Source organism: Monodelphis domestica, chromosome 1 (genome assembly GCF_027887165.1).
Source record: "Monodelphis domestica isolate mMonDom1 chromosome 1, mMonDom1.pri, whole genome shotgun sequence".
In the NCBI taxonomy this organism is placed as follows: Eukaryota; Metazoa; Chordata; class Mammalia; order Didelphimorphia; family Didelphidae; genus Monodelphis; species Monodelphis domestica.
Genome location: NC_077227.1, coordinates 386524269 through 386596357, shown reverse-complemented (window position 1 = coordinate 386596357; position 72089 = coordinate 386524269).

The following is a 72089-nucleotide window of genomic DNA, read 5'->3' as shown; positions in this document are numbered from 1 at the left end:
CCACTTTATTATTCCTTTGAGCACAATAGTATTCCATCACCAACATATACCACAATTTGTTCAGCCATTCCCCAATTGATGGGCATCCCCTCATTTTCCAATTTTTGGCCACCACAAAGAGCGCAGCTATGAATATTTTTGTACAAGTCTTTTTGTCCATTATCTCTTTGGGGTACAAACCCAGCAGTGCTATGGCTGGATCAAAGGGTAGACATTCTTTTATCGCCCTTTGTGCATAGTTCCAAATTGCCCTCCAGAATGGCTGGATCAGTTCACAACTCCACCAGCAATGAATTAATGTCCCTACTTTGCCACATCCCCTCCAGCATTCATTACTTTCCATAACTGTCATGTTAGCCAATCTGCTAGGTGTGAGGTGATACCTCAGAGTTGTTTTGATTTGCATCTCTCTGATTATAAGAGATGTGGAGCACTTCTTCATGTGCTTATTAATAGTTTTGATTTCTTTATCTGAAAACTGTCTATCCATGTCCCTTGCCTATTTATCAATTGGGGAATGGCTTGATTTTTTGTACAATTGATTTAGCTCTTTATAAATTTGAGTAATTAAACCTTTGTCAGAGGTTTTTATGAAGATTTTTTCTCAACTTGTTGTTTTCCTTCTGATTTTAGTTACATTGCTTTTGTTTGTACAAAAGCCTTTTAATTTGATGTAGTCGAAATTATTTATTTTACATTTTGTGATTCTCTCTATGTCTTGCTTGGTTTTAAAGTCTTTCCCTTCCCAAAGGTCTGACATGTATACTATTCTGTGTTTACCCAATTTACTTATGGTTTCCTTCTTTATGTTTAAGTCTTTCACCCATTTTGAATTTATCTTGGTGTAGGGTGTGAAGTGTTGATCTATTCCTAATCTCTCCCACACTGTCTTCCAATTTTCCCAGCAGTTCTTATCAAATAGTGAATTTTTGTCCCAAGACCTGGGATCTTTGGGTTTATCGTATACTATCTGGCTGAGGTCGCTTTCCCCCAGTCTATTCCACTGATCCTCCTTTCTGTCTCTTAGCCAGTACCAAATTGTTTTGATGACTGCTGCTTTGTAATATAGTTTGAGGTCTGGGACTGCTAGGCCCCCCTCATTAGTGTTTTTTTTTCATTATTTCCCTGGATATCCTTGATCTTTTGTTATTCCAAATGAACTTTGTTATGCTTTTTTCCAAATCAGTAAAGAAATTTTTTGGGAGTTCCATGGGTATGGCACTAAATAGATAAATAAGTTTGGGCAGGATAGTCATTTTTATTATGTTGGCTCGTCCTACCCATGAGCAGTTAATGTTTTTCCAATTGCTCAAGTCTAGTTTTAGTTGTGTGGCGAGTGTTTTGTAGTTGTGTTCATATAGTTCCTGTGTTTGTCTTGGGAGGTAGATTCCTAGGTATTTTATTTTGTCTAAGGTGATTTTGAATGGGATTTCTCTTTCTAGTTTTTGCTGCTGAGCTGTGTTGGAGATATATAGAAAAGCTGATGACTTATGTGGGTTTATTTTGTATCCTGCAACTTTGCTAAAGTTGTTGATTATTTCAATTAGCTTTTTGGTTGAATCTCTAGGATTCTTTAAGTAGACCATCATGTCATCTGCAAAAAGTGATAACTTGGTCTCCTCCTTGCCTATTTTGATGCCTTCAATTTCTTTTTCTTCTCTAATTGCTACTGCTAGTGTTTCTAGTACGATGTCAAATAATAGAGGTGATAATGAGCATCCTTGTTTCACTCCTGATCTTATTGGGAATGCATCTAGTTTATCCCCATTGCAAATGATATTAGCTGATGGTTTTAGATATATACTGTTTATTATTTTTAGGAATGACCCTTCTATTCCTATGCTTTCTAGTGTTTTTAATAGGAATGGGTGTTGTATTTTATCAAAGGCTTTTTCTGCATCTATTGAGATAATCATGTGGTTCTTGTTGGTTTGCTTGTTAATGTGGTCAATTATGTGGATGGTTTTCCTAATATTGAACCAGCCCTGCATCCCTGGTATAAATCCTACTTGATCATGGTGGATGACCCTTCTGATCACTTGCTGAAGTCTTTTTGCTAGTATCCTATTTAAGATTTTTGCATCTATATTCATTAGGGAGATTGGTCTATAGTTTTCTTTCTCTGTTTTTGACCTGCCTGGTTTTGGAATCAGTACCATGTTTGTGTCATAAAAGGAGTTTGGTAGAACTCCCTCTTTGCTTATTATGTCAAATAGTTTGTATAGTATTGGGATTAACTGTTCTCTGAATGTTTGATAGAATTCACTGGTGAATCCATCAGGCCCTGGGGATTTTTTCTTAGGAAGTTCTTTGATGGCTTGGTGGATTTCATTTTCTGATATGGGATTATTTAAGAATTCTATTTCCTCTTCTGTTAGTCTAGGCAGTTTGTATTTTTGTATATATTCATCCATATCACTTAAATTGGTATATTTATTGCCATATAATTGGGCAAAGTAATTTCTAATGATTGCCTTAATTTCCTCTTCATTGGAGGTGATGTCCCCCTTTTCATCTTTGATGCTGTTAATTTGCTTTTCTTCCTTCCTTTTTTTAGATTGACCAGTACTTTGTCTATTTAGTTTGTTTTTTCAAAGTACCAGCTTCTTGTCTTATTTATTAAATCAATGGTTCTATCACTTTCAATTTTATTAATTTCTCCCTTAATTTTTAGGATTTCTAGTTTGGTTTTCTGCTGGGGGTTTTTAATTTGGTCACTTTCGAGTTTTTTTATTTGCATTTCCAATTGATTGATCTCTGCTCTCCCTAGTTTGTTAATATATGCACTCAGGGATATGAATTTACCTCTGATTACTGCTTTGGCTGCATCCCAAAAGGTTTGAAAGAATGTCTCGCCATTGTCATTTTCCTCGATGAAATTATTAACTGTTTCTATGATTTCTTCTCTAACTAAACGATTTTGGAGTATCATATTGTTTAGTTTCCAATTAGTTTTTGATTTGGTTTTCCATGTACCATTACTGATCGTTATTTTTATTGCCTTGTGGTCTGAAAAGGCTGAATTTATTATTTCTGCTTTTCTGCATTTGTGTGCCATGTTTCTGTGACCTAATGTATGGTCAATCTTTGTGAATGTGCCATGTGGTGCTGAGAAGAAGGTGTATTCATTTTTATCCCTATTTATTTTTCTCCATATGTCTATTAATTCTAATTTTTCTAAGGTTTCGTTCACTTCTTTTACCTCTTTCTTATTTATTTTTTGATTTGATTTATCTAAATTTGATAATGGTTGGTTCAAGTCTCCCACTAATATGGTTTTACTGTCTATTTCTTCCTTCAATTCTCCTAGTTTCTCCATTAGAAATTTGGGTGCTATATTATTTGGTGCATATATGTTGATTAGTGATATTTCCTCATTATCTAAAGTCCCTTTTAACAAAATATAATAACCTTCCCTATCCCTTTTGATCAGGTCTATTTTTGCTTTGGCTTTATCAGATATCATGATTGCCACTCCTGTCTTCTTTCTGTCACTTGAGGCCCAGAAGGTCTTACTCCATCCTTTAATTCTGACCTTGTGGGTGTCTACCCGCCTCATGTGTGTTTCTTGGAGACAACATATGGTAGGGTTTTGGATTCTAATCCATTCTTCTATTTGTTTACGTTTTATGGGTGAGTTCATCCCATTCACGTTCAATGTTATGACTGTCACTTGTGGACTCCCTGGCATTTTGATATCCTTCCCTAATTCTAACCTTTCTTCTTCAGCTCTACCTTTTAGTCCAGTGATTTACTTTAAATCAGTCCCCCTTGTATTTCCCTTTCTACCCCCCTCCCTTCTAATTCCCTCCCTTATTTTCCCCTGTAGTCTTTTTAAAAATTCCCCCCCCACCCTCTCCCTCCCTTGTACTGCTTCCCTCCCCACCAGTCTGTTTTTTACCCTTCTACTCCTCTATAGGGCGCAAATCTATTCTCTTCCCCAATGGATTGGATTGTTCTTCCCTCTTTGGGTCAGTTTCAAAGTACGTAAGAGTTGAATATTTCCTATCTCCGACCTCTTTACCCTTCCAGTGTATCGATGTTCTCCCCCCTCCCGCCATGAGCTTCTTTGTGACATATAAATTTACCCCCATTTGTTTCTTTTCCCATTTCTTTTAGTCATAACCTCTTTTCTTTTTTAGCTTTAGTCATGTATATATATATACATACACATGTATATGTATTTATGCATGCATATCTCTATATACCTATTTATGTCTTGTCCTTTCATCCTATACAGTTTGTCACTGTTCCCTCTGAGTGTAGTTCTTCTAGCTGCTTAGGTGATAGCAACAGTTTTTAAGAGTTGCCAATGACCTCTTTTCTTATAGGGATACATATCATTTTAACTTATTGAGTCTCTTAAAAAAAACCTTTGTTGTTGTTGTTGTTTTTCCCCTCTTTTTTAATTACCTTTTGATGATTCTCTTGAATTCTGTGGTTGGACTTCGAATTTTCTGTTCAGGTCTGGTCTTTTATTTATGAATGCTTGGAATTCCTCTGTTGTGTTAAATGACCATACTTTCCCCTGTAAGAATATAGTCAGTTTTGATGGGTATTTTATTCTTGGCTGTAGGCCTAGTTCCCTTGCTTTCCGGAATATCATATTCCATGCCTTTCGGTCCTTCAGTGTGGATGCAGACAGATCCTGTGTTATCCTCACCATGTTTCCATGGTATCTGAATGGTTTCTTTTTGGCAGCTTGTAATACCTGTTCTTTTATCTGATTGTTTTTGAATTTGGCTATAACATTTCTTGGTGTTGTCAGTTGGGGATTAAAAACAGGGGGTGATCTGTGGATTCTTTCAATCTCCACTTTCCCCTCTTGTTCTAGGATTTCGGGACAGTTTTCCTGGATAATTTCCTCTAGTATTATGTCCAGGCTTTTTCTTTTGTCGTGGTCTTCTGGTAGTCCAATTATTCTTAAATTGTCTCTTCTTGAACGATTTTCTAAATCGTCTGTTTTGTGAATGAGATGCTTCACATTTTCCTCAATTTTTTCATTCTTTTTGTTTTGTCTTATAGTGTCCTGCTGCCTTGTGAGGTCACTTGATTCTAGTTGTTTTACTCGGGTTCTTAAAGATTGGATTTCATCTTTGGCTTTTTGGTCGTCTTTTTCCTTCTGGTCTGAGTTTCTTTGAAGACTGTCTTTCATCCTCTTTATCTCGTCTTTCATCTCCTTTGCTTCATCTTTCATCTCCTTTGCCTCATTTTCCAGCTGGATGATTTTGGCTTTCAGGACACTATTTTCTTGTTTTAGTTCAAGTGCCTCTGTTTCCAGATGACTTATCTTAATTTTTAAGTTCTTTTCCCAATTGTCTTCAGCCTCTCTTAGCTGTGTTTTGAGTTCTTCCACAGCCTGTATCCAATTCGCTGGGATTTCTGGTTTATCGTTTGCTGATCTCTCCCCCTCTGTTCCATTTGGTGAGTAGTAGCTGTCTATTGTAGTTTCTTTCTTCTGTTTCTGTTGTTTGTTCAAATTCACCCCTTCTTTCCTCCCTGTATTTGTCTGTGCTCTTGTTCCTCTCATTTTTTTGTTTTTTAGGGACTTCTATCAGTCTCCCCTCTTGGAGCTTTAACAGAGGATCTCTTGGTGTAATCTCTGAGGGAGGGTTGTTGGGGGTTTGAGCTTTCCTGTCCTCTGGAGGCTTTTGATTGGCTTAAAGTTCAGCAGTCAGTGAGGATGGATGGGGAGCCTGGGCTTCCCTATGTTCTGGAGACTTTTGATGGGATTGAGTTCAGCTTATTTGGGATGGGTTTATTCTGAGTTTTAAACTTCCTGGACGGCTGGAGCAGATATGGAGGATCTCTAAAGCTCTGGCCAGGCTGCCAGGTCTATGCTCCTTCTAGGCTGCCATCTTGACTTCGCCTCTAAGTTTCTGTTTTTTTCAGAAGACCCAGCTCTCTAAGGGGGGAGGGGTTGTGGCTTGCCTGGACTCTGAGGGCTCCTGATGAGATTAGGTTCAGGTGGTGTGGGCCGAAAGATCCCAGAGCCAAAAAAGGGAAGGGAAAAAAAAAACAAAGCAGCCACCTCCTCTTCCACAGTCTGTGTTGAGTGCCCAGAGACTGGCCTGAGTTACTTTCAAGGAAAGCTCTTTGGAGCAACCCCTTTGCCAGCCCTGAGTTTTCTGTCCTTTCAGTAGCTCTGAGGGCTCCTGATGGGATTAGGTTCAGCTGGTTCTTTCAGAAGACCCTGCTCTCTAAGGGGGGAGGGGTAGTGGCTTGCCTGGACTCTGATGGCTCCTGATGGGATTAGGTTCAGGTAGTGTGGGCCAAATGATCCAGGAGCCAAAAAAAAAGAAGAAAGAGAAAAGCAGCAACCTCCTCTTCCTCAGTCTGTGTTGAGTGCCCAGAAACTGGCCTGAGTTACTTTCAAGGTAGGCTCTTCGGAGCCACCCCTTTGCCAGCCCTGAGCCCTCTGTCCTTTCAGTAGCTCTGAGGGCTCCCGATGGGATTGGGCTCAGCTGGTGCCCCGAAGCTGGGTCCTCCCCTGAGACCCAGAGGGAAGAACCCAGCCAGGAGGCCACAGGCTTCCCCCTTCTCTTTATGCTTCCCTGCCATCTGTGTTGGGTGCTCCGGAGACTGGCTCGGGTTGCTTTCAAGGTGAGTCCTCAGAGCCCTGAGGTTCCTGCTGCTGCCTTGGGCTCAGCACTCTGGGTTGGGGGGGATGGGTCCTGGGACCTTCTTTCTGTGTACCCCTTAGATCTGAGTGATCTAGGGTTCTGGCTTTTGGGGTGCGGTACCTTTTGATCCAGGTCCAGGAGGAGGTTTCCCCAGGTTTATCCTGTTGTTCAGCTTGAATTTCGGTGGCCTAGGAGCACTTTGTTTGCGATCGGTAGGGAAGGGTTTCGGAGGTCTGAACTTTCGCTGCTTCTACACCGCCATCTTCTGTCTCTGGTTTTCTTAACAAATTGCTCTTTCCCCCTTTTTGTAAAAAGTTCAGAGAGCAATAAATTCATGTCTTCAAAGTTTGGATCATAAAACTTTATTGATCTCATGAACTCTTTCATGCATCTCATTGATTCATCATAATATTTTGGCATGTTTGCACAGGTGGTCCAAGTCTATAGTGCTAAAAGACTTATGGGTTTTTATATGCATGATTCCTGCTTCTGGCTGGAAGCAAGTCTTGCTGCTCAATGGAAGCAAGGAAGCAGCAGCATTACTTGGCTTCTTAATGCCCTGATTGTCATTTGCTTTTGGTTGGGTATCCCCACTTTTTAGTACTGTTTTGCTATTAACTTCCTCAGTTTCCCCAGTAAATCTATCTAGTTGCTGTTGCATTGGCTCCATTGCTTTCATCATCAGCACCATAACTCTCAGCTCATTGTCATCCTTTCCCAGAGCCTTTTTTCCTGATTATTTTGACAAAAACCCTTTTGCCAGTAATATAAACCTTAATTAGTGTATAGAATAACACTAGCATCATTGGGAGATATGATATTTCCCTGTCCATTTCCATCTTAAGCCACTTTATACTTCCATCTATATTCATTAGGAAGTATAAGAAATCAAGGATATCAAGAAATATCAGGTTATAGTATATTAGAATGCATTGGTTAACACATGCCAACACACCCATAAAAACTGCAAGCTTCTTGACTTTCATTGCTGTCTCAAGCCTCAGACAATAAAATTGTCTTTTAAAACTGGACCTTTAAATTTTCTTCCACTTCTACTCAGAAATGTGACCTTCTTTATGACAATAACAATAACAACAACAACAACAACAAAACAGCAAATGATTCATTGGTGGCCCAGTGTTTTAATGCCAATTATTCCAGTCCACTCCCCATCCCAAAATAAAGAGCCTCATGTGACCCTAAAAGTTTGGAACACTTATTATGCTTACCTCTGGACACTGGACCTTCCAGTCAGTTTTGGTGAGTAAACCTGGTTCTGAATGTAATCCTCTTCATTCTTTAAATGTAGTAGGGTTGTTGGGAACACCCCAAAAGGTCCCAAAACTCTTTCCTTGAGTTATATAAGTAGGACCCCTATCAATAGAACATCCTTTCCTTTTAATGCCTGATTCCCCTACAAATTTGTTAGGGAGGGATCTTTTATGCAAACTTAGAGCCATGATAACATGTTCCTGAGATGACTCTATGGTGCTAGAATTGCCTGAGGAATCCTTAACTTTGTTTCCAGTGCTTCTTTCAGACAGTCAGTCAGGAGGTGAAGGAATCCCCACCTTTGAAAATCCAGCTGATATATCTGAGTCTCTCTGGGCCACATCTTCTTCCAATGTACTCCTACTCAAATCATCTGTTTCTGTTAAAATAGAGACAAAAGGTGACCCACCTCCTTCCATCCCTCAGTATCTCCTATACAGAGAGGCAATTGAGGGAATTTCTCCAGTAATCAATTCATTATTTGAGCAAGGAACAATAATTCCATGGAAATCTGAATAATATAAAAGGGAATTCTTTGTTCTCTTTGATTTTACACTTATGAAAGGGAATCCTTTTTTCACTTTGCCTCTGTGAAGAGGGGCACGGACAAGAAGCTACTATAAAAGTCCCTGAATTTCTGGGGCTGGGAAGTATACTCCAAAAAGGAAGTTGGCTTCAAGAAGGAGTTGGACTTCAAGAGGGAAGTCAGCTTCAAGAAGAAGGTCAGCTCAAGGAAGAAAGTCCGCCTCAGGGATCACCTTCAGCTTGAGTCATTGTCTTCACCTGCCTCTTAGAGGAAGCTTGGGTTAATGGATAGCTAGATTCCCCTTCCTGTCTTCTGGAAAGGGTTTAATTCCAGTTGAAGGTCAACAGGTCCTGGCTGAGTTGAACACTAGAGCAATATTTAGTTAGATAGGCTAAATAGGCTAATGTCTTCTTTAACCTTTGTATTTCCCTAACTTTCACTCTTTTCAGCTCTTTTTAAATAAAAGCTATTTAAGAATCATTTTGACTTTAAGCAATAATACTTTGAATTGATAACTACGATATTATTTTTAATTTTCATATATTTTAGTCAACCATTAAAATTTAATTCTTACACTAGAACACACTTATTAATCCTACTAAAAAGCCAGAGACAGGATTAAATGGAAAACCTATTTATCGGTTTGTGCCAGATCTCAGGGCTGTAAGTAATTATGCGATAAAAAGATGCCCTGTGGTTCCCAAACCAGTCACAATTATCTCATCTATTCCCATAAAAGTCACATATTTCACTGTGGTGGAGCATTTTTCTCAATCCATATACAGAAAAATTCTAAGAATATATTTGTCTTTACCTGGAAAGGCTCCCAAAGGTCATGGTTGAAACTTCCATAAAGTTTTGTTGATAGTCAAATTTGATTCTCACAAATTTTAAAACAGGATTTAGTTAACATAATTTTTCAGAAATGCTGTTTGATACATTTTGTGGATAATCTGCTCTTGGCCACACCAAATGTGACAGAGTGTCAACAAGATAGCAAGCATCTTCTCTTAGAGCTACACAGGAGATGCCACATGGTCACTAAGGTAAAGGTTCAGTGGTGTCTCACCAAAGTGGAATATTTAGGTTTTGTTCTAATTGCTGGAGTCCACTCCATTTTCCCAAAACACATTCAGGCTATGCAGAAATTGATTTCCCCCTCCCCTAAGAAGCAGTTGAGGGCAGTTTTAGGAGCAACAGAGTTTTGTAGGCAGTGGATCCTTCACTATGGGATAATTACTAACCCCCTTACAGCTCTGACAAAAAACTCAGTCCCTGAACCACTCAAATTCAATGCAGAACACTCATCAGCTCTTTCAGAATTAAAACAGACTCTCAGTCAAGATGGCAGCCTAGAAGCAACAAAAGTTCAGACCCCTGAAAACCCTTCCTTATGGATCACAAACTGAATGCTCCTAGGGGACTGAAATTCAAACTTAATAACAGGACAGAGCCAGGGAACCCTCCTTCTGGACTCAAATCAAAAGGTAAGCTCCCCAAAAGCCAGAATCCTAGAACACTCTGGTCTAAGGGGAAGGCAGACGGAAGGTCCCAAGACCCCTCCCCCACAACCAAGAGCGCTGAGCCCCCAGCAGCAACAGGAACCTCAGGGCTGGAAAAGGTGCTGTTCTGAAGGGTGCACCTCAAAAGCAACCTGGGCCAGTCATGGGGTGTTCAACACAGATGGCAGGGAATCAGCCTGAGAGAGACGGGGGTGGGGAGCCTGTAGCCCTGGGCTGGGGTGGCTGGGTCCTTCCATCGGAGTCTCACCAGAGGTTCTTGCCTCAGGGCACATCCAGACCAACCCAGTTGAACCTAATCCCATCAGGAGTCCTCAGAGCTCAGGGAGGACAGGATCCATCCCCCTAGAGTGCAGGGCCTTCTGAAAGGACAGAAACCTCAGGGAAGGCAAAGGTGCTTTTCTGAAGGGCGCACCTTGAAAGCAATCTGGGCCAGGCTCGGGGCATCCAACACAGATGGCAGGGAAGCAGCCTGAGAAAGATGGGGGGAGCCTGTAGCCCTGTGACTGGGTCCTTCCATCAGAGACTCACTGGAGGTTTTTGCCTCAGGGTACATCCAGACCAACCAAGTTGAACCTAACCCCATTAGGAGCCCTCAGAGCTCAGGGGGCCCAGGACCCCTCCCCCCTAGAGTGCAGGGCCTCCCAAAAGGACAGGAACCTCAGGGCAGGCAAAGGCACTAGAGTACCTTGCAAACAGTGCTGTGCCAGGCTCAGAGCATGGAAGTAAGGCAGCAGAGAAGCAGCTGGAGAGAACAGAGAGCAGTAACACTCAAAACACTGGCAGGCAGAGGAGGAAAGACCCTGGGCTTCCCTGGGAGAACAGTGCAGCTTCAGAGAATGGACAATTTGCCTGGGACTAAAGCCTCAGATCATCAGAAGCATACACTGAGAGCCAGCCCTCCTCACTCAGATTTCTGACTGGAAAGGGGAGGAAAAACCATAGAGATGGCAAACAGTGCAGAGGTGCAACAGCTTCCAAACACCAAGAAAATCAAGAAGAAGGGGGTGACTTTGGACACATTTTATGTAGCAAAAATGCAAAATACAGAGTAGATAGACAAACAAATGCTCCAAAACCCTCCATAAGAAATGGAAATTCTCCACAAGCTCTTGAAGAATTTAAAGTGGAAATTATCAAAAAGATGGAAGCCTTCTGGCAGGAAAAATGGGAAACAATGCAAAAGGAACTCAGCAATCTTAGGGAACAAAATATGCAAATGCAGAAACAGGTCAAAGCCTCAAAAATTAGGTCAGATAAAACTGAAAAGGAAAACTAGTCTTTAAAGGTCAGAATCAGGCAACTGGAAGACAATGATCTTGCAAAAGAGCAAGAATTAATAAAGCAAAGACAAAAGACTAAAGAATTAGAAGATAATATAAAATGACTCACTGACAAGGTGACAAACATAGAAAATAGAGAAGGAGAGAAAATCTGAGAATCATTGGTCTACCAGAAAAGCCAGAAATAAACAGTAATCTTGGTATCATAATACATGATATAATCAAAGAAAACTCCCCATAGATTCTAGAACAAGGGGACAAAATATGCATTGAAAGAGTTCACAGAACACCCTCTACACTAAATCACTAAAAGACAACTCCCAGGAATGTAATTGCCAAATTCCAAACCTTTCAAGCAAAAGAAAAAATCTTACAAGATGCCAGAAAATGAGAATTTAGATATAAAGGAACACCAATCAGGGTTGCACAGGAATTAGCAATTTCCTCTCTAAACAAACATAAGGCATGATATTCAGAAAAGCAATAGAGCTGGGTCTTCAGCCAAAAATCAGCTATCCTTCAAAACTGACTATATCCTTCCAGGAGAAAGTATGGGCATTCAAGAAAATACAAGATTTCCAAGTGTTTGTAATGAAAACACCAGAGCCCTATGGAAACTTTGACCTCCAAACACAAAGAGAAAAAGAAAAATGAAAAGGTAAATGTGAAGGAAAGGGAAAAGGAGAAAAATGTTATACTTTTCTTTTATTCAAGCTCTGTTCTATAAGGACTACATTTATATCAAATTATATATTAATATGTGGGGAAAATATAATGTTTAACTTGCAAAAATTGTATATTTCATTAGAGTAGTGAGAAGAATCATGCATAGGGAAAGTTTGGGGCATCAAGATGATATGGAGAAAGGGGGGGATAGAAAGAAAAAGGGAGGGGGGAATTGTTGATGGAACTAAAATATACTCCAAGAAATAGGAAAAACTAAATAGAATAATCTTTCTCACACAAAGATACACAAGGGAAGGGGAGGGGAAGAAAACTCCTATAAGAAGGAGAGGAAGAGAGTTTTTACTTAAAACTTATTCTCAGTGAAATCAACTCTGAGAGGGAAGAACATCTAGATCCATTGGGATCTTGAACTTTATTTTATCCAACAGGATAAGGGAGAAGGGAAAACCAAAGAGGGTAGGGGGGAGGGAACACAAAAAGAAAGGGAAAAAGAGGGGGGAGGGGAAGGGAACAAAAAGGGAGGGGCTAGAAAGGGAACCATATCAAAGGAGGGGAATATGGGCACTGATTTAAAGTAAATCACTGGACTAAAAAGTTATAGCTAAAGAAGAAAGGCAAGAATAAGGGGAGGATATCAAAATGCCAGGGAATCCACAAGTGACAATCATAACTTTGAAAGTGAATGGGATGAACTCACCAATAACACGTAGACGAATAGCAGAATGAATTAGAATCCAAAACCCTACCATATTTTGTCTTCAAGAAACACACATGAGGCAGGTAGATATTCACAAAGTCAGAATTAAAGGATGAAGCAAGACCTTTTGGGCCTCAACTGATAGAAAGAAGGCAGGAGTTACAATCATGATATCTGACAACGTCAAAGCAAAAATAGACCTGATTATAAGGGATAAGGAAGGTAAATATTTTTTTTAAGAAGGACTATAGGCAATAAGGAAATATCACTAATATATGTGTATGCACCAAATGGCATACCACCCAAATTTCTAATGGAGAAAATAGAAGAATTGAAGGAGGAAATAGACAGTAAAACGATATTAGTGGGAGACTTGAAACAACCACGATCAAATTTAGATAAACCAAATTAAAAAATAAATAAGAAAGAGGTAAAAGAGGTGAATGAAATCTTAGAAAAATTAGAGTTAATAGATATATGGAGAAAAATAAATAGGGACAAAAAGGAATACACCTTCTTCTCAGCACCACATGGTACATTCACAAAAATAGATCATACACTAGGTCACAGAAACATGGCATACAAATGCAGAAAAGAAGAAATAATAAATTCAGCCTTTTCTGATCATAAGGCAATAAAAATAATGATCAGTAAGGGTACATGGAGAACCAAATAAAAATTAATTGGAATTTAAATAATATGATACTTCAAAATCGGTTAGTTAGAGAACAAATCATAGAAACAATAATTTCATTGGGGAAAATGACAATGGTGAGATATCCTTTCAAACCTCATGGGATGCAGCCAAAGCAGTAATCAGAGGAAAATTCATATCCCTGAGTGAAAATATTAACAAACTAGGCAGGGCAGAGATCAATGAATTGGGAATGCAAATTAAAAAAAAAACTTGAAAGTGAACAAATTACACCCCTCAGAAGAAAACCAAACTAGAGATCCTAAAAATTAAGGGAGAAATTAATAAAATCGAAAGTGATAGAACTATTGAAGTAATAAATGAGACTAGAAGCTGGTACTTTGAGAAAACAAACCAAATAGACAAAGTACTGGTCAATTTAATTTAAAAAAGGAAAGAAGAAAAGCAAATTAACAGCATCAATGATGAAAAGGGAGAACTCACCTCCAATGAAGAGGAAATTAAGGAAATCATTAAAAACTACTTTGCCCAATTATACGGCAATGAATATACAAATCTATGTGATATGGATGAATATTTATAAAAATAAAAATTACCTAGATTAACAGAAGAAGAAATAGAAATCTTAAATAATCCTATATCAGAAAAAGAAATCCAACAGGCCATCAAAGAACTCTCTAAGAAAAAATCCCCAGTGCCTGATGGATTCACCAGTGAACTCTATCAAACGTTCAAAGAACAGCTAATCCCAATACTACACAAACCATTTGACATAATAAGCAAAGAAGGAGTTCTACCAAATTCCTTTCATGACACAAACATGGTACTGATTCCAAAGCCAGGCCGGTCAAAAACAGAGAAGGAAAAATATAGACAAATCTTCCTAATGAATATCGATGCAAAAATTCTAAATAGGATACTAGCAAAAACACTCCAGCAAGTGATCAGGAGGGTCATTCACTATGATCAAATAGGATTCATAACAGGGATGCAGGGCTGATTCAATATTATGAAAACCATCTACATAATTGACCATATCAACAAGCAAATCAACAAAAATCACATAATTATTTTAATAGACGTAGAAAAAAACCTTTGATAAAATACAACACCCATTCCTATTAAAAACACTAGAAAGCATAGGAATAAAAGGGTCATTCCTAAAAATAATAAACAGTATATATCTAAAACCATCAGCTAATATCATCTGCAATGGGGATAAACAAGATGCATTCCCAATAAGATCAGGAGTGAAACAAGGATGCCCATTATCATCCATATTATTTGACATTGTACTAGAAACTCTATCAGTAGCAATTAGAGAAAAAAAAGAAATTGAAGTCAATAAAATAGGCAAGAAGGAGACCAAATTATCACTCTTTGCGGATGATATGATGGTCTACTTAAAGAATCCTAGAGATTCAACCAACAAGCTAATTGAAATAATCAACAACTTTAGCAATGTTGCAGGATACAAAATAAACCCACATAAGTCATCAGCATTTTTATGTATTCCCAACACAGCTCAGCAGCAAGAACTAGAAAGAGAAATCCCATTCAAAATCACCTCAGACAAAATAAAATACTTGGGAATCTATCTCCCAAGACAAACATAGGAACTATATGAACACAACTACAAAACACTCTCCACACAACTAAAACTAGAATTGAGCAATTGGAAACACATTAGGTGCTCATGGGTAGGATGAGCCAAAATTATTAAAATCAACATCCTACCCAAACGTATTTATCTATTTAGTGCCATATCCATTGATCTTCCAAATTTTTTTTTTACTTATTTAGAAAAAACATAACAAAGTTCATTTGGAAGAACAAAGGATCAAGGATATCTAGGGAAATAATGAAAAAAAAAATACAAAGGAAGGGGGCCTTGCAGTCCGACATCTCAAACTATAATATAAAGCAGCAGTCATCAAAAGAATTTGGTACTGGTTAAGAAACGGAAAGGAGGATCAGTGGAATAGTCTTGGATCAGATGACCTCAGCAAGACATCATATTATAAATCCAAAGATCCCAGGCTTTGGGACAAAAATCCACTATTTCATAAAAACTACTGGGAAAATTGGAAGACAACGTGGGAAAGATTAGGTTTAGATCAACACCTCACACCCTAAACCAAGATAAATTCAAAACAGGTGAATGACTTGAACATAAAGAAGGAAACTATAAGTAAATTAGGCAAACAGAATAGTATACATGTCAGACCTTTGGGAAGGGAAAGACATTAAAACCAAGCAAGACACAAAAAGTCACAAAATGTAAAATATATAATTTTGACTATATCAAATTAAAATGTTTTTGTATAAACAAAACCAATGTAACTAAAATCAGAAGGGAAGCAACAAATTGGGAAACAATCTTCATAAAAACCTCTGACAAAGGTTTAATTACTCAAATTTACAAAGAGCTAAATCAATTGAACAAAAATCAAGCCATTCTCCAATTGATAAATGGGCAAGGGACATGAACAGGCAGGTCTCAGATACAGAAATCAAAACTATTAATAAGCACATGAAAAAGAGTTCTAAATCTCTTATAATCGAAGAGATGCAAATCAAAACAACTCTGAGGTATCACCTCACATCTAGCAGAGTGGCTAACATAACAGCTATGGTAAGTAATGAATGCTGCAGGGATTGTTGCAAAGTAGGGACATTATTCATTGTTGGTGGATTTGTGAATTGATCCAACCATTCTGGAGGGCAATCTGGAACTATGCCCAAAAGGCAATAAAAGACTGCCTGCCTTTTAATCCAACCATAGCACTGCTGGGTTTGTACCCCAATGAGATAATAAGGAAAAAGACTTGTACAAGAATATTTATAGCTGCGCTCTTTCTGGTGGCCAAAAATTGGAAAATGAGGGGATGCCCTTCAACTGGGGTATGGCTGAACAAATTGTGGTATATGTTTGTGATGGAATACTATTGTGCTAAAAGGAATAATAAAGTAGAGGAATTCCATGGAGACTGGAACAACCTCCAGGAAATGATGCAGAGCGAAAGGAGCAGAACCAGGAAAACATTGTACACAGAGACTGATACACTGTAGTTCAATTGAATGTAATGGAATTCTCCATTAGTGTCAATGCAATGTCCCTGAACAATTTGCATGGATCTAGGAGAAAAAAAACACTATTCATAAGCAGAGGACAAACTGTGGGAGTAAAAACACTTAGGAAAAGCAACTGCCTGACTACAGCGGTTGAGGGGATATGACAGAGGAGAGACTCTAAATGAACACTCTAATGCAAATATTATCAACATAGCAATGGGTTCAAATCAAGAAAACATGTAATGCCCAGTGGATTTACACGTTGGCTATGGGGGGTGGGGGGGAGGAAAAGAAAATGATCTATGTCTTTAATGAATAATGCTTGGAAATGATCAAATAAAATATAAAAAAAAAGATAAAAAGATAAAAAAAGAAAAATATATTAAAAGATATATATAAATGAAATCACAAATCTCTGATATGTTTAGCTTACTTTTCTTCATATCAATGTAATAAATCCCATATAAAACTTTCAAAAAAAATAAAATAAAGCTAAAAAACCTTATGCTAAATCTATTTTTAGATTTAATACACAAAGGTGCTAAGTATCTATGAAGGTCAAATTAATCACTAAAAGGTCAGGCAACTTGCAAACTTGCAAGGGGCAAAGAGGTGTGAAATTACTCAGAAGTTTTAGTCTACCCAGAGAAGTTGAGAACTAAAGAAGTTGTGAATTAAGAATGGTCAGTCCTGTGAAAATGTCTATTGTGATTGGTAGATGTGAGAACCTAGGGGAAGTGACATAGGAGAAAATTCTCATTAAAAGGAGAATCAGAAGGCCTCTGAAGGAGGGAGGAAGCCTTGGAAGCTGAAATGGAGCTTCCTGAGCTAAACTGGAGGGTCTCTCTGAACACTAGACTCTTGTTTGGGACAAATCTTGTCATGAGTGGACTAAAAACTGACTGATCTCTCTCTTAAGGCTTTGGCCTAGGCTGGCCTAGTCCTTTTCTCATTATTTCCTCTCTCTCTCTCTCTCTCTCTCTCTCTCTCTCTCTCTCTCTGTCTCTGTCTCTGTCTCTGTCTCTCCCTTTCATTAATTCCTTAATTTGTATTAATTAAAATCTCCATAAAACCCAGCTGACTTAGGTATTTCATATTTGGGAATTTTTCCCATGGCGACCACCTTATATTTTATTTAACTCAAGACACTGTCTTGAAACCATATTTTCGCAGTCACAGTTTATGCCAAATACTATTTTAATTGTCACAGAGTGTGGACATGTCCTCTCACCCTTGTATGGTGGTGTTCAGAGGCTGCTTGCTAGCTGTCCAGGAGAGTTCAAGAGAGATCAGATCTTTACCTTACAGACTTCACTTCCAGCTCCAAACTGACTGTTGGAAAATCTGCTCTGTTCAACAGCTTAGAATCCTGACCCAGTGGCTTTCGAAATCCAGGCCTATCAATCATACTCTTGCTACAATAATAAGTGATTATGTCCTTTTTCCCTTCCTTCCTTCCTTCCTTCCTTCCTTCCTTCCTTCCTTCCTTCCTTCCTTCCTTCCTTCCTTCCTTCCTTCCTTCCTTCCTTCCTTTTTGCCTGCCTGCATGCTTGTCTTTCTTAATGGAAAACTACATAGGCTTCTGGGTAAAGGCTACCTATCTTTTCTAGGCTCTTAAATTGGAGGGTGGAGAGTAGAAAGGAGTTAGCTGCTTAGATCTTCTCTCCAAGGTGTAAGATGCAAGAGGGAGGAGGGTGTTTGGTTTCTCCAGTCTGCTAATTTTTCCCTACCTTTGGGCACAGTGAAAAATTACCAAAATAACAACCAGCTTCCATATCATCTTCACTACCCTCCATTTTATCTCCACTTTCAGGTGGCTTGAAGTTAGGGGAGTAACTCAGCTTGGGGTTTGATCCTGAAGTACTTTGTCATGTCTTTCTGAATCTCATTTTACAGATGAGACATTAAGGCAGATGGGGTTAAGTGACTTGCCCAGGATCATACAACTAGTAAGTAAGTTAAGATTTGAACTTGTGGATGTTGTAGGAGGACCTCCTTATCTGTTTTGACTGGAGTCAGTGACCCTGGAATTCCTCACATGCTCTTTCTGGCCTGGGATTCCTCTAGGGACTTGGGGTCACCAGGGAACCCCAAAACCCAATACATAAAGGTGAGACTTCCTGATTCTAGGCCTGACATTCTATCCACTGTACCTCCTACTTACCACAATGTATCCTTAGACTGCATTAATAGAGATATGGGTTTCAGAATGAGGGTGATGATGGCTCTGATATTTCCTGAAAGATTCTGAGAAGCTGAAGTGTGTCCAGAAGAAGTCAATGAGGATATTGGGAAGATTGAAGGCCATGCCCAATCAGATGCAGATGAAAGAAAGAAGTGAGGATATTTAGCCAATATAATAGAAACTCCAGGTGGAATAAGATCACTGTCTTTAAATATTTGAAGGGCTGTTATGAGAGAGATGAGTGAGAGATCTGATTTATTGTGTTTGGCCCCAAGCAGAAGTAGGAAAGTAGGAAAACTTGGCAGCCATCTCAGAGGGGCCATTTTCAGCTCCATTTAAAGGAGAAACTTTCTTAGCAATGAAAGTCATGCAAAAAGTGTCATGAGCTGCAGCAACAGGTACTAACTTTCCCAGTGACTCAGTTCTTGAAGCAGAGATTCCTCTGGCCACCTTTCTGGGATGCTGTGAATCTTAAAACTGCTTAGACTCTACTTCAGAAGATTTGATTAAGCTATTCCCCATTTTTAACAATGGAGGTACTTGATCAGAAATGTATTAAGAACTTTTAAATTTTCTCCACCCTACTCGGACAGTCCCTTAGGGGAAGATAAAGTTGTAAATTCCTGATTGAACAATGTAAAGTCCCCAATTCATACTTATAGTGAAGCAAAAACCCCAAGCTAGGTCTATCTTTAGATCTAATACAAAAAGGTGCTAACCACCTATAAAGGTTAAATTAATCACTAAAAAGTCAAGCAACTTACAAAAGGCAAGTTTAACAAAAGAGGTGTGAAGTACTCAGAAGATATAATCTACCCAGAGAAGGTGAGGAGTAAAGAGTGGTGAGAACTAAGAATGGGCAGTCCTGGGAAAAAGCATCTACTGTGATTGGTAGATGTGAAAATGTAGGGGAGGTGACATAAGAGAAAATGTCTTAAAAGGAGAATTCAGTTCAGTTTCAGAGGAGGGTCTCTGAACTCCATTCAGGAGTTGAGGATTTCAATGAAGGACTAGAGCTTGCTGGGGAGATCTTGTGGTGAGTGATAAAGACTGATTAGTCTCCCTTAAGGCTCAGGCCTAGGCCATTTGGCCTAGGCCCTTTCTACTCTTTTCTCTCTCTCTCTCTCTCTCTCTCTCTCTCACTATCTCTCTCTCTCTCTCTCTCTCTCTCTCTCTCCCTGCTTCCCTCTCTCTCCCTTTAATTCCTTCATTTATTTATATTAATTAAAATCTCCATAAAACCCAGTTGATTTGGGTATATTCATATTTGGGAATTTTCCCATGGTGACCACTTCACTTATTTTTTATTTAAATCAAGACACTAAAAATTATCTTTACAGTTTGGCCGAAACCTTTACAGTTTTGTCAATTCACAGTCTTGGAAAACCATATTTTCGTGGTGACAATGCTCAGCAAGGGTCTTCTGCTTGGGGAAATGTTGGACTGGAGGCCTTGGTGGCTCCCTCCAAATCTGAGATTTAATGTTATGAGGGTTGAATGACTTCTCTTTCTGCTTTGCTGGTATAGTCTGTAAAATAAATAGAAAACAAGACTAGATGATGTGTGATATCCTTTATACTGCTGAAGCTCTATAAAACAAGCTGATTTAGAGAAGACTCACAATGTTCTTTCCTCTCGCCCTGGGGTCTGCGAGCAGGTGTGTGCTGGAAAAGAAAGCTTTAACAATAGGTTTGAGGGAGGCAGAGGAAATATAGGAAGAGAATTCAGGGATATACACAATATAAATCTAGAAAAAAATAATAGCTAATAATGAGTTAACATTTATATAGAGCTTACTATGCGCCAAGAGCTTTTCAATTATTATCTCATTTGATGATCACAATAACCCTGGGAGGTAAGTTGCTATTCTTATTATCGTTTTATGGATAAGGAAACTTAGGTAACCAAAGATTAAGAAACTTATCCAGGGTCACACAGCTATTAAGTGTCTGAGGTTGGCTTTGAACCCAGGTCTTTCTGACCCCAAGACAAAAACAATGAACAAAACAATAAATCAAACCCAGATGTGTAATGATGATACATTTCTGAGATGTAAATACTCACACTGAAAACTAACAATTAGTTAGAACTGGGTCTAGCACAGGTAACCCTTACAGTTAACTAAAGCAGTCTGAAGAAAATTTCCTTTCTCAGGTTGAAACTTTCTGAGCAAACCATTCAATAGACATTTTCTCTTTTCCCTCCTTCTCTTTTTATAAAAAGTACTGCCATTGATATCTTTTGTTTTTGTTGTTGTTCTACCATTTCAGCCATGTTTAACATTTTGTGACTCCATTTGAGATTTTTTTGCCAAACGTATTTGAGTGGTTAATTTTCCATGTGAGGAAACTGAAGTAGATTGGGTTAAGTGACTTGCTTAGGGTCACACAACTAGTGTCTGAAGTTAGATGTGAACTCAGAGTTTCTTGATTCTAGCATCAATGTTTTAACCACTGTACCATCTAGCTACCCTTTTGTTTTCACATCACTTTTATTCCCAAAACATATCTCTCTCAGCTCCTTAAAGTAGAAGGTTGTCCTTTGTCCATAACCATAGTCTTCTACCACCGTAAAGAAGTAAATAAACTTTCTTAGTGCACAGAAATTAGGTTTGAGTCAAGGGGAAAAAAATAAATTTAATAGCCCATATCCCTAAAACCCTTTTTTTTTACCTCAAGCCAATTGGGAGAGAAGAATAGGAGTAAGAATGTGAACTGAGGCAGACCAAAATTTAGAAGCAAATCAGGCTTATTTAAGAGCGACTTACACTTGTGGGGCCAGCCCAATGCTGGAGCATTAAAACTGCCAGTGTTTCTTGTCACATAGGGGTCTTTTATAGTAGAAAACTAGAAAGGTGATAAAGGGATAGAAGGAGGAATAAAAAATGATGGGATGGAAATTAGATGATGGGAATAGATACAACCCTCCCCTCCTTATCACATGGGAATTCAGGTATAAGATAATGCCCAAGAATTTGGACAGAAAAGAAGTCCAAAGGAGAGGGCTGGTGGTGAGATTCTTCTACCCAGGAAAGGAGAATAAATTCCAACCCAAGGAAGAGGTCTCCTCTAGTTAATGCTGATCTGGGGAAACTCCAGGATTGTAGCTGCATGACTTCCAGCTTTGGTCAAAAGGCAATGGCATCTGGGAGAGAGCAGCACTTATTTTAGGATTATATTCTCTGGAGACTGAATATTAATTTATAATTATTTATTGGGTAGTAACAATGGATTAGAGAGAGTAAAGGCACATAATCACATTGCCAAGTTAATCTGAGTTTGCCTGCTTACCTCCTGTCTCCATTCACACCATTCCTCCCTAGCCATGAGATTGCAAACTTCTTTGATTCATCACTTAAAATCCTGGTGGTGTCACTTTTTTCAGTCTCTCTGGTTGGACTGTGTCAGAGGCCAGGCTTCTCCAAAGCAGGAGTCACACACAACAAGAGACAAGCATCTTCCAGACAAGAGAAAATAATGTTCTCTATATTGAGAATTGGTTGGTGGTCACCCTCTCTCCAAGTGGGCCTAAAACCAGGATTTCATTTGAGTTTCAAATGTTTTCATTGTGAGACTTTCCCTCACCCATTTGACCAGGAATGTATATGAAAGGTCATACAGAGAGAGATTGTTGCTTCTTATCTATTTCTTTCTTCTCTCCCCATCCCTAAGCATGATGACTTAGTGGACAAAGAGTGAAGAGACAAAGATTTTTAGTTCTGACTCAGCTGCTAGCCACTCTTTAACCCTGAAGGTTTCATTTCAGCTCACTGGGCCTTATTTTCTCATCTGTAAAATGGGAAGAATACCTCCAGTCTTATTTACCTCATGGCTGCTATATAGATAACATGAGAGAAGGAAGGGTTCCATACTTTCAAAAGAGAAAACAAAATTCTTTCCCTACCAGGTATATAGGAGGGCATATTGAATCATATGTCCAGAACTGGAAGAGATTTCAAAGCTTTTCTAGTCTTCTATCCCATATACCAATTTATTGATTAGGAAACTAAGGTTTGGGTACGCTAAATAACTCATTCAAGCTCACACAGAAAATAGGAACAGCAGGGGTATGATCAAAACCCAAGTTCTCTGAGGTCAAACAGCAGGTTTACCATCATCTCACATGTTTTTAATGCCCTACAATTCAGATCTATATGGAAACTGCATAGATTATCTAGTCCAACTCAGCCTATTGATAGAATAGATAATTACTCTGATTCCCGCTATGACAGGCTGGGGGGCAAAAAGAAATAAACATGCATTCATTAAATTTTTACTATGTTCCAGACCAAGTTCAGAGTGCTTTACAAATGTCTTATTTAATCCTCAGAATAACCCTGGGAGGTAGGTACCATTGTTATTCTTGTTTGATAGTTAAGGAAACTGAGGCAGACAGAAGTAGAGTGGTTTGCCCAGGGTCACAGAGCTAGTAATGTCTGGAGCTAGATTTGAGTTCAGATCTTCTTGGCTCCAAGCTCAGCTCTCTTTTTACTTCATCATTTAGATGTCACACATACAAATATACAAATTACATATATATATATTTATATACATATATACATAAATAAACATACAATCACATACATATACTCCAACAAACTGACTACATCCACATACATGGGATGGAGTCCTAGAGAATGTGACAAGAATTAGCAAGGCTCTGGGGCACAATCAACCCAGGTAAGGTGCTGGGGTCACACATAAATTAATAAAGGAGGAAGGCTGAATAGAGGGACACAGGGAGAGAGGGATATACAGGGCAGGGAAGCTTGCGGGCTAAGGATGGGGACATAAACAAATCTCCTCACTAGAATCCTCAGGTGGGCAGGAAGAGACAAATCACCCACAATCCTAGATACACACAGAGGAAAAAGAAATTGGGGCTGACTGGGAGCAGGGCAGTGAAATTGCTTGGCCATGGACAATGTCTGTCACAAGGCAAGTGAGCCAAGAGGGTGGAGATCTTGTTAGGGCTGGTCTATGGCAGTGGTCACCTGAGGGCATGATGTAATTCAGTAGGTGGCATCCACAGTCCCTGTGAGGATTATAAATGGTGGCCTCTCAAGTTCCTCTGAACTCAGGACTTCTACTCTCTGATGAAACCTTTCAGTTTCAGCTTTAGGTAGAGCTAAAGAAGGCTGATCATGAGGGTCCTTGGTATATTCCTTCTGCTCTTCATGGCTCCATGCTGCTTCTTGGGTAAGATTTCCCTTCAGTACATTGCCCAGGCATTGGAGCCAATAGCCTCCAGATGGTCCTTCAGCCAGAACCCAATTTGACATTAGCTGCACCCTACTGACCGTTTTAAAAATCTTAATGTAAAAGTACTAAATGGTAATGAATTGACTATATAAACACAGCTTCTGAGGCTGGAAACTTTATCTATAACTCTGCTGTGAGAGAGGGAACAGAGGGAGTTTCATTATTTCTGTTACATATAGGGGAAAACAGACACCAGAGAGGGGAATTAGTCCACCAGCTAGTAAGGGAAAGGATTCATCTTTGAACCCATGTGCCAGCTGTACCTCTGAGGACCTGGATTTGGGACATGTAGTGGAAGGATGGATATGAATAATGACTTAAAAGAAGAAATGGTACAAAGACAGAGAGACAGAGGCACATAGACAGACACATAGAGACTGAGAAAGCTAGGTGGTACTTTTGGGGTTGGAAAGTCCTAAGTTCAAATACTGCCTGAGACATTCACTAGCTCTGTGATTTCATGCAAGTCACTTACTGTGTGGTGTGAAAATTGAGGGGGTCTTGGCAATTTCAAAGTTCACTCTCTTTTACCACTTATTAAAAAATCAGGTCAAAGACCCAAGACAGTTTCCTCAAGGGATAACAGAGAAAATGTAGAGCACTGCCTCCACAGTTGTGACCCAAGACAAATACCCAACCTTTCACAGAAAAATCTCCTTTTCATAGGACAGTCATGATGTAATCAAGTCTCCCAGAAGGAACTATAACTTTGTAAAATAGTGTTGAAAAGTTTTACATTGACTTTACAATGAACACATACAAGCTTATTAACATCTTCAAGAAAGTGGAGAATATCTTCACAAAGGATACATCAGCAAGTCAATATTTCATAGGAATGGCCAGGAAATTGGAGGCAGATACAAAGAGGGGAGTGGTTAGGGACCGGGTTATCTTGGAGGAGCTGACAGGGGATCATTCCAGTCATTGGGCTTAACCTCCTGTGAGAAGTTTCAATAATCCATATATAAAGATACAGTAGGAGACAGAAAGGTACTCAAGATTGGCACTTAAAATTTAGTCACAAGCCATTCAGGATCTAAGACTATCAGTCTGGGACTCCTGCCTGGGCAAACATCAACTTTACATCTCTAATTCCCAATTCTGCCCACCTTTAGGGACCTCAACCTATTTTCCAAATGATACACACTTAAGACAATGCTTATAAAAGATAGAGCATACTCTGTATTCATTCAGCACTTTATACATTCTTAAGAACTTTCACGCCTACTATCTAATTAGTGTCCCATTACAGTGTTTTTGTGATATACAGAACAAATGTTGCTATTTCCATTTTGAAAAATTGGTGAGCTCCTCCCCAGAGCAGAGTTGATCCCAGATCATATTGCTGAAGGCCCAGCCATGACTGAAGACTGGATCTTCTTCCATCAAATGTTCTAACTTTAAAGCATTTAAGTCCTATTTAAGGCATCTAGGGAATGACAAAGACTTTGGATTACTCTTTATTTGTCCAGGAATTAGGGTTATTTTTCTCCCAGTTCAATTGCCCTTTTGGGGACTACTTTACAAACCCCAGAGAAACAGAGTAAGCCAGATGGAAAGGTGATTGATTCCCTTACAAAGGAAAATAACAGTAAACATGTAAGAGTGAAAATTAGTGACATGGGCATTGTACCCCCAGAAGTTCAGGCAAACTATTATTGTTATGGGGTTCAGATGTGTACTCCTGGGGTTCGGGAAGGATACCTTTTGCAAGAATACAAGACTCCAAAACTTAGCTTAAAAACAAAAAGAGAAATTTATTAATTTAGGAAAATAATGTTCAGAATGGCAAGGTGGAACAGCAAGATAGAAGGCTGCTCCCAGAACCCATCAATTCTGGGGGTTTTATACTCTTGATCATAGTGTGGACATGACTTTAGAGTGGTCGTCACTCAGGTATTTGGTGGGGTGGGTTGATCATCTGACTGGGGTCTGCCTGGAGACATAGGGAATGACCCTCATAAAGATTCCTTAGTTTTAGGGAACAGACAGATGTCTGAGATGTAGCCTGATATGATCGAGGTGTAGCCTAGAGGTGAACCTCTCTGTCCATCTTAAATCTAAAGGAAGATCAAAGGAGGACAATCATGTCAGGGTCCTATAGGGGTCATTGGATGTTTTAGGCTAGGAGTCATGAGGATGTAAGGGAGCAAAGGAATTTCCCTGATAATAGTTTACCTGAGCTTCTGGAGGTACAGTGCCCATGTCATTATCAGACCCAAGTCAGATGACCCCTACCCCCACCAAATGCCTGTGTGGATACCACTCTAAAGTCACGTCCACACCATGACACAGCATCTGTTGTAAAGAGTATAAAATCCCCAGAATTGATAGGTTCTGGGAGCAGCCTTCCATCTTACTGTTCCACTTCCTGGCCATTCTTAACATTACTCTCTAAATTAATAAAATTTCTCTTTTTATTTTTAAGCTAAGTTTTGGAGTCTTGCATTCTTGCAAAAATGTATCCTTCCCAAACCCCAGGGGTGCATCTTTTCACCCCTATAACATTAGGACTCTAGTTCTTATTTTTCATAAAGTTTATTAGTTACTTGGATAGGTAAAGGCATAGAGATATAGAGAAAAAGCCTATTCTAGCTAGCCACATAGATGGTCTCAGCCTGGTCACCTCAGCAGCTCCCAAGCACAATCAACTGAAATAGAGTCATGTTTCCTTATTTGAGTCTTTTTAACTTCTCCTTTCACATCTGGTTCAAATCCTGTCATGTCTGGATCAGGTGTGTAGGCCATAGTCTCATGACTCATGCTAGGTGATGTAAGTGGGTACCTAGCCTAGGTGACATAAGTGATATAGCTTTAGGAGAACAGAGGTACAGGTAGGACCCCATGCATGATCCTGGGAGAGGATTCCCTTCACACAAACAGAAGTTGGATGATAATTACTTTAAGGTTTCCAGAGATCTTGCCTGGAAGTATGGTGGTAACCTTGAAAGTGTCAAGTTGGAAAAACACAGAACCACTAAAATTGTCAGACAAACCAAATCTTGAATCAGGTAAAAGACTTAATATTCGACTATCAAACAGAGTCAAATGGTTAAAAAAATCAGAGCCAAGGCTCTGGAACTCTGGGAACAATATCTCTAAGAGAATGAACCACCAAAGATGATTCTCCAAAGAGTGACAGAATTTGGGGTCTTATATCTTTTGGGGAACAAAGAAAGGGAAGGAAGTTTATTTCTAATTAGCAAAAGGAAATGAGGAGCTCTTGGCTTGATTAACAGGAAAGGGTTAATGCTTTGCAATGGATACAAAAAGATGTTTCCAGCCAGGTGCTGAACTACTGGGGGAAGAGGTCTCTGATACAATGGCAGAAACTTCTTAAGGCAAAATGTATACCAAAGACTTGATTGCATATATTGGGATTAAGTACTTTAAGGTCTATTTTTCAGTTGAGAGATAAAGCCAGTCTGGGACTTCCCCCAGAGGCATTCCTCAGGGATGGGGCAAATTTTTAGATTTCAAAAACTACAGTTGACAATAGAAAAAGGGATAACTGGAGGCAGGGTAGGTCTGGAGGAAAATGAGATTGATTAGATTTTGTTTGGGATCTGTTAAGATTGCTGATGGCTGTGGGACATCCAGGATGAAGTGTCCAGTGGACAGTCCATAATCTAGGATTAAAGCTCAGGAACAAAATGAGCGTTGACTAGGCAGCTCTCTGAGAAATTTTTCATAAAAATAACAGTTAAACCAGGGGAGCTAATCAAATGGCTAACAGAGAAAAGGGAAGAGAGCCTACAAGAAAACCTTAGAGTTAGGATTCAGGATATGGAAGACACAGTAAGGAGGAAAGCCAGGTGAGAGCAGTGCTATGGAAATGGAGAAAAGAGAGAATGCATAAGGTATTGGAGTGGACAGTAATGCTGAAAGTTTCAGAAAGAAGTCAAAGTGGATTAGAACTGAGAAAAAGCCATTGAATTTAGCAGTTTGGGTGATTATTAGTAACATTTGAGAGTATAGTGATTATATAAGCCCACAATCCACACCCTCAGTATTCTATTAATGATACTTTTCTATCACTGCTGTTTCCTTTGCTTGAAATGGCCTCTCTCCCTGTCTCTGTCAAAATACCAGTTTCAAAACCACATTCCTCTAAGAAATCTTGGTCTTTCCCATAGTAGCATTGCATTCTATTATTGGTATTTTTTCTCTGGGAAGGTGTCTTCTTTTATTTATCTTTTTACCCTCCCCTAGCTTCTCCAACATTATAGGATCTCAATAGAATTTGATCAAATTTAAAAAATAAAAAGAATATAGGACATAGAACACAGGTTGTAAAACATAGACTATATGTTATAGAACAAAGGGAAAAGAGTGTATTTTTAGAGCTGAACGTGACCTTAGAACATGAAACAGCAAATGGCAGAAGTGAAAGGGAACCTCAGATTTTCCAATCCAACCAAATCATTTTAAAGCAAAGGACAGTGAAATGCAATCATAGAAAGAGACTAGTCAGAGGTCACAGAGTGATTGCATAGCACAGTTAAGATAAAGTCCCAGGTATTCTGATTCCCAGATTCAAGGATTTGAAATAATGGATAGAAAAACACCTGTGTCTTTGTTTAGTCAACGGAACTTTTACCTCATTTTGCCACATTTCAGGGGGCTGGGGTTTAGGGAAAAACCAGTGCAGGGGCAGAGGGATGGGTGGAGAGAGTGGAGGTACAGTCTGGACTCCTCTGTCTCCCTTACTTTTTTCTACCCTGTAAGTATTTGTCATACAGACAAGACATTCCTAATCTTTTTAATTTTTGTTTCCTAGATACTATTCGAGTTGAAAGATCATTATCTTTCACACAAGCAAGAGAGGTAAGAAAAGTTTTTACTTTGTCATTCAACATTTCTTCCATGCCATGGTACCCCAGAGAACAAAGAATCGAACAGTTACAACGGACAGTTGAGAGTGACTAGGGGGAGGGGTAGCCATCTTGCTATATAGAACCCTGTGAACAGTGCTCACATTAGGGAAGGGGCTAACAAGACAGATTCAAAAGAACAACTTTTTTTCCTGTGGGGAAGCTTGGACAGAAATTGGGGCGAAGGTGGTGTACAGAGAAGAACAAAATGTACCAAACTATTCTGTGGACTGTCTTAGTCCTATTTATAATGACAAACCTCTATTATTCACTCTTTGGCATGATTTCCAACATGATCTATAATGTAACAGAGACAGTACTGAATATAGCCAAATACTGGGAACAACTGACATTTGAAATGACATTATGGCCAATGGTTACTGCCTTCTATGGGTCTCTCATTATGGCATGGCAAGCCTATACCACTATAAGAAAAGTACTCAGACCGATTATGGGAAAAAGGGACAACAGGCCCCCTCTTCTAGGCTGGGAAAAAGCTTGTGTCTCTCTGGAGATATCAACTGCTTCCCTTTGAACACCTGGATACCTCTCATTCAGCTCTCAATAACAGCAGTCAAAGCCATCAGTGGATATTGTGGACTGGGACTTTGAGGGAAGCCATCCACAGAGATCCCTTTTCCAAGATCTCATTCTCCGTCTCTCTCCCCAATATGTTGCTGGACTCCTATACTCAAAGCTAGTTAGCTTAGGAGTAGGGACCAACTAGCAGCTGGCAAGAGGAGGGATCAAGGCTGAGAAGCCTGGAACTCCAGGCCTTGGGGAAGAGGGGCATAGTCTGCCAGAAGGAATAAGCCATAGGACTTCCTGTTCATACATTTTCCCTGTCTGATACCTTCACCATTCCTCCCCTGTTTGAACCCAAATAAACTATCCGCTACTTAGATTTAGGTCTGCTTAGTTTCTAATACTAGGAAAGGGGACTAAAGATCTGGGGAGAGTCATACCTCTCCCAAAAAAGGGGGATTAGCCCCAGGATCCCTTTAATCCAAACTACCAGTCCCAAGGAGCAAACATCTCTCCTGGGCTGTGGGGTAGCCACAAGGTCCTGAAGGGAATTGGCAGTTGGTGTCCCTGAGGAAACCAGAGGCAAAAGAATTCATCTTGCCTCTCAAGAATGCCATGGACCTCAAGGGAAGCGGGGGGGGGGGGGGGAAAGTGTGTCATCAAGGCTTTCCCCTCTAGTTCTCATCCTCCATCTCCTAGAACCATTCCCTCTTTCAAGGAGACAAGACTTGGTTACCTCCCCCCAAAAAGGAAGAAAGGGGAAGAACAATCTCTTCACCCTCTCAACCCTCTCTCCCCATTTCCCTCTCTCCCTCCATCATCCCTGTTCCCTTTTAGGCCCTACATTACAAAGGGTAACCATTGATTCACACAGTCCATTCAGCATTCAGCATCTAATTAGCTCTGGTGTGTTCTATGCTCTAAGGTCCCTTCTGTAATATTTATTGGGAAAGATGGGGAATTGAAAAAAACAGGGGATAAGGAAGGATTATAGCAGGGAATGGAGGAATCAAAGAGAGAGAGGGAATATGGCTGCTGGTGAGGTAAAGGTGAGAGAAGCCCCCTGCCAAGAGGCTAATTTTGACCAAAATGGGGTGTCAGAGAAATGAGCCACTTATGATAGCCTATGGGGATGTCTTCTCTCTGGATTGCTGCCGAAGTTGCCCCAGAGCAGGCTAAACATAGACCTGAGGGACAAGCATTCCCCCCGACATTGGTCGCCCAGCAGGGGTCCAATAAGGACCGTTTGTAATTGGATGACTGAACTGAGGTTCAGCTTCCTCTATGCCCCAGAAAAGATAGTCCACTTATCTGACTTTAATATTCAAATAAGATAAATTTTAATAACCAGTTTGGATTGGAGAGGTATCAGGGAAAAGGGAAGAGGGAGGTCCCTAAATTAGGTTGGAGTCTTTCTCAGCTTTGGAGGTGAGGCCAGGCCTTACAGGCTGGTGGAGGATTTCTTCTGTTCCTGTCTACACTATATCTGTGCTAGTTTTTGTCAATTTCAGAATCTTAGCAGTAGACAGCAAACAACAAGAAAAGTTCTGATCTTCAGAGCTGATTGGGCCCATCTCTTCTGGCTGAAGCAAGTAGAGGCACCTCAATCCAGAGACTTGAAAGGAAAAGCTCCTCACACTCCCCATACCAGGAAGGAAGGAAGTCCTAGTCACAAGACCCACTGCCATTCCCAGTTGCCCCTTCCCCCAACAACTGTCAGTCTTGAAAATTTCCTCTCTCTCTCTAATATTCCCATTGTTGCCTGTTCCAACACAGTGGCAGAAAGTCCAGAACTTGTTCTAGTTTCCTTTCCACACTTCCAACACTGTGTTCTACATTATTTGTTCTAAGATCTCTCCTATTGTAAGACAATGACATTCTGTCTAACAAAGCTAACTTCAGAGATTGTTTTCTTCCTATTGACAAAAGGAAAAATCATTCCAGTGTCTTTTCTGATTGTGTAAATGTGCTTTCTGATAAAAGACAAAAAACAAACAGAAAGCAGGAAAGATACCTGGATAGAGAAAGGAACCCCCAGAGAAAATGACCAAATCTATTACCAGAGGCTATTTCCCATACTTGATTTGTACATAATTGGTTATATGTCATTATCCCCATTAGATTGTTGATGGTAGTCTTCCTATGAAAAAGGTCTATCTTTTATCTTTTTGTATCTTCAATTGTGAGTACAGTGTTTGGCCCATAGAAGGTACTTAATAAATGTTTATAGCTCGACTGGCTGAAAATGTTGGTAAAGATCCCTCCAGATTTTGAAGCTTAGAGCATATGAGTTTCTGTGATATATGCTCATTTATTTTTCTGACTCTTTTAGCCTAAATGTAATCCCTTCACTATTGGATGCACAAAACAGTACGCTCCTGTCTGTGGTACTGATGGACGTACCTATTCCAGTGAATGCGTTCTGTGTAAGGAAAATGTGTAAGTACCAACATAATATTTTTTAGATATGACATTTTAAAGCATGATTCAAACTAGGAACTTGAGGGGGCCTTATAGGTCATCTAGTCCAGAAGTTCTTGATCTGCAATCTATATACCCCCTAGCAATGGGTCAGGGAGAGAAAGGGCTTTAGAACCCAGAGCATAAAATGTACCTATGACTTAAATATATATGTTTTTATTTACTGTAAACCCTTAGCATACTCTGTATAAAAGTCTAGATCAAGAATTCACAAACCTCTTTGACAAGCTAGGACCATGATGGTGAACCTATGGTATGTGTGCCAAAGACAGCATGTAGAAGCCTTTCCCTAGGAACTTGCAGACTCCTGGCTTGGGCTGCCTAGAGGCTGGCTCCACCCACAAAAGCAGGGGATGGGGAATTCTAATCTCTCTCCACTCTTGCAGGGGGTGAGAGAAGCTGAATTAAACTAAACCTCTGATATGGCCATGCCTTGAGACCAGGCCTTCCTGATTACACTGAACCTAAATTAATACCCTCTTGAGAAAATCTAGGGCTGAGCCCCATTTACCAAGTCCTAAGGGAATAAGCTAATCAGATCCTCCCTAATCCTTCAAAGGAAGATGGAGAGGAAATCCAGCCCAAATGGAGGGAGCCACCAGCTAACACCTTGATAGGTGGGTCCCAATCAAGCCATTCTTTCCACCCCCACCACTATAAAACTGGAAAGGCAGAATACTTGGATTCAAGTCTCTTGCAGTAAGCCCTTTATCCCCTAGAAACAGGTGGCAGAAGAGTAGTTTAGGACACTCATTCCTGTGAGTGTGTAGAAGACCTCAAATTTCTCTTTTGCAGCAACAAAAAAAAAACAAAAACAAAAACAAAAGAAAACAGTTGCAGGGGTCTTGAATTATAAGCACCCAGATACTTGGACAGATAATTCCCTAATTCAAGTGGGGGAAGCAGTAGTTCAAGCAGATCCCTCAGACTATTTGGAATGCAAGAAATACTGACGAAGCAAATGAAATCCCTGGCCCCTAGCTCATGGTCTCAGTGCCTCAGAGGTCTACCAAACATCTGAGGCTTCCTGGAAATTCTCATCTCCTCTGGTTCTGGTGGGCAGCCTTTCACTTTTACTGAATATCCATAGACCCAGCACACTGGGATGATGATCATTCAGAATGGATGGGTTAGTCAAAACCCCTTCAGGTAGAAGTACTTTGATAAGGGTTGGTTTACTGACCCTTTTCCTTTTAATATGACTCATGCACTGTGTATTGTACTGGAAACCCTGTCACCTACAGGAAAAGAATGAAAATATATTTCTCTTATTGTACATCCTCATATCCAAATGTAACATCAGTGGTCATGCCTCTGCCTGCAGGCAGGGGGCAGGGCACACAGTTAGGGGTGTGGCATGAAGTGGGGGATGAGCACTGGCATAAAGTCTGTGGGTGTGGGTGGGGCATGGCACAGGGTCCCTAAAAGGTTTCAAAAGGTTCCCCACCAATGGTCTAAGGGAACCCTTCTCAGAATCATGTTTTTAAAGATGTAAAACAAAAGACAATATAGAATTACCAAGGATGCTGAAATGGCAACAGATTATATTTTCAAAAGTTCACATTTTCTAGTTTAAGAAACCTTTGTTAGAATTTTTCTGTTTAGTCTATTGTCCAAGTTGAGGATGGAGAAAATGTAATATATGTTATACATCAAAAGCAAGTTTTTAAGTTTCATGGGTGTTTTAAATTATTTTTTAAGAGAAGATAATAGTGTAGAAGATGTCACTAAAGATGAATAAATTGAAGGGGACCATGAATACTAGCATTTAATGTACTTAATTCCTATGGAAACTAGGATTTCCAGGGGAAGAGATAACAGAAAAAAATGGAGAATAGGGCACTTAAAAATAATAATAGTTAACATTTATATAGCATTAAAAGCCATCTATATGACCCAGTACATTGAGCATTGTGCATAGAGTCAGGAAGATCTAAGTTCAAAGTTGGCTCCAGACATTTAATGTCTTTGGGATCCTGGGAAAGTCACTTAACCCAGTTTCCCTCAGTTTCCCTATCTGGGAAGTGAATTGGAGAAGGAAATAAAAAATCATTCCAGTATCTTTGCCAAGAAAATCCCAAATGGGTTCCCAAAGAGTTGGACAGTAATGAAATAACTCAACAACATACAGAATTTGCAATGTTATAGGCACTGTGCTAAACACTTTGTAATTATTACCTCATTTTATTCTTACAACAACCATGGGACATATGTTTTATTATTGTTCCCATTTTGCAGATGAGGAAACTGGTTCATTGACTTGCCTGGGATGACATAGCTACTGAGTGTCTGAGGCTGGATTTGATCTCAGGTTTTCCTGATCCAAAGCTCTTAGTCTCTATCTATTATGCCTCCTAGCTTCATTTGAACTTTTCCTTAGGAAAGACATCAGTCAAAAACGATGTTGTTTGAAGGGTCTGGCAATGTTTAACCCAGGGAACAGAATATTTAAAGAGAAGAGATTAATCTCTGCTGTCAATATCAGAAGAGCTTCTGAGGTGCAGAAGATATTCCAGAAACAGAAGCAATGAGTAAAAGTTGTCAAGAAACTGATATTGGATCCAAATTAAAAACTTCTGATTAAAAACATCTGACCATCAGTGAAATAGATGATGTTCTAAGCTCCCTTCCAAACTTTACATTTTCTATGGTAAGATTCCTTTCTCCTCTAATGTTCTATCTTGTCCTTGTTCTGCTGATGACTTTCTAGGCAGAGGTTTTTTGTTTGTTTGTTTGTTTGTTTGTTTGTTTTTATCCCTTCGCACTGTAGATTTGTCTTAAATGAAAGTGATTCACATTGCTTTATCTTTTCACTTCTCTTCCAGGAAAAGAGAGACACACGTCCTCATCGAAAAAGTTGGGCAATGCTGAGGAAACAAAAAAATTCTGGAACTTCCAGGGGTGGTATGATGGCTAGCCAGCTTGAGTTTCTAATAAATGCATGAGAACGATTGCTGCTCTTTAGTGATTTTTTATGAAAAAATATGTTAAAGAAAGAAGAGCTTTGTTGATAGAGTACTGACCTCTGGATAAGTTCAAGTCCTGCCACTGACTCCAATTGCTCATGTGACATCATTTGTCAGTCCTCTAAGAAACTCTCTAAGATTATAATTTGCAGAGACAGGGTGTTATGACTTGCCCAGAGTCATATACTCAATTAGTGACACTCAAGATGAGAATACACCTCTTTTGACTGCCTATTCATTACTCTTTATGTTGTATCTTTCCCTAAAAACAAAGAAACAAACAAAAATCTTCCTTTCTGTTTTAGTAACAACTCTCAAGACTGCAGGGCAAGAGATGGGCAAACAGTTAAATGACTTACTGAGCTAGTATCTGAAGCCAGATTTAAACTCAGGAATCACAGCTCCAGACTGTAAAAATAAATGAGCAATGAATTGATTATGGGTTATAAACTGATTTAGAATCTCTGCTTGCTGTGGTTACAAAGTATCTTCAGTTTACATAAGTGAAGTGAACCTTCTAAGTGAACTCTTCAGGACCAGGTGCAAAGAAGCTAAAGATATTCTTCCTATAAAAAATAAAATATTTATTGAAATATATAAGGATAAAAAAGGATTTCTAACTCTAGGTGATTCTAACTTTACCCAAATGAAACTCTCTGGTTCCACAAGGAACTTCTCCTGTTTCTACAGGCTACACTGATCCTTCCTAATCTGACTAACTCAACTTTTTACTATTCTAAATAAACTAACACTATTGTCCTTTTCATTCTCAACTTTGTCTCCAAGTTATAAAAACAACAAAGGCTAGGTGGCTGAGCCTCAGCAAGAACCAAATTAGGACTCTGAGCCTTAACAGACTTGGAGTCCAAACCAAATGCCAGGGTTTTGTTTGTTCTTCCCAAAGTTAAAACTATAAAAACAGCAATAGATATTCAATAATATTTCCCAAGTTGGAAAAAAGAGAACACTTATCTCCCTCAGGTCTTTCCCTCCTTTCCTTCTAACTCAGACAGTGAGAGAGAAATGTTACCTTCTCCAAGCCCTCAGAGAAAGTGTCTCTCAACTGCCAGAGAGCAACTGCCACACCCAGAGACCAACTGCAACAAACAACCATTAGACTTGAAACTTACACACTCTCTCAACTCTGTTTGAAACTCCAATTCTTTCTCAAGCCAGCTTCTCTAGTTCTTATCTCTAAACTAATGTAATAAGACTTAATTTCTAATATCATCCTTATAATTTTCCTCCTTCAAGAAAAATACCCACTTGATCACATGGGTCGGTGGGGCTATGACTGGAAAAGTGGACTCTAAAAGATCACCCTAGTGCAAATGCTACTAATAAGGAAATGGGTCTGGATAGATGGCACAGGTAAAACCCAGCAGAATTGTGCATCATATATGGGAGGGGAGGGAAGGAACATTAGTCTTCTAACCATGGAAAATTATTCTAAATCATCTAATTAAATAAATATTTAAAAATAATAATAATCTTAATAATAAATCAATTAAAAATGATAATAATTTCCCCCTTCAAGCATAAAAAGATAAAAAACTCTCCCATATGCTCACTATTCTGTGTAATTCTAAAGACATACCTAAGCTTATTATTATTATATTTACCACCCAAAAAAATAGTCTGAATCTTATGCTTATCTTATCCTATTCTTATTGATACACTTCATCTATCCTAACCTGCGGTAGGGATATAAATCAAAGAAAAGAAAATTTCAATGAAAACAAATAATTAGTGAAAACATACTTGTAGAATTGCAAGTGTAAAACAGTGTTACAGAATTTAAAAATGCAAAATACAAAATGCAAACTTCTGAAACAACTAAATAACAGTTACAAAAACCAACTTAACTTATGTTTTACAAAAAACTAAAGTATATCTAAAATAATAACAATGCAAAACTCATGCAAACTGCATCTTACAAATCCTATTTGAACAATTCAAATGAAACTTTTTACTATGCTAGGTCCTTATCCTATCATTAATACATAAAACCAAAACTGAATACATTAAAACTCAAAATCAACTTACTTTACTAATAAAATAAAAACTTTATAACAATTCAACTATTTAATTATATTATATTTATATAATTACATTTAATTATATACATATCTATATAAATATATAGATCTTTAAAATTTCTATACCTATGTATTTGTTATGTACAAAATACATTAAATACTATGGACCTGGTAGCACTAGTAGTCTCTCAGTAACCAAAAATGACGATTGTCTTTGTGCATTTTCATCTATGGTGTACCCTCATATGATCTTGAAGTCCAAAGGCTGAGGGACAAAGTTTGTGGCACATGGGGCATGGAACGCCAGTTGTTACGGGAGGTGAGGTTTTGGCCTGGTGTTGCTGTTCACGCGCAGTGGCAAGACGTCGACGTAGTTCATCTTCAAAGGTGGTGGCGGCTTGACTGATGTAGATATGCCAGTTGCTTCTGACAGAGGCAGCAAGTTTTAGTTGTTTTGATATAATGCTAGCCCACTTCAAGTTTGACTTTAGCTGATCCTTGTATCTTTTCTTTGGTCGACCTAGCTTCCTGAGTCCAGCTGACAGCTCACCACAGAATACCTGTCTTGGTATTCGCTGAGGGTCCATGCAGATGACTTGTCCAGACCATCGTAGCTGGATTTTGAGGACCATGGTTTCAATACTGGTGGAATTGGCTCTGTCGAGGACTTCCTGGTTGGTGATTCGGTCCTGCCATTGGATCCTCATGATTGATCTGAGAGAATGTTGATGGAATTGCTCCAACTGTTTTATGTGCTTCTGGTACAGTGTCCATGTCTCACAACTGTACAGGAGTGAGCTGAGGACCACTGCGTTATATACTTTGAGCTTCATCACAGGGCTTAAACTTCTGTGTTGGAGGACTTTGGAGCGTAGCCCCCCAAGTGCCTGACTGGCCTTTTGGATTCTGGCATTGATTTCATAGTCTAGGGACCCATTGTTGGCAATGGTGCTGCCTAGGTACTTCAAATTGTTGATGTTGGAAAACTGCGTGCCGTCAATTGTAATGGAAGGCTGGTTACATGGCCTCCCTGGTGCAGGTTGAAACAGCACCTCTATTTTGTTGAGGCTGATTGTCAGGCCAAACAATTTTATTGCGGTAGAGAACCTGTCCACAATGGTTTGGAGATGATTTTCTTGGTGGGCCATGAGAGCACAGTCATCTGCAAAGAGAGCTTCTAGAATGAGTCTCTCTGTTGTCTTTGTTTTTGTGGTCAGGCGGTGAAGGTCAAATAGTGAGCCATCTAGTTGGTATTTGATGTAGACGCCCAGGTCTAGATCCATCACAGCATGCCGTAATACCTGGGTGAAGAATTGGTTAAATAGCACCGGAGCTAGAATGCAGCCTTGTTTCACGCCATTGGAGATGTTGAAGCGATCAGAAGTCTCTCCACCAACCAGGACTTCCCCTGTCATATCAACATGAAAGAGCTGGATCAGTTTAACGAATTTTGCTGGGCAATCGAGCTTGCTAAGGATCACCCACAGTGCGTCCCTGTTTACTGTGTCAATGCCGTAGTTAGATCTATGAAGACAATGAAGAGACTCAGGTTCTGTTCAAGGCATTTTTACCAGGTGCCTTGACTGTACTCATTTGTTTAATGGCTTTTTGGACTTCCTCTATTGAAGGACGGATGTCAAATTGTTCAATGGTGCGGTTTTGGGGAATCTGGTCAAGGGCCCTTTGATCAACTGAAGAAGGTAGGTTTAGAAGCTGACCAAAGTGTTCTTTCCACCTGTTGCTGATGCCTTTTTTTATCTTTTATGAGAGTGTCACTGTCAGAGGATAGCAAGGGAGTGGTGGTGGATTTTAATGGACCATAGACAGTCTTGAGGGCACTGAAAAATTGTTTATAGTTTTTCGTGTCAGCAAAGCACTGGGTTTGTTCTGCCTTTTTTCCCCACCATCGGTCTTGCATCTTCCTGATCTCACACTGCACCGTGGCTTGGAAAGACTTGAATCTGTTCTTTTTAGGAGCAGAGTTTGGGTTATTTTGCCATACCATAAAGGCTTTGTTCTTTTTTGTTCAACAGGTCTTCAATAGCAGTGTTGTTCTCATTGAACCAATCCTGGTGGTTGCGTTGTTTGGGGTCTAGGACTGCCTATGATTTTTCCATCACCGTGTCTCTGAACTGGTTTCATTTCTTGGTTGGGCTTGGTTGGGCTTCCAGTTGGGCTTCCAGTGAGTGGTCCCTTGACAGACAGCTTGTCATCCAGGCAGGACTGGAATGTTTGCAAGTAAGATGGATCTCTAAGATGACTCACTTTGTAAAATATGCAAACTGTCTGGGCGCGTTTTGGATGGTGAGGTGCAATACGCATTTGAAGAGTTGCTCTAACCAATCGGTGGTCTGTCCAGCATTCACCTCCTCTCATGGCTCTGGTTATCTGTACATCCTGGATATCTCACCTGCATACAATGATGTAATCAATGAGATGCCACTGCTTTGATCGTGGATGCATCCACGTTGTTTTATATTTGTTCGCCATTCTGAACACAGTGTTTGTGATGGTGAGTTTGAACTCTTAGCATTTGCTGAGTAGCAGTAGGCTGTTGTTGTTCATTTTGCCCATGCTGTTTTGCCGAGAACTCCTTTCCATATTTCATGGTCCTGTCCAAAGTGGGCGTTAAAGTCTCTCAGTAGTATCAGCTTGTCATTAGTGGGTACTGAGTGCAAGACAGCCCTCAGGTCAGAGTAGAACTGCTAGATGGTCTCCTCTGTGCTGGTCAGTGTTGGGGCATATGCGCTGATTATTGTGGCATACCAGGCTTTGCTGAGAGGTAAATGGATTTTCATAAACCTCTCACTGATGCCCACAGGCAAATCTGGCAGCTATTTATGCAGGTTGGTCTTGATAGCCAGGCTAACATCATGGATTCTGTCTTCATTTGTGGTTCTACCTTTTCAGAAGAAGGTGTATCCTGTGGTGGGTTCCATGAGTGATCCCTCTTCTGGTAAGCGTGTTTCGCTTAGGGCTGCGATGTTGATGTTATATGACACCAGTTCTTTGCCGATTAGAGCTGTTGTTCTCTCAGGTCTTGGGGTATTCTCTCTATCAAGTAATGTTTGATGTTCCATGCTCCTAGTAGGAGTTTCTTTGTGTTTTGATTTCTTTGATTTCGACCGCTTAAATGGATGATCCACCAGCTAAGGTGTGCTGATCGGGTGTTTGTACGGCAGGAAATGTTTGGGACATCTTTTCTAGTCCCCTCCCTTGATTAGGGCAAGCAGTGCTGTCCTATTGTCGTCCTTAAAAATTCTCAGACCCTACTTCATAAGGTTGGGTTAAGACCATTCCCCATTTTAAACAATGAAAGAACTTAGATCATGAATGTGAAGACCTCTACTCCACCCCTACTTAAGCATACTTCAGGGGAAGATAAAGTTGTAAACTCTTTACTGAACAAGGAAAAGTACTTAAACCAATACTTATAATAAGGTAAAAAGTTCTTAAGCTGTGCCTATTTTTAGAACTAATACAAAAGGGTGCTAAGTACCTATAAAGGTCAGGCAACTTGTGAACTTGCAAAAGGCAAAGTGATGAGAACTTACTCAGGCATGAATTACTCAAAAATTTAGACTTCTTAGGTGTGAATTAAGAATTGTCTGTCCTTTGGAAAACGTCTACTGTGATTGGTAGATGTAAGAATTTAGGGGAGGTAACATAGGAGAAAATTCCCTTTAAAAGGACCTCAGAAAGGGAGCTGAGGTCATTCACATTGAGATTCAGATTCAGGATTGAGCTGAGCTGAGCTGAGTCAGCTGAGATGAAGCTTGCCTGGTGTCACTAGAATCCTTGCTTGGACAGATCTTGTGGTGAGTGATTAAAGACTGACTGATCTCTCTCTCTTTTTTTTATATTTTATTTGATCATTTCCAAGCATTATTCATTAAAGACATAGATCATTTTCTTTTCCTCCCCCCCACCCCCCATAGCCGACACATAAATCCACTGGGCATTACATGTTTTCTTGATTTGAACCCATTGCTATGTTGATAATATTTGCATTAGAGTGTTCATTTAGAGTCTCTCCTCTGTCATGTCCCCTCAACTGCTGTATTCAGGCAGTTGCTTTTCCTCAGTGTTTCTACTCCCATAGTTTATTCTTTGCTTATGAATAGTGTTTTTTTCTCCTAGATCCCTGCAAATTGTTCAGGGACATTACACCACCACTAATGGAGAAGTCCATTACGTTCGATTATACCACAGTGTATTATTCTCTGTGTACAATGTTCTCCTGGTTCTGCTCCTCTCGCTCTGCATCACTTCCTGGAGGTTGTTCCAGGCTCCATGGAATCCGTCCACTTTATTATTCCTTTTAGCACAATAGTATTCCACCACCAACATATACCACAATTTGCTCAGCCATTCCCCAATTGATGGGCATCCCCTCGTTTTCCAGTTTTTGGCCACCACAAAGAGCACAGCTATGAATATTTTTGTACAAGTCTTTTTGTCCATTATCTCTTTGGGGTATAGACCCAGCAGTGCTATGGCTGGATCAAAGGGTAGATATTCTTTTGTCGCCCTTTGGGCATAGTTCCAAATTGCCCTCCAGAATGGTTGGATCAGTTCACAACTCCACCAGCAATGAATTAATGTCCCTACTTTGCCATATCCCCTCCAGCATTCATTACCTTCCTTTGCTATTATGTTAGCCAATCTGCTAGGTGTGAGGTGATACCTCAGAATTGTTTTTATTTGCATCTCTCTGATTATCAGAGATTTAGAACACTTCTTCATGTGCTTATTAATAGTTTTGATTTCTTTATCTGAGAACTGCCTATTAATGTCCCTTGCCCATTTATCAATTGGAGAATGGCTTAATTTTTTGTACAATTGATTTAGCTCTTTATAAATTTGACTAATTAAACCTTTGTCAGAGGTTTCTATGAAGATTTTTTCCCAGTTTGTTGTTTCCCTTCTGATTTTAGTTACATTGCTTTTGTTTGTGCAAAAGCTTTTTAGTTTGATGTAGTCAATATTATTTATTTTACATTTTGTGACTCTTTCTGTCTTGCTTGGTTTTAAAGTCTTTCCCCTCCCAAAGGTCTGACATGTATACTATTCTGTGTTTACCCAATTTACTTATGGTTTCCTTCTTTATGTTTAAGTCACTCACCCATTTTGAATTTATCTTGGTGTAGGGTGTGAGGTGTTGATCTATTCCTAGTCTCACCCACACTGTCTTCCAATTTTCCCAACAGTTTTTATCAAATAGTGGATTTTTGTCCCAAAAGCTGGGATCTTTGGGTTTATCGTATACTGTCTTGCTGAGATCGCTTTCCCCCAGTCTATTCCACTGATCTTCCTTTCTGTTTCTTAGCCAGTACCAAATTGTTTTGATGACTACTGCTTTGTAATATAGTTTAAGGTCAGGGACTGCAAGGCCCCCATCATATGTGTTTTTTTTTTCATTATTTCCCTGGATATCCTTGATCTTTTGTTCTTCCAAATGAACTTTGTTATGTTTTTTCTAAATCATTGAAGAAGTATTTTGGTAGTTCAATGGGTATGGCACTAAATAGATAAATAAGTTAGGGTAGAATATTCATTTTTATTATATTGGCCCATCCTAAGCATGAGCAGTTAATATTTTTCCAATTGTTCAGGTCTAGTTTTAGTTGTGTGGAGAGTGTTTTGTACTTCTTTTTATATAGTTCTTGTGTTTGTCTCAGGAGATGGATTCCTAAGTATTGTTTTTTTGTCTAAGGTGATTTTGAATGGGATTTCTCTTTCTAGTTCTTGCTGCTGATCTGTATTGGAAATATATAGAAATGCTGATGACTTATGTGGGTTTATTTTGTATCCGAAACTTTGCTAAATTTATTGATTATTCTGATTAGCTTTTTGGTTGAATCTCTAGGATTCTTTAAGTAGACCATCATGTCATCCGCAAAGAGTGATAACTTGGTTTCCTCCTTTCCAATTTTAATGCCTTCAATTTCTTTTTCTTCTCTAATTGCTACTGCTAGTGTTTCTAATACAATGTCAAATAGTAGAGGTGATAACGGGCATCCTTGTTTCACTCCTGATCTTATTGGGAATGTGTCTAGTTTATCCCCATTGCACATGATATTAGCTGATGGTTTTAGATATATACTGTTTATTATTTTTTAGGAATGACCCTTCTATTCCTATGCTTTCTTGTGTTTTTAATAGGAATGGGTGTTGTATTTTATCAAATGCTTTTTCTGTGTCTATTGAGATAATCATGTGGTTCTTGCTGGTTTGCTTGTTGATGTGGTCAATTATGTGGATGGTTTTTCTAATATTGAACCAGCCCTCCATCCCTGGTATAAATCCTACTTGATCATGGTGAATGATCCTTCTGATCACTTGCTGGAGTCTTTTTGCTAGTATCCTATTTAAGGTTTTTGCATCTATATTCATTAGGGAGATTGGTCTATAGTTTTCTTTCTCTGTTTTTGACCTGCCTGGCTTTGGAATCAGTACCATGTTTGTGTCATAAAAGGAGTTTGGTAGAACTCCCTCTTTGCTTATTATGTCAAATAGTTTGTATAGTATTGGAATTAACTGTTCTCTGAATGTTTGATAGAATTCACTGGTGAATCCATCAGGCCCTGGGGACTTTTTCTTAGGAAGTTCTTTGATGGCTTGTTGGATTTCATTTTCTAATATGGGATTATTTAAGAATTCTGTTTCCTCTTCTGTTAGTCTAGGCAGTTTGTATTTTTGTATATATTCATCCATATCCCCTAAATTGGTGTATTTATTGCCATATAATTGGGCAAAGTAATTTCTAATGATCGCCTTAATTTCCTCTTGATGGGAGGTTCTGTCCCCCTTTTCATCTTTAATGCTGTTAATTTGCTTTTCTTCCTTCCCTTTTTTAATTAGATTGACCAGTACATTGTCTATTTTGTTTGTTTTTTCAAAGTACAAGCTTCTTGTCTTATTCATTAAATCAATAGTTCTATCACTTTCGATTTCATTAATTTCTCCCTTAATTTTTAGGATTTCTAGTTTGGTTTTCTGCAGGGAGGGGTTAATTTGATTGCTTTTGAGTTTTTTCATTTGCATTTCCAATTGATTGATCTCTGCTCTCCCTAGTTTGTTGATATACGCACTCAGGGATATGAATTTACCTCTGATTACCGCTTTGGCTGCATCCCAAAAGTTTTGAAAGGATGTCTCGCTATTGTCATTTTCCTCGATGAAATTATTAATTGTTTCTATGATTTCTTCTTTAACTAAATGATTTTGGAGTATCATATTGTTTAATTTACCATTAGTTTTAGATTTGGTTTTCCATGTACCATTACTAATCATTATTTTTATTGCCTTGTGATCTGAGAAGGCTGCATTCATTATTTCTGCTTTTCTGCATTTGTGTGCTAAGTTTCTGTGTCCTAATGTATGGTCAATTTTTGTGAATGTGCCATGTGGTGCTGAGAAGAAGGTGTATTCATTTTTATCCCTATTTATTTTTTCTCCATATGTCTATTAATTCTAATTTTTCTAAGATTTCATTCACTTCTTTCACCTCTTTCTTATTTATTTTTTGATTTGATTTATCTAAATTTGATAATGGTTGGTTTAAGTCTCCCACTAATATGGTTTTACTGTCTATTTCTTCCTTCAATTCTCCTAGTTTCTCCATTAGAAATTTGGGTGCTATATTATTTGGTGCATACATGTTGATTAATGATATTTCCTCATTGTCTATACTCCCTTTTAACAGAATATATTTACCTTCCCTGACCCTTTTGATCAGGTCTATTTTTCCTTTGGCTTAATTAGATATCATGATTACCACTTCTGCCTTCTTTCTGTCAATTGAGGCCCAGAAGGTCTTACTCCATCCTTTAATTCTGACATTATGGGTATCAACCCACCTCATGTATGTTTCTTGAAGACAACATATAGTAGGGTTTTGGATTCTAATCCATTCTGCTATTCATCTACATTTTATGGGTGAGTTCATCCCATTCACGTTCAAAGTTATGATTGTCATTTGTAGACTCCCTGGCATTTTGATATCCTTCCCTAATTCTAACCTTTTCTTCTTCGGCTCTACCTTTTAGTCCAGTAATTTACTTTGAATCAGTCCCCCTTGTCTCCTCCCTTGATGTTTCCCTTTTTAGCCCCTCCCTTTTTGTTCCCTCCCCCTCCCCCTTCTCTTTCCCTCCCCTTTTGTTTTCCCTCCCCCCCTGCCCTCCTTGGTTTTCCCTTCTCCCTACCCTTGTTGGGTAAGATACAATTCAAGATCCCAATGGATCTGGAAGTTTTTCCCTCTCAGAGTTGATTTCCCTGAGATTAAGGTTTAAGTAAAAAAACCTCTCTTCCTCTCCTTCTTATAGGAGTTTTCTTCCCCTCCCCTTCCCATGTGAATCTTTGTGTGAGAAAGATTATTCTATTTGGTCTTTCTTTACCCCCTATTTATACATTACATTTTCCCCACATGTTAGTATACATAGATTGATATAAATGTAGTCCTTATAGAAGAGAGTTTGAGTAAAAGAAGAAGATAACATTTTTCTCCTTTCCCCTTTCCTTAATATTTACCTTTTAGGTATTCCTTGCTCTTTGTTTTTTGGTATCAAACTTTCCACAGAGCTCTGGTCTTTTCTTTGCAAACAGTTGGAAGTCTTCTCTTCTGTTGAATGCCCATACTTTCCCTTGGAAGTATATAGTCAGTTTTGCTGGATAGCTGATTCTTGGTTGAAGACCCAGCTCTCTTGCCTTTCTGAAGATCATGTTCCATGCCTTACGATCATTCAGAGTAGAACTTGCAAGGTCTTGTGTGACCCTGATTGACATTCCTTTATATCTAAATTGTCTTTTTCTGGCTTCCTGTAGGATTTTTTCTTTTGTTTGATAGCTTTGGAATTTGGCAATTACATTCCTGGGAGTTGTCTTTTGGGGGTTTAGTGTAGAAGGTGTTCTGTGAGCTCTGTCAGTGGCTGTATTGCCCCCTTGTTCTAGAATTTCTGGGCAATTTTCTTTGATTATATCTTGTATCACGATGTCGAATTTGCTGTTTATTTCTGGCTTTTCTGGAAGTCCAATTATTCTTAAATTATCTCTTCTCCCTCTATTTTCCAGATCTGTCACCTTGTCGGTGAGATATTTTATGTTCTCTTCTAATTTCTTGGTATTTTGGCTTTGCTTTATTAATTCTTGCTCTTTTACACGATCGTTGTCTTTCAGTTGCCTGATTCTGGCCTTTAAAGCCTGGTTTTCCTTTTCAGTTTGATCACACTGGTTTTGTAGATGCGTGAATTTCTTTTGCATTATTTCCCACTTTTCCTGCCAGAAGGCTTCCATCTTTTTGGTCATTTCTGATTCAAATTCTTCATGGGTTTGTGGAGAGTTTCCATTTCCTTGGAAGGTTTCGGAACATTTTCTTGTGTATCATCTTCTATCTCCTCTGTATTTTGTATTTTGGCTTCGTAGAATGTGTCCAAATTCGTCCCCTCTTCTTATTTTTCTTGGGATTTTGGGGCTTCTGTGCTTCTGTTGAGTTTGCCATCTCTGAATGGGTAGGATTTGCTTTTCTTATCTCTGTCTGGTGTTCAGAGGCTTTAGTCCTGTGCAGATTGTCGGTTCTATGAGCTTTCCCTGTGTTAAACTGTGTATTCCTTAAGGCAATGACTTTCAGTGGAACTGGAATGGAAGGATTGGACCAGGGGTCACACTCTCCCCCGGCTCTCTCTGTTTCCCTGCTGCTAAGGTGCCCTCTCGACTGGACTGGGTCAGGTTGCTTTCTGGAAGTTGCCTTCAGAATAGCTGGCCATGAGGCTGTTTTGTTGGCCCTGAGGGTTGCTGTTGTTTCAGAGAACCCTGCTCTCTGCGGGGGATGGGGCTGCGGCTTCCCGGAGCTCCGAGGGCAGTGACTTTCACTGAAACTTGGATAGCAGGATCCAGCTGGTGAGGCTGTCTTGCCCGCTCTGAGGGTTGCTGTTGTTTCTAACAACCCTGCTCTCTGAGGGGAGCGGGGCTGCGGCTTCCTGGAACCTTGGACTCTGCACTCCTACCCCTTAGGTCCAAGTGATCTCGTGTTCTGGCTTTTGAGGGGGGCTGTACCTTTTGATCCAGGTCCAGGTCCAGGAGGAGGATTCCCAAGGTCTATGCTGTTGATCGTTTTTGAATTTCGGTGCCTTAGGAGCTTATATTTTGAGATTGGTCGGGAAGGGTTTCTGGAGATCTGAACTTTAGCTTTCTCTAAGCCGCCATCTTGACCGGAAGTCTCGAGTCCCAGGATTCTTTTTCTTCAGAAAAGAGGTGGGTTGGAAGGGACAGAAAGGTTCAGAACCAGAACCAGTGAGCCCCAAGTTTTGGAGATCAGACAAGTTATTGTAATGAAAATTTCCAGATTTCTATTATAACAAAATATGATGGTTTGGAAGGCAAGTTCTCAGTCATAAAACATCTTCAAAGACAATGTGAATTACAACTTGTTGGGGACTTTTAATTTTTATTACTAATAAACATAAAAGTCCTTCCAAAGATAAAACAAAATATGGAAACACAAAAAAGTGGACTTTATATGAAACCAGGAATGCTAGCTTCATACCATTTGCTTTAACTATAAAATTCTATACTTTCATTTCAAAACATTGTCATTCTATTTGAACTTCTCTTCCTTTGTGTGAATTTACAATATTGCAATTTGGACCATTAAGACATCATTATTGCTAAACCCAACTTCTCATTTCTCCTCCAAAAGTGTTGAGAGGATTTGTAACACCAACAAAATTAATCCCTCTAGTGGGGTCTGTCAAAAAAAAATAGGTTTCTTTATCCATCCTGAGTCCATCTCTTCTGTCTCAGAATTTGGTTGTCCAGTTTTCTTCATTACTTTCAGCATTATTTCTCTTTACATTGTTGATTTTAATTCTTGATTCTGCACATTTCACTCAGCATCAGTTCACACTACCAGGATTCTTTCTACGTTTCTCTGGATTCCTTTGTTTCTATTCCAAACTTCATACTCAGTTCTGGTCTTTCCATCAAGAATGCCTGAAAATCTTCTGTCAATGTCAAATGTCCATTTTTGCCATACAGGATTATGCTGAGTTTTGAAGGATAAATTATTCTAGGTTGTAAACCCATGTCTTTTGCTTCTCTAAATATTATATTCCAAGATCTCCTCTAATTTACTGTTGAAGTGGCAAAGTCTTGTGTGATCCTAATTGTAACTCCTTGGTATTTGAACTATTTCTTTCTTGATTCTTGCAATATTTTCTCCTTGATATGGGAATTCTGAATCTTAACTATGACATTCCTGGGAGTTTTCATTTGAAGATTTCTTATAGGGGGTGATCTATGGATTCTTTCAATTTTTACTCTTCCTTATGGTCCTAATAAATCTGGGCAGTTTTCAGTTATGATTTCTTGAAAAATAGTATCTAAGCTTTTTACTAGATCTGTGTTTTCAGGGAGCCCAATAATTTTAATATTATCTCTTCTTGACCAGTTTTCTAAATCAGTTGTTTTTGATACCAGATATCTTACATTTTCTTCTTCCCATTTTTTTCAATCTTTTGATTTTGTTCCAATATTTCTTGCTGTCTTGAGAAGTCATTGATTTCTGTTTGATCTATTCTTGCTTCCAAGAACTCTATTTTTTGGGCAAGGTTTTCCACATGCTCTTCGAAGCTATTTATTTTACTTCCCTTTCCTCTAGGACTCATATTTCACTTTTTATCTCTTCTTTCATTTGTTCTAAGAATTGATGAAATTCTGGTGAAAAAATTATTTTTTCCTTAAAGTCTCTAGTTAGAGTTGTTATAGAGTTGCTCATTCCTTCATCTTGAGGATCTCTGGGTTTGATAATGGATGTTATTTTCATCTTTAATTTATTCATCTCTCCAGGTTTAGTTCCTGAAATTGGATTTTCTCCTGGAACTGAGCTATGACCCAGAAAGAGCTTCTGGGTAGGTTGACTGCTTATGTTGGGTCTTATCTTGGAGCCCATGTGTTCTGGCACTGACCTCCACATCCTAAGATTAGGTCTCTTTGGATTTTTAAAAGTTCAGAACTGGATCTACAGGATCTACTGTCAGGAACCTCAGAGCTTTTGGGACTGGACTATACTGTTTTGATAGCTATGAACAGCTCGATTGAAATTCCATGACAGTTTGAATCCTAGATGATAACTTTTTTGAAATGTTCAAGAAAGAATTCTTGTCTACAAATGAGATGACCTCTTCCAACTATGATTCTAATTTCACACAGTAGAAGCCAGAATTCAAACTTAGGTTTTAAATTTGAATTCCAGGCCTTCATCCACTTTACCATGTAGTTGCTTCTTGCCCTCTCATTTTATAGTGAGAAAAAGCACTGTTATTCAAAAGGAGTCATATCCCTAAAAGTTCCTCTTGGGTGTTACTGGAATTCCAAAATTCGCTTCACTCAAAAGAGTCAGTCTATTAATTTCTGCAAGATTAATTCACGACTTTATTGTATAGGTATTGGTCTCACTCAAACTTTGAGTTTTAGTTCTTTCATATGTAAAGTGGAGTGAACAATATTTAGGGTCCAGTGAGAATTAAGTGAAACAATATGTGAAAGAATGTGTTATGCATGAATCTTTTATTATGATTATAATTGGGATGATTTTCCTAATCTTTTTCTTTTTTTAATCCCTTATCTTCCAATTTAAAATCAATACTGTGTATTGATTACAAGGAATAAGAGTGGTAAAGTTTGGGTAATGGGGATAAAATGATTTGCTCAGGGTCACACAGCTAGGAAGGGTCTGAGGTTAGATTTGAATCCAGGTCTTCCAATTTCCAGGCCTAGCTCTCAAAATACTGAGTTAGCTCCCTCCCCCCATTCCTAACCTTTCTGATAACTGCCTTGTGCCCTCTATTCAATTGGGTAATTTACTATTTCAAATTAGCTCTCCCTACACAATTCCTCATTGTTATTAATCTGGCAAACCTCTGCTCTGTGAGTACCCTCCCTACTCACAAATACCTGGGATGGCAAGCCTAGTCCCTATATCACTTGTCTCTAATACTCCAAGGGTTGATGGCCAAACTTTCCCAAAGAATCTCAGGCAACATTCTCTCCCATTGACTCACCTGTCACTCAGTATGTTTAGGTGATGATTCTCAATGTTTGTGGAATGAGCAAACACCAGCTCTGCTCTCCCATGGAGAATGGGATTAGAGGGCAGGTGGCATCATGCAGAGCAATGTTCTTTTCCCATGTGTTTGTCCAGCGATGAGAGAATATGGGAACTTGGCTTGACTTTGAAATCAGTGCCCTACCTTACAATATAACTCATCATCTTCCAGCAGCAAACTGATGCATATGGTCATAAAAATTTCAGCGTTGGAAGGAACATAAGAACAGGGTTTGAAGAATCCCCAAAAAAATGTCAGAACTGGAAGAAGCCTTCATGCACAGAAGATTTCACCTTAAAACTGAGGAAACAATTTTACTTCATTGGTTTGGAAAGAGTTGATACCCAGCATATATACTCTTTTAGGTCTAGTCATTAGTTCTGATATTTCCACTGAATCTTTTCTTCAGCATAAACATCTTCAGTTTTTTTAATTCATTCACATATGACATGGACTTGGTCCCTTTATCATCCAGATCACCCTCTTCTGGTTCAATCTAACTTGTGCAAACCAATTATAAAATGTGCCAGCTAGAGCTCAACATTATACATCAGACAAGATGTGAAAAGTGAAGTGTACAATAGGACTATCTCCTCTCCATTTCTGTACAGAATGCAATCCAAGATTTCATTAACTTTTTTTGTTGCTATTGCTATTGAGTCTGCAGTTCACTTAACCCTCTCCCCAACCCTGCCAATCACAATACTTTGCTACATAACATATTGTATAGCTACATTTTTCCTAACATGGCATTGTGCAGTTAATTTTATTTTTGAACCACAAGTTTTGGAATTCATTTTTATTCCTATTTAACTTTATCTTGTTTCAGTTTATAGTTCATAGAGGTTGTTTGTTTGTTTTCTGCCTTATAATTCTCTTATAATTTTCCTTCCTCTCTCTCTCTCTCTCTCTCTCTCTCTCTCTCTCTCTCTCTCTCTCTCTCTCTCTCTCTCTCTCTCTCTCTCTCTCTCTCTCTCTTTCTCTCTCTCTCTCTTCTCTCTTTCTCTCTCCCCCCTCATCTATCTTTTTACCTCTAAATTTGTGTCACTTATAGACAAGCATGACATCTGGGCATTGAACCTAGCTATTAGTAAAACATTGAGTAATGCAGAGTCAAAGAGAAATCCCTTAGACTACCACTAGAAATTTCCTTTGAGGGCTGCCAGGTGGAACAGAGAATAGTGTGTTGGGGCAGAAGTCAGGAAGCTCATCTTCCTGTGTTCAAGTCTGACCTCAGATACTGTAATAAATGATATTGGGGGGGGGTATATTTGATGGGTAAATGATAACTAATAAATCAGGTAGTTATCTTCTTTTGCCTAAACTCTTCCCTCTATACCTCTCTTTCTCCCTCTTCCAGCCTCCCTCTTCTCCCCTCTTCTTCCCCTAAGCTTCCCTTTCCCCTGTTCTTCTTCTTGTTTCTAAATCAGTCAGGGTGAGCTAATGATGTTTCAAATAAAAATACTCTCTATCTTCTTTTATCTTAAGTAAGGTTTTATTTGGGGAAGAAAGGAAAGATGGAGGATGGAGGTAGGTAGGTTGGACTTTCCCTAATTCTATAATTTGCCTTAGATTGGAGGATATTGAGAGAAATGGTTGATAGGTCTAGTATTTCAGTCACTATCATCAACAGAGCAAGTCAGAGAGATATTTGGACTATTGTCCTTCTTCTGCCTTCAAAGTCACCAGGCCATCTCCAGCTTGATTATCCCAAGTCCCAGAGATAAACCCAGCTTCTTCCTTACCTGATTCAAAGGCAACCAGAAAATCCATCAGGACCCTAATTCAAAGGCAACCCGCATCCACCAAATCCAGAATTCACCCAGCAGTTGGTTTGCCTCCAAACTGCCTTTCCCAGTAATATTCCAAATCAGAATCTTCATTTGATTGACAGATTACCACTCAGTCACTGCTTCTGTCCTTTTGCATGCCTTATAATTTCTCTCTTTTCCGCAATACTAAATAGCTATGTGATCCTGGGCAAGTAACTTAACCCTGTTTGCCTTTATTTTCTCATCTGTAAAATGAGCTGGAGAAGAAATGGTAAATCATTCCAGATTATTTGCCAAGAAAAACCTAAACAGTGTGATAAAGAGTCTGGCAGGACTGAAATGACTCAACAACAAAGCTTCCTCTAGAGGGGCACCAAAAAACTTTAAGACTTTCTAGGTTAGACAGACCAGTATGGTGAAGTCTCTGAAGATGGTGACAGGAGATAGATAGACTGAAGAGTCGGGAATCACATGTTCTAGGAGAAAGAAGAGTTGGGGCCTAAAGGTTAAAATGTGGGTCCATCCATTACAGTAACTAGGATCATAAATATACAATTAATCTCTCTGTGCTTAATTTCCTTAACTGTAAAATAAAAGGGATGCACTCCATGACCACCTTTCCACTGTAATGTTTGACTCTTTTAATTTTATTGTCCTTCAACCCTGGAAAAATATTTTCTTAAATTTTCCCTTTCCACTCAAATTTAAGGTCAATGTGAATGCTCCCCTAACATCTGTTATCACTCAGCACCCATTCTTTGCAGATTGATAGATGTCAATATGAGTCATCAATCACTGATTGTACATTTCAAGAGTGTATGTCACTTTCTCCAGATGCTCATGCATGAATCATTCTGAAAATATTAAAACAATTCCTTGCTTGTCTTCTTCCATCAAATTTTTTGCCTCCACCCAGTTCCCAAAGTTTCCAACTTAAGCTTCTTGAATCAGTTCCTTCATCTTGCTCCCCAAACCAACTCTTGCTACTGGCTTCCTCATTTCCCTCTGTTTTTTGTTCTGTAGCTTTTGATAACTCTGTGGCCCATAAGATCAAATCTAAAGGCAGGTTGTATGGGTGTTTTAGATCAATTTTACAATTGAAAAATAAGTTCTAGGAAAGAAAATGTAATTTTAATATTTAAAGGGTCTAAGATTTTGTTCATGTGGGCAATGCCCCTATTAATACAGCGCATATCCTCTGGACAGCTTTGCAGAGTGGTTATAACTAAGAGATTCAGCTCTCAGCAAACAGGTTGGTTATGAATACCTCTGAGCTTAGATAGACTGGTACTTGGATGATAATATCCAGTCTATCAGTGGGCAAATACCCAGTATCTTTTTATTGTGGTAGAACCAGCTAGAACTACTCACTTTCTCTATGGCATGGTGTAAAATGGAGCTTTGAACCCTAGACTTCAATCCCCAGAAGTCTTTGGTATTTCCCAAAATTCCCTATAATATCACCTGAGTCTCCACTTGGGTGAGATCACAATGAGTATTTAAACTGGCTGTAACATCTACCTCGGCCTCTTCCTCTACTCGGCCATTGCAATGATACAGTGGGTAAGCTAAGCACAGGGGTTTTGAATGGGCTAATCAGCCCTAGGCACATGGTTTTTCTATTTTGTATTTTCTTTATTCCTTGATTTCTAATAATCTTTAATAAACCTCATAAAATATAATATTTCTATTACTAGAGACTAATTTAATTACTTCAGTTATGGCAACCATGAAGGGATGAAAACTTCTCAATTAGTTTTTTAAAGATAGCCTAGATAATATATATATATATATTTAAGCCACGTTCCTCCTGCCAAGGCTTTTCAACAAAGCTGATTCTTGAGCTCCTCCTGACCTTCTTGACCAAGATCGCTCACCTGGTCCCGACCCTGCCCACCCAGCTCTTACTGCCTGTTCCTGCCCCCATTTATCTGCTCCAGACCTGCTTGACCCAAATCACTCTCCCCATCCCAACCTTCCCCGGCCCAGCCCAAGCTGATCTTCAGCCTCCAAGCCAGATTGCCCCAGTCCAGCCCTAGGACCCAGGCTGCTGGTAGCTGCCTCAGTTTCTTTAGGCCTCACAACCAGCTGGTAAAAAATGGGGGTGATCTTTCCATAGGCTACAATTAGCCTCCACATGGTGGCAGGGGACCACGGGGGGGGGGGGGGGGACAATGAGGAGAAGATAGAGACTTTTCCAAACAGGAAGTTATAAGCATGGCTTATTTCAAAGGGTATCTTTTGAGTGAACTGATCCTTTTATTTATCTCACCTGAGATTCAGGAGAGAATTTCATCTCCCTGCAACTCTTTAGCCCAATTTGAGATTCCTAAAACCCACCCTCACTTTGGGGGGGGGGCAGCTCAGTGGCTCAGTGGATTGAGAGCCAGACCTAGAGACGGGAGGTCTAATCTGGCCTTGGACACTTCCTGGCTGTGTGATCCTGGGCAAGTCACTTGAATCCCATTGCCTACCCCTTACCAATCTTCTGCCTTTTGACAATAGGCATCTAAATGGATAAAAGAAATGAACTTTAAAAGAGATCTGGAAGCTTATTGCTAACTATTTTGAGTTTATTCTCCTCCTATAATAGCAAACAAGTCTATTGGGATGGGTGAAAAGGATTTTGACTGCACAGCCTGTCTATACCTCCTCATTGGTTTATATTATTGTATTTACTGATTGCTTTAAGGTTTAAATTTTTTTAAGTTTATCTGTTTTAATTTAATCAAGATCCTTCTGTTATACTGATTCATTTTAAGCTACTATGTTTTGCCCATATTGATCTTTAATTTTGTACCTTTACCTCTGATGAAGAACAAAATATCACTGTATAAGCCCATGAACATCTTGCCTAAAACCCTTGTCATTAGACCCATTGAAGATTACATGTTGCCCTTGTTAATTGTCACATAGATGATGATGGATTTCAACAAAACTGGTTAAAAGTTATATACAACCTTTAGAGAATTTAATAAGCTAAGAATTTAATTGTAATTTTAAGGGGTCTTCAGAAATAATTTTACATAACTAGTGATTTCTGAATGGATGATATTTTATATTATAGTTATATATATTATAAAGAATGTTGTATTAAAGGTAGAGAAACAGAGAAATGTTCTTACCAAGGTTTTTCTGTGAATCAGAAAGTCAGAAAAAAAGAGCTCCTACAAAACTCTTCATTTTAATTTACTTCCACCAGAACAATTTAGATTTCTTGGTGATGTTCTAGACCCAAATAAGTTTTACTTTGTTTAAAAATGTATTTGCAAAGGTTGAAAGATTTGCTAAATCTGTAAAACTTGTGACAAACATTCATTTCTTTAAATGTCATATGACTTATGTAAAATAGGATAGTGGGTTTGTTTACAATTGTAATTAATTGTGCTAGTGAGAATTTTTGGGGATTTTGAACTACTGTTCTTTATAAAAAAAAAAAAAACAAAACTGTTACTTTGTAAAATTCATTTGCTTGTACTCACAGTGGATCATGGCCAGGTGTGAAGAGGAAATAATCTCATTTTTGGTGAGAAAACCTATATTCTACATTTTCTTAGCTGACACAGTGTGTCAATGATTATAAGCTATATATATATATATTTAATTTTAAAACTCTTTTATTATTATATTTTCTTGCATATGCAATATACTATTTCCATTTTTATTTTTTCTCTCTTTTTTATATTTGAAGCACATGTCACCAGTATTAAGATTTTCTTTAACTTTTTTTGATTTAGCAGTATTATAAGTTTACAATATTTTCTATAATGTCAATACATACCCAAAAAGCTTGAGACTGTAAAAATGATGCCATTTATTGATAAAAATTATGGGACTTTGCTAAATGATTCTGTCTGATTCCAAGACAAGATAATAAAAAATGCCATTGCACAGGGCCAAAGAAGCACAAAGCTAAATCTGAATTGTGCCAAAAGAGCATACAGGTCAAAAAATAAGAAACCAATCCAGGTAGGATTGATGCACTTCTAAGCCAATACAAAGGACTTGAACCTAGAGTGAGACTCGAGGTTGTGACGCTTGACATATTTAAAACATAGGCCTTCCTTGTATCTACACTCTTTGTGAAAATACTTGCAGATAATACCAAAATTTGGCTCCTACCTGGCTCCTATAATCTGGTCCCTATTCTGTCTTTCATAATGTTACAATTTTCTGTAGTCCTGGCTACTGACTGGGAAAATGCTTAATTGCTCATATCATTTCAATTGGGCCCTGATTGAAGGAGCTGTTATAGATTTATTTTTCCTTTACTTGGAATTTTTACACATAAGGTTTTTATAGTCTATATTTCATCCAGAAATTATTTTTTATTTGGATTTTTTTATGTTTTTAATTTCTCTTACCAATTGATTCAAATACCTTATAACTCAGCCATGCATCCCTAAGTGATTACTGTGTTTTCCAATCACCCTCTTGGGGGGGGGGAATGTATAATCATTATTATTTTAAATTGCAAATTTTAAATTCCTTGAGAGAGTAATGTTAGGTTAAGAAACTTGCTACCTTTTTGAATCCAGAAACTGAACTGTTTGGAGAAGACATCATGAAGATGCCTCCACAGCTCACAAGCTGCATTAGAAAGATCAAGAATGAACTTGGGGTGTGGTTGAACATTTAATTTGTACGTATACTCTTATGTCAAAAGGGACTTTCCCCTAACTGGCATTTTGTCAATGTGCCTTGCAATCATTGGTTTTGTTCTCTTTTCCTCTTATCCTCATATTATTGTAATTTCAAAGTTGGTATGTTTACAAGCCCCAGTGGAGAGACTAATCTTCCTTGGGCCTCAGGGGGGTATGTAAAATGGAGATTTTAACCCTAGACTTCAATCCCCAGAAGTCTTTGGTATTTCCCAAAATTCCCTATAATATCACCTGAGTCTCCACCTGGGCGAGATCACAATGAGTATTTAAACTGGCTGTAACATCTACCTCGGCCTCTTCCTCTACTCGGCCATTGCAATGATGTAGTGGGTAAGCTAAGCACGGGGTTTTGAATGCACTAATCAGCCCTAGGCACGTGGTTTTTCTATTTTGCATTTTCTTTATTCCTTGATTTCTAATCATCTTTAATAAACCTCATAAAATATAATATTTCTATTACTAGAAACTAATTTGATTTTTACAATGGTCATAGAGAATCCAGGAACATATCCACATCATAATTAGACCTCAAAGTTAGATGTTAGTCAAAGAAAAGTATTTTTAAAATGTACATTTATATAGCACTTAAAAGACTTATAGGAAACAACCTAGTTCAGTTCAGAAATGCTTGTGACCAGGAAGTTCAGGACAGATGGCTAACATTTTTGGCCAATGCAACTCATGGAGTCTATGAAGTATAAAAGGGTCATGGTGTGCTGGTACTACATGTATTTCAACAGATTAAACCAGGATACTGAAAATACTGGATGGTTTACAAGCAATAAATGAATCATTCTACTCCTCCAAGCTTGGAACCTCTAGACAAAGTAGTATTTGATGTACAACACATGCTTCTGGCTCATCCTTTAGCCAGAAGGGTATGGAAAGGAGCCATGGAAAGTGGACAGTTTCTAATGCCAATGTAGAAGAACTGTAGGAAAAATGGGTTCCTGGCTCTCCTATCAAGGTCATTCTTTGCCCTTTCTCTGATTGGCAGAGAGAAGTCAGAAAGAAATCAGAGATCATACAATAGTCATAGAATGTCATCGATAGAAGCTCATTATATCATTAATAATGCTTTATGTATAAAGTCTGGATCAAAATCAAACCTTTTCCAGGTTGCACCCAATTGTTACCACATCCCAACCCCTAAATTACATGTCTATGTTGTGCATGTTATTTGTATGTACTTTACCTCCTTCTCACTCTAAACCATTTGTTCTTTGTTTTGTTCTTAGAGAAAAATAAGTCAATATTTCTTTAATGAAATGAAATTTCAGACAATTGAAGATGATAACCAAGTTCTTCCTCCAATCGTTCCTTCTTTAAGCTTAAAATCCTTAATTCCTTATTGTCCCACTTCACACACACACAAGAGATTCTGACTTTTAGCATCTATCTAGTTTGATCTCTTCTATTCAATGTGAAGTGTTTTGTTCAAATCCCTCTTCTTTGTACACTGGGGATTAGGTATGGGAGATGCAATTTCCCACAACATGGGGGTTTATAGAAGAATAGGTCAGAGGTAATCCTTGTATATATGCTGTCATGGAAAGAACAGTCAGGAACCAGAAAGTTTGGTATGTGTTCTTACCATCATCAATCTGCAGTAAAACTTTAGAAAAGTTATTTCCTCTCTGCCTTCCAGTTTCCTTATCTGAGAAATCATGCTAATACTTATATTTAACAGAATTTTTAAAAATTAAGTTTATTTAATTAATTAATTTAGAATATTTTTCCATGGTTACATGATTCATGTTTTTTCCCTCCCCTCCTCCCAACCCCCCTCCCATAGCCAATGAGCAGTTCCACTGGGTTTTACATGTGTCATTGATCCAGACCTATTTCCATATTATTAATATTTTTGTTAGGATGATCATTTAGTCTATATCTCTAATCATATACCCATTGAACCATGTGATCAAGCAGAATTTTTTAAAGGATCAATGAAGATAATGCACATGAAAACTATTGACAACCATAATTGTATATATGAAAAATAACCAAATAGAAACTCTTATTTTAAAGGACTTATTAATCCCTTACTTTTTTCATTTTGGTGCCAATTTGTGAACCAGGGAAGTATGTCTAGTTATGCCCATAAGTGTTGTGTCAGGGTGGCTTGGAGCTGTACTAGGTCACTCAAATTCCATTCATGGTCAAGTCTGACTTCAGGATAGATTTCTACCTGTTTGAGGAGACCTAATCCTTTGTTTTTGTTGTCATTTATTTCCCAAAATAATGGTTAGCCTCTGAAAATATATGCATACTTAACAAGCATACTTCCTCCTTCCCATAGTCCAAAGCAATAGAATAAACACATGACCTCTACTATCTCAGCTATCTTTGAAAATATTGTTACCTAGCTTATGTAAAAGCTTGGTGCCCTGTCCTTTTGTTGTGCCCCATGAGCCTAGGACCCCATAAACCACAACCTTAGAAGAGGAACATTCAAAGAAGTATGACCTTGGGCCTCAAATCAGTGACAGCTGCAACCACAAAGCCACTCCCTACACTCATCAAGGGCCATCAGGTGCAAATGCAAGGCCACTCCCTACCCTTATGGAACAGGCAGCTGCAAGGATGCTCCCTACTAACAGAATATAAATGCAAGGTCCAGACTTGTACTTCTGGTCTTGGACCCTAACTTGAGATAGCAATAAAGTTCCTCTTGTTACATTGCTGGTGTGGTGCCTTTCTTGCATTCAGGATCAATTCTGGGATGAACATTTGGGGGCTCATCTGGGATCTCCCCCAAGTCTTGGAATGGCACATGCCCTGCAGGGGAACCTGGTCTTGGGAATTCCCATGGAGGTCCCTGTTATGGAAGTAGGCATTGGACATGACACGAGTTGTGGAAAAAGGGTTCTAGAATCTGAGGTATAGAGCTTTCCAGCTGGACTCAGCCCCTCTAACCCCAGGGATTATACAGGGAAGCCTATTGCTAGGCCTCGATTCAATTCTGAACTCAGACCAAGACTTGTGTCAGGGAAACTTGCTAACATCCATCTCAAATGACTCCAGGTAGTCCAAGTAGGCAGTGCCAGCTGGCTGAGAATTCTTTGCTTAAGAGACTCAGCAGGAATCTAGGAATCAGTGGAGAAGCTTTTGAGTTGGTGGTCTATAAAAGAGTTGAGCTGGTCAGGAGAAAAGGAGAGACTTTGAACTTTGTTTCTTTCTGGGGTTAAGCTGAGAGATCTGGCTGATTTGTGAAGAAGAAAGAAGATTTTGAAAGGGCTGCTGTCCTCCATCTTTATAACTGTCTAAGAGTCACACTTGTGACTCCTCAAACCCTCAATTTTATCTCATTTAGATTAGGGAAATTCCTCATCCCTCTTACCTGTTATCCCAATAAGCCCCTTGACTGAGAAAGCAAGTGGAGTATCTTTATAGTTCCCTCAGGAGGGAGGGAAGAAGCAAAGGCTTTAAGAAGATCTGGGGACTTCCGGTCAAGATGGTGGCTTAGAGGCAGCAAAAGTTCAGACCTCCAAAAACCTTTCCTTACTGATCACAAACTGTATGCTCCTAGGGCACCAAAATTCAAAACGAACAACAGGATAGACCCCGGAAACCCTCCTTCTGGACTTGGACCTAAAGGCACGCCCCCCAAAAGCCAGAACCCTAATTCATTTGGATCTAAGGGGTAGGCAGAAGGAAGGTCCCAGGACCCATCCCCCCCAACCCAGAGCGCTGAGCCCGCATCAGCAGCGGGAACCTCGGGGTTGGCAAAAGGACCTCAGGGCCGGCTATTCTGAAGGCCCTGAACTTAATTCCTGAACTTAATTCCATCAGGAGCCCTTGGAGCCCCGGGAAGCCACGGCCCCTACTCCCTCAGACTGCAGGGCCTTCTGAAAGAACAGTAACCTCAGGGCCGGCAAAGGCACTGAAATACCTTGCGGACAGTGCTGAGCCAGGCTCAGAGCATGGAAGTAAAGCAGTGGAGAAGCATCGGGAGGGAACTGAAAGCAGTAACACCAAAAACACTAGCAACCCCAGGCTTCCCCAGGAAGACAGAGCAGCTTAGGAGAATGGACAATTTGCCTGGGGCTAAAGCCTCTGAACATCAGACATACAAGGAGATCCAGTCCTCCTCACTCAGATAGAGATGGCAAAAAGTACAAAAGTACAAAAGACTCCAAACAACAAGAAAAACAAGAAGAAGGCAGCAACTTTGGACACATTTTATGGAGTAAAAATACAAAATACAGAGGAGATCGAAGAGGAAACACAAGCAAATGTTCTGAAACCTTCCAAAGGAAATGAAACCTCTCCACAAACTCTTAAAAAATTTGAATCATTAATAATAAAAAAAGATGGAAGCCTTCTGGCAGGAAAAGTGGGAAATAATGCAAAAAGAATTCAGCAACATGAAGCATGAAAAAATGCAACTTCAAAATCAGTTTGGTCAAACTGAAAAGCAAAACCAGGCTTTAAAAGTCAGAATCAGGCAACTGGAAGACAATGATCTTGCAAAAGAGCAAGAATTAATAAAGCAAAGCCAAAAGACCAAGAAATTAGAAGAGAACATAAAATATCTCACTGACAAGGTGATAGACCTGGAAAATGGAGGAAGAAGAGACAATCTGAGAATAATTGGACTACCAGAAAAGCCAGAAATTAACAGTAAACTTGACATAATTATACAAGATATAATCAAAGAAAATTTCCCAGAGATTCCAGAACAAAGGCAATACAGGCATTGAAAGAGTTCCACAGAACACCATCTATACTAAATCCCCAAAAGACAACTCCCAGGAATGTAATTGGTAAACTGCAAAGCTTTCAAGCAAAGGAAAAATCTTATAAGAAGTCAGAAAAAGACAATTTAGATATTATGGAATGCCAATTAGGGTCACAAAAGACCTTGCAAGTTCCACTCTGAATGACCGTAAGACATGGAACATGATTTTCAAAAAGGCAAGAGAGCTGGGTCTTCAACCAAGAACCAGCTATCCATGAAAACTGACTATATACTTTCAGGGGAAAATATGGTCATTCAACAAAATAGAAGATTTCCAATTTTTTGCAAAGAAAAGACCAGAGCACTGTGGAAAGTTCAATATTGAAAAACAAACAGCATGGAATACCTGAAAAGGTAAATATGAAGGAAATGGAAAAGGAGAAAAATGTTATCTTTTTTCTTTTATTCAAACTCTCTTCTATAAGGACTACATTTATATCAATCTATATATATTAATATGTGGAAAAATGTAATGTGTAAATAGGGGGAAAAGAAAATCTAAATAGAATAATCTTTCTCATACAAAGATACACATGGGAAGACAATTCCTATAAGGAGAGGAAGAGAGTTTTTACTTAAACCTTACCCTCAGGGAAATCAAATCTAAAAGGGAAGAATATCCAGATCCATTGGGATCTTGAATTCTATCTTACCCAACAAGGGTAGGGAGAAGGGAAAACCAAGGGGGTTGGGGGGGAGGGAACACAAAAAGGGAGGGAATGAGAGGGGGGAGGGGGAGAGAACAAAAAGGGAGGGACTAAAAAGGAAAACATATCAAGGGAACGGACTAGGGGGATTGATTTAAAGTAAATCACTGGATTAAAAGTTTAGAGCTAAAGAAGAAAAGTTAGAATTAGGGAAGGATATCAAAATGCCAGGGAGTCCACAAGTGACAATCATAACTTTGAATGTGAATGGGATGAACTCACCCATAAAACATAGACAAATAGCAGAATGGATTAGAATCCAAAACCCAAACATATGTTGTCTTCAAGAAACACACATGAGGCGGGTAGACACCCACAAGGTCAGAATTAAAGGATGGAGTGAGACCTTCTGGGCCTCAACTGATAGGAAGAAGGCAGGAGTTGCAATCATAATATGTGATAAAGCCAAAGCAAAAATGGGCCTGATTAAAAGGGATAGGGAAGGTAATTATATTTTGTTAAAAGGGACTTTAGATAATGAGGAAATATCACTAATGAATATGTATGCACCAAATAGTATAGCACCCAAATTTCTAATGGAGAAACTAGGGGAATTGAAGGAAGAAATAGACAGTAAAACCCTACTAGTGGGAGATTTGAAATAAACATTATCAATTTTAGATAAATAAAATAAAAAATAAATAAGAAAGAGATAAAAGAAGTGAATGAAATCTTAGAAAAATTAGATTTAATAGACTCATGGAAAAAAATGAATAGGGACAAAAAGGAATACACCTTCTTTTCAGCAACACATGGCATATTCACAAAGATTGACCATACACTATGTAAACCTCAAATTTCCTTAGACTTATAAATGTTGGAAATTTCACCATTGGGATATTTCATACTTGGAAAATTTCTTACTGATAGTCTATTGGAATGGGAACTCCATTGGCAAGGGAGGTTCCTTCTCTTCCCTTCTTAAGATTACTTTAGGACAGAAACCCTTTGCTGAACAATGGAAAGGACTTTGACCTATGCTTAAGCATAGAACAGGAATTTCTTTGAGTCTTGATTGATTTTAGAATTGATACAATGGAGATACTTGGAATAAATCTCCACCCTATTCAGTCCTAATAGGATTGAGTAAGGGCTGCAGCCTAGATCAAAATTTAATTATTCCAATCTCTACCATACTCAAGTTAACAGGATTTAGAAAGGGCTGGAACAAAGGAGTAAAGATTTAATCATTTGAAAAATATGACCTTCAACAGACATGTGCAAAAGCCAGAAACCTCTGGGTGGTCCTGGGTTAAGCGAGAGCCTCCATCGACAGGGAAATTGATGAAGAGTGATTGGTAGATGTGAGGACTGAGGGGAGGCAACTTGGATGGTGTCCTTAAAGATAGGAGGGTCTGGAGACTGGAGAGAGAGGATTGAGTTTTTGGTCGGAGTGGTTCCTGGGCTCTGAGGAAGCTTGCTCTGAAGGAAGCTGAAGGTGGGGGCCTCTGAGACTGTTTCTCCATTTTGGACACGTGAGTGAAAGGGACTGATCTCTTTTCTTTGCCCCAGCTATCTAAGGGCTTGGGCCTTTTGGCCCAGCCTAAACAGAAGGGGTATTTAAGCCTTATTCCCTTCTCTCCCCTTTCTCTCTCTATATATATCTCTAATTCCTTTCTTGCTCCTATTGTAATTAAACTCCAAAAAAGGCTGACGGCTGACTTGAGTTTTTCATTTAGGAATTACATAGCTGATTCCTTGGCGACCTTAAATTAATATATATCAGTCTTTTAAGGTGATTCCCTTGTAACATTGTGGCTGACCACACGGGAGTCTAAAGAATCCTCTCAATAAAACTTTTTCCTTGCCTTTTTACTATACTGTTTCACCACTTAGTCCTTTTTTTTAAAAAAAAAAAAAAAACTTGGCTTAAAGACACAGCTGCTAGAACACGTGAGTATAAAAAACTTTTTCTCTTTTCTCCTTAAGTTAAATTGGAATCAGCAGTTTTTTCTTTTTCTTCCCTTTAATCTTAAGGGACAGCTGGGTAGCTCAGCGGATTGAGAGCCAGCCCTAGAGGCAGAAGGTCCTGGGTTCAAATCGGACCTCAGATACTTCCCAGCTGTGTGACTCTGATAGACAGAAAACAGCTGTTTTTAAATCTCAGCAACAGGACTCTAAAGTCCTGGCTGGAAGAACTGTTTCTAAATATCCTTTCCCTTAAGGAACAACCTCCTGGATTAAAAAAAAAAAAAAAACCCTGTGGAAAGTTTGTTGCTTTGTTTGCCCTGCTCCCCACGTGTTTTGTGAAATTACAAAATATACATATAAAAATGAGTACTACATTCTTTGACAATTATATGGCAGCTGAAGAAGTAGGGGCATTGAGGAATGAAGGATACCTCCAAATTTTTATATTAATAGGTACTGTCATTTTTGTACTCCTCAATACTATATTTAGAGATGAAAAAATAAAAAATATTGAGGATAAAATAAAACAAAATGAGGATAAAATAAAACAAAATGAGGATAAAATAAAACAAAATGAGGATAAAATAGAAAATATTGAGGATAAAATAGAAAATGTTGAGGATAAAATAGAAAAAAATGAGGATAAAATAGAAAATATTGAGGATACAATAGAAAAAATTGAGGATACAATAGAAAAAATTGAGGATACAATAGAAAAAATTGAGGATAAAATAGGAAATATTGAGAATAAAATAGAAAAACTTGAGGATAAAATAGGAAATATTGAGAATAAAATAGGAAATATTGAGGATAAAATGGGAGATATGGAAGATAAAATAGGAAAAATTGAGGAAAAAATGCAAGCCCAATTAGAAGATCTAAAATGTTTCTTACAGGATCAATGGGCAAACACCCACTCTACCAGAAACAGACCTGTTTCTGAACCTTTGAATGAGGAAATTTCCTTCCCTGAAATAGAGATGGACAACACCTTCCCTATAGCCCAGTTAACAGATTGCTTCTCTCGTGCAGTGCAAATCTTGTCTGAATTTAATCCCCAAAACCCTTCCCCTGCAATCCCAGCTTCTCATGTTCCTTCTCCTACAGAAAACCAAATTCCAATGCAAGGGAGATCTTGTCCTCCTAGAGAAACCTGTCCTTGTCAAACTGACCCACAGGTGCAAAATTCAACTAGAGGCCTGTTTCCTCTAAGAGAAGTACCTGAAATAGGACGAAATGGGGATGTGGTGACTTTAAGACATAGGATACCGTTTACTCCCCAAGAAATAAATGAATTTACACGAAATATCCCCACATATGAACAAGATCCTTTTCTAGTAACAAAAAAGATGGGAGACATATTTTTTCAGTATAACCCGTCTTACAAGGACGTTGAGAGCTTACTACAGGCTTTTTTAAGTGAACGTGAAAAAAATAAAATAATTGCTCATGTCAACAAAACCCGGGGGCGTAATGCAGCACATTGGCCATCTCAGGATCCCGAATGGGACTATAATAATCCTGAGGACTATCTACAACTATACCGTTGTAGAGAGGCCATCCTCACGGCCATGAAGGAATGTGCGGACAGTACAGATAAGTGGATGGAACTGGAAAAAATTAAGCAAAAGGAAAACGAAACACCCTCCAGATTTATGGACAGAATTATCGAGTTTGGGGACAGATACTTAGATTGGGACTTAAATAAAGAGAATAGTTTAAGACAAGTTAGAAGAATCTTTGTAAACAATTGTTGCAAAGTAATTAAAAATTATTTTAAAACACAATGCCCAAGATGGTCAGATATGGACCTTGAAGAATTGCGAAAAACAGCTATATATGTTTTTAAGGGAAACGAAGAAAAGGAGAAAGAGAATAATGATGACATGGAGGAAATGAAGAAAAAAATGAGATGTGTAATAGATAGGATAACTAAATTAGAAAGTGGGCATGATAATGAACCAACGACAATTGCCCCTCTCCAGAAATCCAATTATCAATCCATTACTTGCCACTTCTGTGAGAAGAAGGGCCACAAAATGATGGAATGTAGAACCTTTCTTAAGATGTTTGGAAGGAATACACAGTTTAATAATGGTTTTAGAAATAATAACTATAGAAATTATGATAATGGTTATAGAAACCAGAATTCTAGAAATTATAATAATGACTATGGAAATAACTATAATGAATATAGAAATAAGAACTTTAGAAACCAGAATTATAGAAATAGGAATTGGGAATTTAATGACAATGCTCAAATTGAAGAAAATTTTAATGATAATACTCAACAATATATGAGAAATGGCGCTCGTCCAAAAATTACTCGAGGTACTAATGACCCTCAGAGAGGTGCCCTTCAGGAGGGTGCCCAGGGAACTTCCCAGTATAATAAAGATGATTCTTCTTAGATTGTATTGATTTTGTTGATATTAATTAACCTTTTTCAGTTTTTTTTCTCCTCTCCACAAATAGTAGGAAAGATGAATAAAGAACTTAAGACTATGATTGGCAAATTATGCACTGAGACCCATTTAAAATGGCCTGAAATTCTCCCTCTGGCCCTATTTTATCTTAGAAGCAGGCCTAGAGGAGACTTACATATTTCACCATTTGAGATGCTTTTTGGACATCCGCCTATACAGGCTAAGCCTTTCTCCCCGGCTTATACATCGCTATTAGGGGGAGATATTACTATTGCTTCCTATATACAGGAGTTACAGCACAAATTACGTGAACTTCATGAATCTGGAGCTGCAGTACAAGCTGGACCATTAGACTTTTCTCTGCATGACCTGAACCCAGGAGATAAAGTTTATATCAAGAATTTCAAGCGAACTGGAGCAACTGAACCTTCATGGGAAGGACCATTCCAAATATTATTAACTACTCCAACATCTATAAAGATTGGAGAAAGAGACTCTTGGATTCACTGTTCACATGTGAAGAAAGCATCTTCTGCTGAGACTGATTAACTCTATCTTATCATATGAATTGTGACTCTATCTTATCATAAGAATTGGAGATAATAATCCATAGACAAATGGATGTTTTTTTTTTCAAGAATATATTGAATTACTGATTTTTTTCCCTTATTTTTTCTTATTTCTTTTTATTTTTTGATCAGAATATTTGATTTTTTTCTCATTTTTTTGTACTGAAGGTACACATAATTAATATTAATATTATTTTTTTCCCTGCAGTAATACAAGTTAATATATATACTCTTGCTATAATATCAATATATGCCTAAAAGCTTTAAACTATGGGAACCTGCCATTTATTGATAAAATATTATAGGACTGTGATTAATGTTTGTGTCTGATTCCAGGAAAAGGGATAAAAACAAGGAGCACAGACTAAACCTGAATAGTGCCAATAGAGCACACAAGAAATATTAAAGTGAGACTCGAGGTTGCGACGCTTAACTTATGTTTAAGTCGTAGGACTTCCTTGTATCTACACTCTTTTTGAAGTACTCAAACAAGTAAAAAGCTTGACTATCATGCTGGCTCCCTATATCCCTGAGGAAAAATCAGACAAGGGAATGACATTTCCCCATCAAAATAGAATTCTAATTCTTTTCTTCTTATATTATGGCAACTTCCTGTAGTCTTGGCTACAAATGGCTAAGTGAAATATTACTGCATTCTGTCCTACATACTTGTGGGATAGAAATTACTTTAAACTGGACCTATACAAGGTCTATTTTGAGTTTTTCTTATGTTTTTGATTATTTTTCTATTCTTTTGATAATTGACACATACACCCCCATAACTGAACATTGCATTCTGAGCTAAACTTGATATTTTTTTTTTAATACTTACTTCAGGGGGGATTGTATTTTAATTTAAAATCTAAGAATTTTTGAATTTTTTTTGTTTGAGATTTTATTTTTATAAAAATCCAAGACTTTTGTTTAAGATTTTACTTTTATAAAAAATTCAAAGATTTTGATTTTGTTCAAGAAAAGATCTTCAAGAAAGAAGCTTGAAACTTTTATATCCAGAGAATGAACTGTTGCAGAAAGATGCCAAAAACCTACACTTCATCAAGAAGATCAAGAATGAACTTTGGATGTGATTGATTGGACTGAACTTTTGATTGAACATTTATTGTAACATTTATGCCAAAAGGGACTGCCCCTAATTTGGCTTTCTGTCAATGCGCCTAGCAAACATTGGTTTTGCTTTCTTTTCTTTTCTATTTCCTCTCTCACTATTCTAATTTCTCCTAGAAAATTGAATATAGTGTATATCTTTAGTTAGAAGTGAATTTAGAACTACAAAATGGTTATGTTAAATGATCAATGGGGAGACTAGTCTCCCAATGATCATCAGGGGGGATTGTAAACCTCAAATTTCCTTAGACTTATAAATGTTGGAAATTTCACCATTGGGATATTTCATACTTGGAAAATTTCTTACTGATAGTCTATTGGAATGGGAACTCCATTGGCATGGGAGGTTCCTTCTCTTCCCTTCTTAAGATTACTTTAGGACAGAAACCCTTTGCTGAACAATGGAAAGGACTTTGACCTATGCTTAAGCATAGAACAGGAATTTCTTTGAGTCTTGATTGATTTTAGAATTGATACAATGGAGATACTTGGAATAAATCTCCACCCTATTCAGTCCTAATAGGATTGAGTAAGGGCTGCAGCCTAGATCAAAATTTAATTATTCCAATCTCTACCATACTCAAGTTAACAGGATTTAGAAAGGGCTGGAACAAAGGAGTAAAGATTTAATCATTTGAAAAATATGACCTTCAACAGACATGTGCAAAAGCCAGAAACCTCTGGGTGGTCCTGGGTTAAGCGAGAGCCTCCATCGACAGGGAAATTGATGAAGAGTGATTGGTAGATGTGAGGACTGAGGGGAGGCAACTTGGATGGTGTCCTTAAAGATAGGAGGGTCTGGAGACTGGAGAGAGAGGATTGAGTTTTTGGTCGGAGTGGTTCCTGGGCTCTGAGGAAGCTTGCTCTGAAGGAAGCTGAAGGTGGGGGCCTCTGAGACTGTTTCTCCATTTTGGACACGTGAGTGAAAGGGACTGATCTCTTTTCTTTGCCCCAGCTATCTAAGGGCTTGGGCCTTTTGGCCCAGCCTAAACAGAAGGGGTATTTAAGCCTTATTCCCTTCTCTCCCCTTTCTCTCTCTATATATATCTCTAATTCCTTTCTTGCTCCTATTGTAATTAAACTCCAAAAAAGGCTGACGGCTGACTTGAGTTTTTCATTTAGGAATTACATAGCTGATTCCTTGGCGACCTTAAATTAATATATATCAGTCTTTTAAGGTGATTCCCTTGTAACAACTAGGTCAGAGGAACATGGCATACAAATGCAGAAAAGCAGAAATAATAAATGCAGCCTTTTCAGTAATGGTACATGGAAAATCAAATAAAAAATTAATTGAAAATTAAACAATATGATATTCTAAAATCATTTAGTTAGAGAAGAAATCATAGAAACAATTAATAACTTCATCGAGGAAAATGAAAATGGTGAGACATCCTTTCAAAACTTTTGAGATGCAGCCAAAGCAGTAATCAGAGGTGAATTTATATCCCTGAGTGCATATATTAACAAACTAGGGAGAGCAGAGATCAATCAATTGGAAATGCAAATCAAAAAACTTGAAAGCAAACAAATTAAAAACCCGCAGAAGAAAACCAAACTAGAGATCCTAAAAGTTAAGGTAGATATTTATAAAATCAAAAGTGATATAACTATTGATTTAATAATTAAGTTCAGAAGTTGGTACTTTGAAAAAACAAACAAAATAGACAAAGTGCTGGTCAATCTAATTTAAAAAAGGAAAGAAGAAAAGCAAATTAACAGCATCAAAGATGAAAAGGGGTACATCACCTCCAATGAAGAGGAAATTAAGCAATCATTAAAAATTACTTTGCTCAATTTTATGGCATTAAATATACCAATCTAGGCAATATGGACGGATATATACAAAAATACAAACTGCCTAGACTAACAGAAGAAGAAATAGAATTCTTAAATAATCCCATATCAGAAAATGAAATCCATCAGGCCATCAAAGAACTCCCTAAGAAAACATCCCCAGGGCCTGATGGATTCACCAGTGAATTCTATCAAACATTCAGAGAACAGTTAATCCCAATACTATACAAACTATTTGGCATAATAAGCAAAGAGGGAGTTCTACCAAACTCCTTTTATGACACAAACATGGTACTGATTCCAAAACCAGGCAGGTCAAAAACAGAGAAAGAAAACTATAGACCTAATGATCTCCCTAATGAATATCGATGCAAAAATCTTAAATAGGATACTAGCAAAAAGACTCCAGCAAGTGATCAGAAGGGTTATCCACCACGATCAAGTAGGATTTATACCAGGGATGCAGGGCTGGTTCAATATTAGGAAAACCATCCATATAATTGACCATATCAACAAGCAAACCAACAAAAATTACATGATTATTTCAATAGATGCTGGAAAAGCCTTTGAAAAAATACAACATCCATTCCTATTAAAAACACTAGAAAGCATAGGAATAGAAGGGCCTTTCCTAAAAATAATAAACAGTATATAACTAAAACCATCAGCTAATATCATCTGCAATGGGGATAAACTAGATGCATTCCCAATAAGATCAGGAGTGAAACAAGGATGCTTATTATCACCTCTACTATTTGACATTGTACTAGAAACACTAGCAGTAGCAATTAGAGAAGGAAAAGAAATTCAAGTCATTAAAATAGGCAAGGAGGAGACCAAGTTATCGCTCTTTGAAGATGACATGATGGTCTTCTTAAAGAATCCTAGAGATTCAACCAACAAGCTAATTGAAATAATCAACAACTTTAGCAATGTTGCAGGATACAAAATAAACCCACATAAGTCATCAGCACTTCTATATATTTCCAACACAGCACAGCAGCAAAAACTAGAAAGAGAAATCCCATTCAAAATCACCTTAGACAAAATAAAATACCTAGGAATCTATCTCTCGAGACAAACACAGGAACTATATGAACACAGCTACAAAACACTCTCCACACAACTAAAACTAGACCTGAACAATTGGAAAAACATTAACTGCTCATGCTTAGGATGGGCCAATATAATAAAAATGAATATCCTACCCAACCTTTTTTATCTATTTAGTGCCATACCCATTGAACTCCCAAAATATTTCTTTACTGATTTAGAAAAAAACCATAACAAAGTTCATTTGGAATAACAAAGAATAAAGGATATCCAGGGAAATAATGAAAAAAAATACAAAGGAATGGGGCCTTGCAGTCCCAGATCTCAGACTATATTACAAAGCAGCAGTCATCAAAATAATTTGGTATTGGCTAAGAGACAGAAATGAGGATCAGTGGAATAGACTTGGGGCAAGCGACCTCAGCAAGACAATATATGATAAACCCAAAGTTTCCAGATTTTGGAACAAAAATCCACTATTTGGTCAAAACTGATGGGAAAATTGGAAGACAGTGTGGGAGAGATTAGGTTTGCATCAACACCTCACACCCTACACCAAGATAAATTCAAAATGGATGAATGACTTTAACATAAAGAAGGAAACTATAAGTAAATTAGGCAAACACAGAATAGTATACATGTCAGACTTTTGGGAAGGGAAAGACTTTAAAACCAAGCAAGACTTAGAAAGAGTCACAAAATGTAAAATAAATAATATTGACTACATCAAATTAAAAAGTTTTTGTACAAACAAAACCAATGTAACTAAAATCAGAAGGGAAGCAAGAAATTGGGAAACAATCTTCATAAAAACCTCTAATAGAGGTCTAATTATTCAGATTTACAAAGAACTAAATCAATTGTACAAAAAAATTAAGCTATTCTCCAATCGATAAATGGGCAAGGGACATGAATAGGAAGTATTCAGATAAAGAAATCATAAATATTAAGAAGCACATGAAAAAGTGTTCTAAATCTCTTATAATCATAGAGATGCAAATCAAAACAACTCTGAGGTATCACCTCACACCTAGCAGATTGGCTAACATGATACCAAAGGAAAGCAGTGAATTCTGGAGGGGATATGGCAAAGTAGGGACATTAATTAATTGCTGGTGGAGTTGTGAATTGATCCAACCATTCTGTAGAGCAATTTGGAAATATGCCCAAAGGACTATAAAAGACTTTGTGCCCTTTGATCCAGCCATAGCACTGCTGGGTTTGTACCACAAAGAGATAATAAGAAAAAAGACTTGTACAAGAATATTCATAGCTGCCCTTTTTGTGGTGACCAAAAATTGGAAAATGAGGGAATGCCTACCAATTGGGGAATGGCTGAACAAATTGTGGTATATTTTGGTGATGGAATACTATTGTGCTCTAAGGAATAATAAAGTGGAGGAATTCCATGGGACCTGAAAGAAGCTCCAGGACATGATGCAGAGTGAAAGGAGCAGAATCAGGGGAACATTGTACACAGAGACTGATACACTGTGGTCCAACCGAGGTAATGGACTTCTCCATTAGTGGCAATGCAATGTCCCTGAACAAT